General features: G+C 33.1%; 1 protein-coding gene and 1 pseudogene across 1 annotated transcript; one reads left to right on the forward strand and one right to left on the reverse strand.

Moving 5' to 3' along the window:
• Positions 1-30,003: 30,003 nt before the first annotated feature.
• On the reverse strand, positions 30,004-31,283 carry LOC112277586 (bryoporin pseudogene; annotated as a pseudogene).
• Positions 31,284-60,999: 29,716 nt separating this feature from the next.
• On the forward strand, positions 61,000-67,233 carry LOC112277251 (uncharacterized). Its single transcript, XM_090247640.1, has 16 exons — positions 61,000-61,948; positions 62,176-62,232; positions 62,412-62,492; positions 62,593-62,701; positions 62,852-62,993; positions 63,126-63,201; positions 63,410-63,492; positions 63,615-63,746; positions 64,011-64,215; positions 64,353-64,514; positions 64,607-64,777; positions 64,960-65,048; positions 65,295-65,393; positions 65,534-65,699; positions 65,947-66,554; positions 66,807-67,233. Exons 1-16 carry the CDS (start codon positions 61,940-61,942, stop codon positions 67,024-67,026), a joined length of 2,409 nt encoding a protein of 802 aa, XP_090103766.1. The 5' UTR covers positions 61,000-61,939; the 3' UTR covers positions 67,027-67,233.
• The last annotated feature ends 4,856 nt before the right edge of the window (positions 67,234-72,089 follow it).

Raw genomic sequence — 72,089 nt, forward strand, 5'->3', positions numbered from 1 at the left:
CTAAGCCTTTTTACTTGATAGACTACTTTGATGCAGATTGAAGTAGTGTCGCTCATTTACATTGATCTATAGATAGCTACACCTTCACATTATCTAAAACATTCATTACTTAGAATTCAAAATACCAACCATCAATAGCTACTAGCTCTATTAGAACCAAATATTATTGAAGAAATACTATAAGCATAACACAAGTAAGTAGAAATCAGCAAGGTTGCACATAAGAGAAGTGTGGAATGAGATGACGCTTACTTCCAACACCCGTTACTTATAATCAGAGTTCACATCCAATATGTATAGACTTCATCCACATTCATCTATAACTAGCCGCCACTCGAGACCCTAAACTTAACCGCCTCTTGAGACTCTAAAACTAGCCATCTGTCGAGACATTAAACCTAGCCGCGTGTCGAGACCCTAGCCGCCACTTAGTCCTTAGTTGCCTTTGACCATTAGCAACTTACCTAAGAAAATATTTTCTACAAGATAACTTATTCTACTTTTACTATTACCTATTTATCTCAACATCTTTATCTTTTACTTCAACACTCCCACTTTGCTAATTGTCAAAGCCCTTCAAACCTAATGCCTTTGTCAACATATGATGTCTATCTTTTATCAATGCCTTTGTTAACAAATCAGCAAGCATATCTTCTGTTGCACAATACTTCAAGTCAATCACTCCCATTTCAATCTTCTCTCTTATAAAGTGATGTTGAATGTCAATGTGCTTGGTTCTTGAATGATGCTTTGGATTCTTTGTAAAAACAAGGCATCCTTGATTGTCACAATTCAATAGAGTTGCTTCCAATTGCACAAGTCCAATGTCCTCCAAAACTTGCCTTAACCATGTTGCTTCCATTGCACCATGGCTTGCTGCCATGTACTCCGCCTCCATTGTGGACCTTGCAATTATGGGTTGCCTCTTGCAATTCTATGAAATTACTCCTACTCCAACAAAAAATACATAGCCCGTTGTTGACCGCCTCATGATCCTCTTGATGGTTGCCCAATGAAGTGGTCATGCTTTTGACATGTGTTGACTTACGACACTCACCGCATAAGCAAGATCCATCCTTGTGCCAACCATTGCATATATAAGTGACCCAACTGCTGCCTAGTATGGAACACCTTACATTTGGCTTTCAACTTGTGCAAACTCTTCATCCGTGAGCTTCATCAACTTCAAATTGGACTCCAAAGGTGTTCCAATAGGCTTGCAATCCTCCATGTTGAATCGTTTCAACACTCCTTCAATGTACTTCCTTTGGCTCATTGTGATGGTCTTGTTAGCATGATTTCTTGCAAATTCCACTCCTAAGCAATAGTGAAGCTCTTCCAAATCACTCATCTCATATTCCTTTTCTAACTTTGCCTTCAACCAATCCATCATCTTTAGAGTATTGGTTAAGATAATTAAATCATCTATATAAAGAATAACAATCATCAAAAACTCTTTTGATTGTATCACATACATAGAATGGTAAGCCTCACTTCTTTGGAATCCCTCATTAACAAAGAATGTGTCAATTCTTTGATACCATGCCCTTGGAGATTGCTTGAGTCCATACAAGGATTTCTTCAACTTACAAACAAGATGTTGCTTGCCTTCTTCTACAAATCCTTGAGGTTGATCCATATAGATGTCTTCTTTCAACTCTCCATTCAAGAAAGCCGTCTTCACATCCATTTGATGCATCTCCAAGTCCATTGCTGCCCCAATTGCCACAATGGTTCTAATGGTGGTGAACTTAGCCATGGGAGCAAATGTCTCATTGAAATCAATACCAGCAACTTGTGAGTATCCTTTGGCAACTAGCCTTACCTTATATCTCACAATATCACCCATTGCATCCCTCTTGGTTCTAAACACCCACTTACAACCAATTGAAGATCGATTTGGTAGAAATTGAGTCAATTCCCATGTTCTATTGCTCATGAGAGATTTGTACTCTTCTTCCATAGCCTCCTCCCACTTCAATGCATTCGTAGACTTCATAGCATCACATATATTCAATGGATCAGCAAGGAGTGCAACATTTGCATGTTCTTCACTTACTTGAGGAAAGATGTGGTCCTTCCACCATTCACCACGTTGTTTTCTTTCTCTTGTAGGATATCTTCTATCATTTGAAGAAGATTCACCTTGATGCTCTCCAACCTTCTTTTCTTTTGAACCTTGTCTTTTCTTACTCAAAGGTTGGTATTTCTCATGATCATCATCATCTTCAACTTCTTCATTGTTTGTCATACCAATTGTATACACTTTCTTCTTCTTCTTCTTCATCTTCTTTGGTTCTTCGTGTTGATTCAAATCTCCACTATCTTCATTGTCTTCATCTTCTTCTTCTTCTTTCGTTGCTGAAATTAGAGATGTGTCCACAAACAGACCATTACTCCCACTTAGACACATCTCCAAGTGCTCACAAGCACTTTTATGCTCCATAAATTCAACATCACGACTTTTGATAATCTTCTTGGTATCCAAACACATTAGCCTATATGCCTTAGTACTTCTATTGTCTGTACGCAACACCTTGATCTTGCACTCACATTGCTTCTCCACAAGAGCCTTAAATTCTTTAAACTTTGAAAAGCATTCACTCTTGGATTTAAGGATGAAAATCCACACCTTCCTTCAAAAGTCATCAATAAATGTAACAAAGTATCTTGATCCTGCCATTGATGGTGTCCTCATAGGTCCACAAACATCAGAATGCTCAATTTCCAACGATTTGGTTGCACGTGTTGCAACTCCACTTGGAAATGAGGCTCTTTGTTGTTTGCTTTGAATACAACCTTCACAAGTAAGATTTGTGCATGATTGACCAAGATCTAAGCCACTAACCATGGATTGGAGCTCCTTCATACTTTTGGCGTTCAAATGACTAAGGCGTCGATGCCAAATGCCAAACTTGTCTTGATCTTGTGGAAATTCAGCAAATGCCGCTACTTCAACTCCATTTACCTTCTTACAATTGATGAAGTAAAGATTGCCATCTCTAAAGCCTTTCAAAAGATTATCTCCATCCATTGTCTTCACATAGCATCCATTCATATCAAATTACACCTTACAACCATGAGAAACAAGTTTATTCACTGAAAGAAGGTTTTTCTTCATTTTTGGCACATGTAACACTTCCTTCAATCTGATCTTCTTCATTTGATTCTTCACAACAATCTCCACCACAATGGAGCCAATTCCAATGGCTTGCACCATGCCATTATCTCCTAACCATACTTTTGTTGTTGGAATAGTCTCATAAGTATCAAATGAACACTTGTATGGAGTCATATACTTGGTAGCACCCGAATCAATGATCCATTTGGACATGGTAGCTATAGACGTGCCTTCATTTGCCATGAATGCATAATCATCTCCACCAACTTCATCACATGCATTGTTAGTATTTTCTCTATTTTCTTTCTTAGCCGTGTAGCAATTTCTCGCAAAATGATCCAGTTTTCCATAAATGAAGCAAGTTCTTGCATTGCTTCTCACATTTTCAGGTTGGTTGGAATAGGTACCTTTGCCTTGTCTTGAGAAGAGAGCTGAATCTTCACTTTGATGCTCCTTCTCTTTCCTTTTAGTTACTTCATGTGCAAGTCTTGATGTCACATAGTCCATTGTAAGGTCTTTCAACCTCAAAGACTCCAATGCCACAATGAGGTAGTTGTAGGACTCGAAAAGACTCATGAGGAGAGTCATGACAATATCACCATCCTCTAAAGGCTTGTCAACAATTGTGAGTTGATTTGTAAGAGCCTTTATCTTATTAACATGTGCCATGAGGTCTTCACCTTCTTCCATCTTACAAGTGAAGAATTTCCTTCTTGTGAAGAGGATGTTGGACAAGTTCTTGCTCTCATATATGTTACAAAGTGTCTTCCATGCTTCCGCTAGTCCTTTGCAATGGATAATGTGAGAAAAGTTGGCTTCATCCAAATTAGTGGCAATCATGCCAAAAGCCTTCTTTTCACGTCTTTTAAAGTCTTTGTGGTCCTTAGGGCTTGCATCTATGCTTGGAGGGTCTTCACTCTCATCTACAATATCCCAAAGGTCCAAAGACGCCAACAAAAGCTCCATTTTGACCTTCCAATGGTAGAAATTGTTGCCTCTAAACTTCTCAATCACTCTCAAACCTTCACCCTCACTAGAAGCCATGTCTAAGGAGGAGTGTATCAAAAAATATTGAGAGAAGGAGTCTCTAAAAGCTTAAAGTCACCAAACAAAGTTTGCACTAGCAGAATCTCAGAATGCCCTGTTATAAACAAAAGAGTGGTATCTCACTGAAAACACTTTCAACTCAACTTGTGAAGCTTTCTACAAGTAATTGCACCTTCATGGAACTCACAATCACTCGTCTTAATCACTTTTTCATGAAAACACTCAAGGATAATGAAGAAACTTCACCAACTCAAAAGACACTATGAAGGTCTTTCTACAAAGTCTTAACCTCACAAAGCAAGGAGATAAGAACCCACAAAGCAATGTTAGAGATGTATAAGTTTAATACCAATAGCCTCCTTATACCAACAAACCTAACATCAACAAATACCATAAGATCTAATCCACACAAAAGCAACAAAGAAAAAATGACTTCAACTTACTTGAATAACACAACAGAGAGTGAATGGGCCCATAACCTATTGAAGAAATACTATAAGCATAACACAAGTAAGTAGAAATCAGCAAGGTTGCACATAAGAGAAGTGTGGAATGAGATGACTCTTACTTCCAACATCCGTTGTCGTATTACGTGCTTTCTTGCTCGAGAACGCGTCGGGCGTCTGGCTGTAGAAGGTAGTATGGAGATTTGCCGATAGTCAAGCAGTCTATCAGTTTTTACTGCTGGAATATAAACGACTGCAAGAATACATCGTAAATCTTTACTGATGCCCTTCGACTACTTGTCGAAGTCCTTTTTTTGCCCCAGTCGGTAGGTCTCTAGACATTACAGAGAACCCCGAACAACCCAAACTGTTAATCTTCAATACCCCTTTGTACTTACGATCTTGTATCCACTGACTGTCCTGTTAGATTAACCCAATAAATTTCATTCACTCCGCATACTCAATCCTATAGACACCCCTTAAATCTTTCAATCACAGACGTAACTCGATTTTACAAAAAAGTCAAGAGTATTCAAACCCACTTCATTTAAAAATCCCGATTCACCATTACAACACTGACTTCAGCAGCGATTGCCTCAGTCTTCCCAAAACTCTACGAAGAAGAAAAATCCAAATTCTATGTCTTTCCTTCCCCGACTCGAAGCATGAAGCTCTTCTCTCTAATTCCCTTGATCTTCAAAAAACCTCCCATGAAAAACCGAACTGGTAACCTTGCAAAAGCTTGAAAACTCGCTCCCCCCCCCGATTCCCCGAAAAAAAAAAAAAAAAAAAAAAACCTCCCCCCTCAAAACTATATCCCCCCTAACCTTATCCTCTGAATTTCTTCAATCTTCCGTCTTAGATCCGGAATTGACTCCCACCTCAAGCTTGGATCCGAAATTGGCTCTCGCCATCAAGCTTTCTCTTCCGTTTTTACCTTTAAGAAATCCATTTACCGAAAACAACGTTCCCTGAAACGGCACAGAGAACAGGACAGCCTGAAACAGAATCGAACCCCGTAAGCGGGACCACATTGAGTCGCCCGACCAATTCAGGTCCTATATTGGGAAAGATGCCCGTAGTAACCTGGATGTTCCCGTAATTGGGTCAAATTGGTCCTCGCGTCAGATTGGCTAAGACCCAGAGTAAGACGTGGATTTCCCGTAATTAGACTGCATTGGGTTGACCGGCCAATTCAGGTCTCATATTGGATAAGAGGACCCGGATTGGATTATCGAAATTGGATCCAATTGGCTCCTTGAACCCGTCGTGTGAATTGGTCCTTCTCATCCTGCTGACTCCCGTTATTGGAATCAAACGGAGTATTTCAGTATGCCCCAGCTGATTGTAACGGAGTGACTGAACCTGGCCACTCAGTATTTGCACTGGAGTTGGTCGTTGCTCCCAATATTCGAGGTAACTGAACATTAATAAAAGTCTCTTTTCTTTATATTTTCATAGTATACTCGTGTTACAACATGACATCTTCCCCCTCTGAACCTGTGCATCCTCCGGTATGCACCAATTTACCCAATTGCCGTTTGATATAGAATATATCATCTACGTCTTTGTCCTGTTCGTCTTCGTCACCTTCATTATCCAAATCACTTTCATCTTCTTGCTGCAGAATCTTTATACCTTCATTAAGGTCTTCCATATTCATCTTTGCATGTCTTCGTTTAAATATTTTTACTCGCTTCCCTGCAATTGGTATTTTCAATTTTGTACCATCTAACTCCCGTAATGAGTAAGTCGCATTATCATGAACAGTTGTTACAACATATGGTCCAAACCAACGTTTTGAAAATTTCCGCAAAGTACTATGTTGATTATCTAGACTATTGTCATAAACAAGTACCCAGTCACCTTCCTCGATTACTTTTGGTCTCAATCGATATTGCTTATCGAATCGCGCCTTGTTTTGTAACCTTGCTCTTTTTAACCTTTCCAATACTATCTGGACATCTTCCGTTCTTTGCTCCAATTGTCGAATCCTAATAGCCAGAAGTTCTTCTCTTATCAATCCATCTTCCCATGGTAGCATACTCCAAATAAGTACCTTTTCTTCAATCGGCATAATTGGTTTTCGACCTGTCATAAGTTCTACTGGCATATATCTTGTCACCGAACTATGTGTTGTTTGATCAGCCCATAATGCAAATGACAAAAGCCGTGGCCACTCTTTAACCTTCCCATTACAAGCTTTAACCAATGCTTTCACAATCGGCGGGTGACCACGTTCGCTTTTTGCATTCCCTTCCGGATTATAAGCAGTAGTCAGTGATAGTTTAACTCCACATTTTTCAAAGAACTTATGAGCTTCTTGTGCATTTAATTCTCCACGATCTGCAGTGATTTTTTCCACGCATCCGTAGCGGCAAATGACATCTTCAAGCAAAAACCTACAAATTTCCTCTGTAGATTTTGTCCTCAATGCTCTTCCTTCTACTTGATTTGATAAATCTTCATGAGCTAAAACCAAATATCTCATCTGCCATAACCCAACCGGCATAATAACCAAATCAACAATCTATTTAAAATGAATAGCCAGAGGATACGTAGGATGAAGACCATCTCGATGTCGGATATTAGAATACAATTGACAGATTTCACATGACTCTACAAATGAGAGCACATCTCGATACATATTTTTCCACCAATATCGTTCCTTGAGTTTAGCAAAAGTAGCCCAGATTCCTCTATGCCCTGCCCATAAACTATCATGAAACTCCTTTAATAATTTTAGTTTTTCTTCTCTTTTGCCTATCACTCGTTGTGGCATCTCAATTCCTTTCTTCGGTCTCTTCCATAAGAATCCATCTCGAAGTAAAAATCCATATGCTTTTTTTCTTATTTGTTTGAATTTTTCTGTAGACCAATTCCCCTGTTTAGACAAGGTATTCAAATAATGACCAATATCCAATAATTCTCCTTCATAAGATTCTTCAAGAAATAGCTTGTCTTCTCTGTTGAGATTTGATATTGAATAGAATTTCAATCCGACATCATCAATGTCTTCAACCATTTCGTCCTCCCTCTTGTATCTTACTCGAGATAGCATGTCTGCTACTAAATTGTCCTTTCCAGTGATATGCTTAAATTTTGGATTTAGTGACTTAATATAAGCAATCCATCTCAACATTGCAATATCTGGCGTTGAACAGTTAATAATCATTCCAAGCAATGGCAAGCAATCTGTTTCAATTACTACTACTGCCCCAATCAAATAGTCCTTTTCAGCTTTCATAGCCGAAACAACTCCCCAAAGTTCTCTTTTGACTTGCGAATATGCACGCTGACGAATACTTAAAACTTTAGTCCCAAATCGAACTGCAAATCTACTCCCATTCAAATCATCTTGATCCACCGCCCACCCAATGGCAATTGGACTAGCGTCTACAGTAAGAATCACTGGTCTATTGCACTTATAATCAACCTTCTTCAATATTGGAGGTGACATCAATAATTTCTTTAATCTTTGCATTGCCTGAATATGCCTTTCTTTCCATTCAAATCGGTAACCCTTGCGTAACAGTTCATATAATGGATCCGCTATATGAGCAAAATGAGGGATCCAGATTTGATAAAATACACATGCACCCAAAAACCTGCGAACCTCTGTTAAAGAACCACAATCTTCTTTCATCCTTCCAATTGCATCAACTTTAGTCAGATCTGGTTTTCTTCCGTTGTCGTGTTGTAACACGAGTATACAGTGAAAATAAAAAGAAAGGAGAATTTTATTAATATTCAGTTACCTCGAATATTGGGAGCATCGACCAACTCCAGTACAAATACTGAGTGGTCAGGTTCAGTCACTCCGTTACAGTCAGCCGGGGCATACTGAAATGCTCCATTCGATTCCAATAACGGGAGTCAGTAGGAAGAGAAGGACCAATTCACACGACGGGTTCGAGGAGCCAATTGGATCCAATTTCGATAATCCAATCCCGGTCCTCTTATCCAATATGAGACCTGAATTGGTCGGTCAACCCAATGCAGTCTAATTACGGGAAATCCAGGTCTTACTACGGGTCTCAGCCAATCTGACGCGAGGACCAATTTGACCCAATTACGGGAACATCCAGGTTACTACGGGCATCTTTCCCAATATAGGACTTGAATTGGTCGGGCGACTCAATGTGGTCCCGATTACGGGGTTCGATTCTGTTTCAGGCTGTTCTATTCTCTGTGTCGTTTCAGGGAACGTTGTTTTCGGTAAATGGATTTCTTAAAGGTAAAAATGGAGGAGAAAGCTTGACGGCGAGAGCCAATTTCGGATCCAAGCTTGAGGTGGGAGTCAATTCCGGATCTAAGACGGAAAATTGAAGAAATTCAGAGGATAAGGTTAGGGGGGATATAGTTTTGAGGTGGGAGGTTTTTTTCTTTTTTTTTCTTTTTTTTTTTCAGGGAATCGGGGGGGGAGCGAGTTTTCAAGCTTTTGTAAGGTTACCAGTTCGGTTTTTCATGGGAGGTTTTTTGAAGATCAAGGGAATTAGAGAGAGGAGCTTCATGCTTCGGGTCGGGGAAGGAAAGACATAGAATTTGGATTTTTCTTCTTCGTAGAGTTTTGAGAAGACTGAGGCAATCGCTGCTGAAGTCAGTGTTGTAATGGTGAATCGGGATTTTTAAATGAAGTGGGTTTGAATACTCTTGACTGTTTTGTAAAATCGAGTTACGTCTGTGATTGAAGGATTAAAGGGGTGTCTATAGGATTGAGTATGCGGAGTGAATGAAATTTATTGGGTTAATCTAACAGGACAGTCAGTGGATACAAGATCGTAAGTACAAAGGGGTATTGAAGATTAACAGTTTGGGTTGTTCGGGTTTCTCTGTAACGTCTAGAGACCTATGGGCTGGGACAAAAAAAAAGACTTTGACAAGCAGTCGAAGAGCATCCGTATAGATTTATGGAACATTGTTGCAGTCGTTTATATTCCAGCAGTCAAAAACTGATAGACTGCTTGACTATCGGCGAATCTCCATACTACCTTCTACAGCCAGACGCCCGACGCATTCTCGAGCAGGAAAGTACGTAATACAACACCGTAAGATCCGCATAAATGTCCAACAATTACAACCTCTCGCACTCCAAATACGGACTTCATACCCGATAATGTAAGATGAACTTCTCCAAGCCGAATTAAAATCTTTTCACAATCTTGTATATGATCAACAACATATCTGCGACACCCCCTCGTATCTAAAGTTTCATCTTTGTCTCCTTCTCTGCACCCTTTTATAGGAACATCATGCAGAAAAGGCATAGTCTTTTCCGGAATAAAATCTCTCAATACCTTATTCATCCCATTCATCATATGCGCAACTGAGTTGGTCGCGCTTTGAGGAAGAGTGCACATTCTAACCAATCCAAGCGGTGTCCTCATCGTTGTCATATCTCTACTTCCTTCGGCAAGTTGAAATTGATCATAACCTGAATACAAATCACCCATTGAATAGATCGCCCTTCCAGCAAACGCCTCAGCAAATTCATCCACAATAGGTCCAATTCCTGCATTCCTGACAGTTACGACATTCACCGGCTGCATATCTTGAATAAGCCATAGTGACCCATTCTTCTTAGGTACCGTAAACCATCGACTAGAATATGGCACAAATGAAGGTTCCAATATTTTTATCTTTATCTTTTCTTTTAAAAGTTCAACCAATTTAGGTAAATGTGCCCTCTGTACTGGAATCGGTCTTAGATTCTAAGGTACATGTGGTACAATGAAGATAACCATAGGTGTTACAATATTTGGATCCACACACCCAATTTCATGAGATATGAAAGCAAACGATCTACCTTGTTTAGCCAACATCTTTTTGAAGCAAGTAATTTCCTCCGGCAATAAAGAACTATTAGAACCAATCTTCAATTCTTCAAAAGTCTCTTTAGTAAACTGGTGTCCAATACTCATTGGATCTCTTAAACTTGCTTCTTTTAATGCTTCTCCCATTTGTTCTTTAGAGTCTTCTGGAAATGGTCCGACAACAGTCTTTACCTTCTTATTTGTCGTTATATATCTCGTCTCTACAGTGACTTCTGGTGCATGAAAAGATTCAAGTATGGTATAAACCTCTCTTGAATGAATCTCAACAATCTTATCATTATCCCCTAACCCAATAGATGTAATCAATTCCAATGAATCTTCCAGTCCATTTTCTTCATAAACACCCAAAATCCTCTCATCATCTTGCAATGTACCTATCTTGCGTAACTGTCCTTCAATATCATATAATCTTTTTTTTTCTTTTCTTTTAAAATCATCAACTTTCTTATACATAATATTTCCATTCTCCAATATATCAATAAAACTCGCATCAAAGGCACCTTCATCTTGCGAGAGTACTTCCTCTTTTGTACCTCCATAATCTCGCTTTACAGTGGTACCTCCCCAAAATCCTTAAATCCTTCAACAATCTTTGGCAATGGTTTCTCCCTCAATCTATCTCGATTCCGTTCATGGTTAGGAGGTACTGTTAGAAATTATACAGCTTTCCTCCCATCTTTGCTCCGTATCCTTGCATAAGCAGAACCATCGTCAAGTACCTTTGTTTCCATCCATGTTGCCATGATATAAAGTTGTCCTAAAATCAACGGATAAGACGTTGTATCTTGAACGAAGAAATGTTGCTCCGTCGCAACATCCCCAATCCGAATTTTGACATCTGAACAAGCTCCATATAATTCGCCCCTTGTGTTATTAGCTACTCGAATTGCCCATCCATGTTCCATATCAATTGGCCATTTTTGCTTCTTATAAAGATCTTTAGACATGAGATTTATTTCAGAACCATGGTCCACCAAGGCAACTATTGGTTCTTCTATATCTCCTACCTTCACCAATACCTCAGTAGTTGCCCTTGTCCAATGCTTTCGAGTATAATGGCTCAAAGTTTCTATTTCCTTGTCACTAGAATCTTCGAAACGTACTCGCTGATTATATCCATTCTTTTCATTTGTTGGTTGCTTGTAACCAATATCAACCTCTTCTTCATCTCTACATATTCTAGCATCAATAGCATGACTCATTCCAGTTTCGCTCATTAATTGCCTCTTTCGCTTAATGCTATCAATGATAACATCATGAAACTCCTTCTTTGCAATTTCCAAGACTTCTTTCAATGTGAATTCCACCTTAGCGTTTAATATACGTTCTTCCAACACCCCTTTCAAATTTGTTGCCACTTCAATGTCAGAAAGTAGCTTATAAGCAATTGATTTGCCCTTATCTTTTGTCTCCGTTGTTTTTTCTCCCAATGATGCTGAGGTATCCTTTATAGGCAATTCTTGTGAAGCTGCCTCCCGAGCCTTGTCTCCTCGAGTTTGCCTCTTAAAAGAATTTCCTTCTCTAGTATCATCAAAATTTCCTCGTCTTTTTTCTTCCATCAAAGCTTCATGTTGGCTCTTAGCAATATATGCATGAACTGAAAGAGACTCAACAGGATCCTCCCAACCTGTTCTTCCTTGTATTGTAGCTGCAGTTCTCAATAACGCTTCTCGAGGTAATTTCCCTTCTTGCATTGTAGAAACGGCAGAAGTCCAAAACTCACTAGTTTTCGTACTTCCTCCAATTTCATCATCTACTCTAGCACCATAACTTGCACTTTCTCGTACTACTGTTTCATGCTCTTTTAAGTAATCTTGAACGAATGCTCTCATTCCTCCCTTGCCAAAATTGGTTCGAAGAAGATCCTCCCTATCTTTCAATGCTATCTTCCCATCTTTCCAACAAATAATTCTCTGTCGTATCATATTATTAAATTCATTGCAATCTTTTCTAGTGTGTGAAGCATCATCACACCAAATGCATCTTTGTACATATCCTTGTTTTGAAACATTCTTCGAATTGTTTATAGAAGTATTCTCTTCAAGTCTTGCCCATTTGATTTGAAGATCTCGCATTCCTCATATAATTTCTTCCATACCCATATCTGCTTTCTTTGACAAGGATGTCGAAGGTTGAACTGTAGGCATTGTCGGCGGTATTGTACGTACTTGAGCTTTGGGTGCTTGTGCTGTTTTCGGAATATTGCTCCTATCCTTCCTCCTTTCTTTTTTTGTAAGCAACCCCACCGCATCTTCAACGTTCTTCCACTTCGTTGTCAATCCTTCATCTTCTTCTTTGTCTTCAAGAAAGGATTCTAATTTCTCTTGCAATTCTCCATCATCAGCTTGAAGAAATAGATCAACTTTGTTCGGCTCCAATGTCAATTTTTCTACCTTCGATAATTGAGAGTACTGCCTCTCAAATTCCCTTAATAGCTGTGTTGCTTGCAAATTCTTATTGGGCCGTTCAATCCATCCCAGGAACAGCTTCTTAGGAACGCGATCAACATCTTCCAAGAAATATTCGTCTTTCAATGCATGTGAAAAATCCCTCCATGAATTCCCACAACGATCCATAATCAATGTAATGTGGTCCCTTATCTCCGGTATCGTGGCAAGTCTAAATAGTGCAACCATTTTCTTCTCAGAAACCCGATTTAATTCCATTTCACGAACATAACATCTTAAATACCTTGAAATATTCCTCCCATCAAATTGATCAATTTTATTCACCACTGTTTGCAATGCTTTGGTTGCCAAAGCTTCCTTTCGATCATTGCTTTGCTGTTGCTGCATTGACAATGAGAAGGCTTGAAACAAACTAGCAATAGACGGATCCATGTGCATACCTTGTCCTTTAGAAGACTCCCCACCAGAAACTTCTCCCAAAAATCCTTCAAAGTTTTTATTTTCGTTTTCCATAAAAATAAAGATAAAATCAACCGAAATCTAATTCCTTCTACCTCAAGCTTTCACGTCAAGTTCACCACTTATGTCGTATTACGTGCTTTCCTGCTCGAGAACGCGTCGGGCGTCTGGCTGTAGAAGGTAGTATGGAGATCCGCCGATAGTCAAGCAGTCTATCAGTTTTTACTGCTGGAATATAAACGACTGCAAGAATACATCGTAAATCTTTACTGATGCCCTTCGACTACTTGTCGAAGTCCTTTTTTTGCCCCAGTCGGTAGGTCTCTAGACATTACAGAGAACCCCGAACAACCCAAACTGTTAATCTTCAATACCCCTTTGTACTTACGATCTTGTATCCACTGACTGTCCTGTTAGATTAACCCAATAAATTTCATTCACTCCGCATACTCAATCCTATAGACACCCCTTTAATCCTTCAATCACAGACGTAACTCGATTTTACAAAAAAGTCAAGAGTATTCAAACCCACTTCATTTAAAAATCCCGATTCACCATTACAACACTGACTTCAGCAGCGATTGCCTCAGTCTTCCCAAAACTCTACGAAGAAGAAAAATCCAAATTCTATGTCTTTCCTTCCCCGACCCGAAGCATGAAGCTCCTCTCTCTAATTCCCTTGATCTTCAAAAAACCTCCCATGAAAAACCGAACTGGTAACCTTGCAAAAGCTTGAAAACTCGCTCCCCCCCCGATTCCCCGAAAAAAAAAAAAAAAAAAAAAAAAACCTCCCCCCTCAAAAATATATCCCTCCTAACCTTATCCTCTGAATTTCTTCAATCTTCCATCTTAGATCCGGAATTGACTCCCACCTCAAGCTTGGATCCGAAATTGGCTCTCGTCGTCAAGCTTTCTCCTCCGTTTTTACCTTTAAGAAATCCATTTACCGAAAACAACGTTCCCTGAAACGGCACAGAGAACAGGACAGCCTGAAACAGAATCGAACCCCGTAATCGGGACCACATTGAGTCGCCCGACCAATTCAGGTCCTATATTGGGAAAGATGCCCGTAGTAACCTGGATGTTCCCGTAATTGGGTCAAATTGGTCCTCACGTCAGATTGGCTAAGACCCGTAGTAAGACCTGGATTTCCCGTAATTAGACCACATTGAGTCGCCCGACCAATTCAGGTCTCATATTGGATAAGAGGACCGGGATTGGATTATCAAAATTGGATCCAATTGGCTCCTCGAACCCGTCGTGTGAATTGGTCCTTCTCTTCCTGCTGACTCCCGTTATTGGAATCGAATGGAGCATTTCAGTATGCCCCGGCTGACTGTAATGGAGTGACTGAACCTGACCACTCAGTATTTGTACTGGATTTGGTCGATGCTCCCAATATTCGAGGTAACTGAATATTAATAAAATTCGCCTTTCTTTTTATTTTTACTATATACTCGTGTTACAACACGACACCGTTACTTATAATCAGAGTTCATATCCAATATGTATAGACTTCATCCACATTCATCTATAACTAGCCGCCACTCGAGACCCTAAACTTAACCGCCTCTCGAGACTCTAAACCTAGCCGTCTGTCGAGACATTAAACCTAACCGTGTGTCGAGACCCTAGCCACCACTTAGTCCTTAGTTGCCTTTGACCATTAGTAACTTACCTAAGAGAATATTCTCTACAAGATAACTTATTCTATTTTTACTATTACCTATTTATCTCAACATCTTTATCTTTTACCTCAACAAATATTATACTTTTTTAGAATACATGAAAGAAGCCATATGACTTTACTTACTTGTTGAGATTGACATCTTTTTGACTACCTAGTCTAAATCTATGTTGACAACCAAAGCAATGTCAAACTACTTAAGAACTTAATATTTTTTAATTGTACCATATATTTTGAGGTTTAATACTTATCACAGACATATGTATTTATTCTAATATTTACTTATATAATTAAATAGAAAGAGGTGAAAGTAGATTTATTTTATAATATTTTTTAGATATTACTTTAACTTTATATGTATTTGTAGTTGATTGGTAAGTTAGAAACTTGGTCAATAAGTTAACGACATGTTGGTAGCTTGGAAAACAAACAAAATATATAAACGCTCATATAAAAAACTTGCCTTGCAAGTTAAGATACGTATCTAGCAAAGTTAACATGTTTTGGAGATCTTGTAGGATATTGCCATGTAGCTCTTTATTAAGAATATATATAGAAGCAAGAACAAAGCATTTTTTATTCTTGTCAATACCTTTTTAGTCTTTAGTATTATTCTAAGACTTTCTAGTCTTCTTGTCTTTAGCAATAGCCATTCCAATTTAATACTACATTATCTTTGAATGATTTTTTAATCTTTTTGAGTAAAAGAAGAATATATTGATACTTTAGTTCTTTGAAGTTCATATCTTTGATAATTTGACAAGAATCCTAATTCATTTTTCTTTTCTTTTAGAAGTGAATGAATTATTATACTTCTATTATTTTATTTTAAAGATTACAAGTTATCCATCTTTAATCAAACTATTTAGTTTCCTAATAATAATTTTTTTCTTAAAAAAAAAAATTATTTCTTTTTGTAGAAATTTTCATTTGACATTAGAAGTTGTGGATTATCTTCTTTTAATTTGTTTTATAGATTTATTAAGTTATTTGAAATAGAAGAAAAAATTATAGATGCTACACTTGACAGAAGTAAGAATAGATTTATAAATATTACAAATTTTTATAAATTTGTCAATACTTTTAAGATAGAAATTACAGACATCACTAGCGTTATTCAAAGAAACACTAATCCTATGCCTAAAGAAGAAGTTCAAAGTTTGTATCAAGAAATTGTGCAGATGAAGGAAGTAAGTAGATTAACCTCACAACCAAATCCAAAAAGTGCTCTACTATTTAGAAGTGCTCTATCTTGATTTACATCTTTGATAAAAAAGAATTTATATTTCTTTTATGATTTGAATTCATTTGTAGAAGTATTTACAACTATATTTAAAGAAAATAATTAAAAAATAGTAGCATGGATTAAGCTTTTATCTTTATAATAAAGATCATAATTAGCCACCATATATATTGGAGAATTCCAAAACCTTACTTGTAATATAGATTGAAATGATAAAGCCCTTATTAAATAATTTTAATATGGATTGAAGGATAATATTAAAGTTTTATTATTGACAATGTCAAAAGTAAAATTTTTAGAATAATTTATTACTTAAACCATTATATATAATATTCAATTATTTAAAAGGTATCAAAAACAAAGATTTGGCTGAAGAAGAATAAGTTAAGTAATGATGGCAACTCCAAAGTTTTCAAAAACTTATTTATCAAGGATAAGATCAATACAAATTGATATGGTATGTTTCAAATCTCTTATTGAGCAAAAAAAGACTTTCTGTTGTCAAAAAGATTTATACTCATATTATAGAGAATTCAAACATATGATTCAACATTGTTTAAAAAAATAATATAATTACAAAATAAGAAGCATGGTTGCCAAAGATGACAATATGTCAAAAAATAAGTTCTCCAACTTTAATAGAGACCATGCGACTAAAATCTTGCATAATTCTTACTTAAGGTCTTATTTTCTCCTCAAATCCTTCACCTTGTTTTATAATAGAAGTTTGTTTAGGATCAAAAAATCACAAAATATTGGGCTTATTAGATTTAGGAGTATCAACCTATTTTACAGATGAAGATTTTATCAAAAAATAAGATATATCTTTAGTTAAAAAAATCAAATTTGTGCATATAGAGGTAATAGATGGTTGTTTATTATCTTTTAGAAATATTATATGTGAAACTATTTCTTTAGAAGTAGTAATTAGTGGTTATAATAGGTTATTAATATTTAATATATTTAAATCTCTTTCTAATCCAATTATTTTAGAATTATTGTGATTAGAAAGATATAATCCTCGGATTGACAAGATCTCTTGTAACCTTGATTTTTTTTATAGTTTAGCCTAAGATTGTGCTAGGTAAGTAAAAATACATAAAATTGATATATCCAAATTATTTTTGGTAGGTGCAAAAACTTTCAAACATGCTACAAAAGATGGATCAATTTTTTTTATATATACCATATCTATTGTTGGTAGAAAAAAAGATTTTAAATGGCATTCTAAACTAGTACCAAGATTATTAAGTCATTTTTTTTAAAAAAAAATATAGATATTCTTCAAAAGTATTATATTTATGATTATTCTATTGATCTTCAAGAAGAAGCTCAACCACTATTTGGACCAATCTATAGCCTATTACAAAATAAGTTGGGTGCACTCAAAAAATAAATTGATTAGAATTTGACTAAGAACTTCATACACCATTTTAAATCTCCAACCGAAGCTCTTATCTTATTTATGATGAAAAAAGATGGATCTTTGCACATACATGTGGACTATTAAGGACTCAACAAGATCACTGTTAAGAATAGATACCCTCTATCTTTTATTTTAGAACTTTTTAATCAACCAAATTAAGTAAAAATATATAAAAAATAGATCTATAAAGAGCATACAATTTGGTATGTATTAAAGAAGAAAAAAAATAGAAAACTATATTTTGAATGAAGTATGGATATTTCAAATATAATGTCATGCCTTTTTGTAGTGGAATATAGATAAGATATTTGTATTGTGAACACATAGAAATAGATAGTTGGAGCCATGTTTGAGAAGTTTATAGAAGTTTCTAGAATTGGAACTAAGTTAATGGACTATGTAGGATCCACCATAGAACATTCTAAAAAGAGCTTAGAGTAATTTTCTAAGTAGAGCTTATTATAGAATATTCTAAAAAGAGCTTAGAGCAGTTATCTAGGTAAGATCCACTATTAAGAATATTTTAGAAAGTTCTAAGATAGTTGAACAAAGCATAAATAAGACTGCCAAGAGCTATTTGGGCATCTGATTAGATATGGCTTTAGATCCTTTTCTTAATAAAGTTTGATTTTGTATCTTTTTGTTAAATTTTGTTCTTTTTTTTTGTTGTAGTTTGCTTTGTCATATGTCATGATAGAATTTATATTCCTATAGATTAGAAGGGTCTTAGATTTTTGAGATAGTACGATTCTATTTCACTTTTAGACTCATGAATGTGCCAATTACTTTTCAACATTTAATAAATGATGTCTTTTGCAAGTTTCTTGATATTTTTTTTATTTATTGTTTAGATGATATTTTGATCTATTCTAAGAAAACAAAAGAATATATAGTTTATATTTGTCATTTATTACAAAAACTAAGAGATACAAGATTATATGTCAAGATAAAATAATATATATTTCATACTATTTGAGTTGACTTCTTAAGATACATCATTTCAAATGAGAGTCTTATGATGGATTCTAAGAAGATCCAAACAATCATAGATTAGAAAATTTCAAAAATAATTAAAGATATGTAATTTGGTAATTATTATTGAATCTTTATCAGCTTTTTTTCAAATTATGGCTCTTCTTATATGTATGACATGTAAAGATATTTTTGAGTGTATGAAAGAAACTCAAATATCTTTTGAAGCCTTCAAGACATTATTTATTTTCGAAACAATATTATATTGCATCAATTTTTTGAAGATCTTTTTCATGGAAATAGATGCATCAAACTTTGTTACGGATGTTATTTTGTGACAAATGAGAGCAGATGACAAACTCTACTTGGTAGCTTTTTATTCCAAAAAATATTCAATAATCAAGATTAACTATAAGATCCATGATAAAGGGCTTCTTGTAATTGTAGATTTATTTCAAAAATAGTATTGTTATTTAAAAGGCACTTTTAATCTAGTCACTATTTATACAAATCATAAGAAACTTAAGTATTTTATATCAGTATGTGTTTTGAATCATCGCTAAGCATGTTGGAGCATGTCTTTATTCAGATTTGATTTTAAGATTACTTATCAATTCAAAAAAAAAAATGTTTATTAGACACTATTTTTAAATAATATTATCTTGTACTAAAAGAAGGAGATATAATTTTTGATCAAAAAAGAATAATTTTCTTGAAGCCAAAGCATTTTCATCTTCAAGAAATAAAATCAACATTGATTATTGATTCAACTTTTATGAAGAAAATTCAACCAAATATGTCATTTGATTCTCTTTTTCATGATATTAAGAATAATTCTTCTAAGTTTGATTTCAAAAATAATTTATTTTATTTCAAAGAGTAATTATATATTTTAAAAAGCAAAGTATAATTACATATTTTTTAAGCTTGTCATGACTTTCCAATAGTTAAATATTTTAGATACAATAAGACTTTGAAGCTAATATCAAGAGATTTTTAGTGGCCTCAAGTGTAAAAAAATATTAAAGACTTTGTACAACCATGTAATAATAATTCAAGTTCAAAAACTTCTTATCATTAATCTTATATACTTTTCCATCCATTATTTATTCCAAAACAACCATGGTCTTTTATTTCTATGGATTTTATCACAAATCTTCTAATGTCAAGTATATATGATTTTATATTTGTGATAATAGATTATTTAATCAAGATGGTATATTTTGTATTATGTATAAAATTTATCACAAATAAAAAAATAGTTGAGTTTTTTCTTAAAAATATCTATTGCTATCATTGATTGCTCAAAGATATTATATCAAATAGAAAGACTCAATTTATATTAAGATTTTAAAGATAGATATAAAGCTTTCTTGAGCTTTACATTTTTAAATTGATGGGCAAAAAAAATAGATGAATCAAATTTTGAAGCAGTATTTGAAGTGTATTATCAACTATCATTAAGATGATTGGATAATTTTTTTTATCATTAATAGAATTTATATATAATAATTTGGTACATTCTTCAATAAATACTTTTTTTTGTCAATTTTGATTATCATCGACAACTTGATATTTTTGATTTTTTAAAACTTGATAATTTTACAATAGAAGATTTAGCAAATTATTTATTAGAGCTATATATAACAATAAAGGCATAATTAAAAAAAAAACTCAAGAACAAAAAAAGATCAATGAAGATGTCTATTGCAAAGAACAACTAGAATTCACCATAGGTGACAAGGTATAGATATTTTGTCATAATATCAAGAATACTCATCTTTGTGACAAGTTAGATTTTTATAGGTTTGAACTCTTTTTTTATTTTTAAATAAGTCAATCCTATTGCTTATTAATTATAACTATCAAAGTCTATGAAGATCCATCATATATTCCACTTGTCTTTTCTTAAGCTATATAAGATAATAAATATCTCAAAAAAAAGACAAAGCCACTTTCTCATATAAAAGTGGATAATAATTAAAAACTTGATGTAGAAGAAGTTTTTGATTTAAGGTGGTGTTAAAATAGATTAAAATATCTTGTTTATTAGCATGAATATGATATTATTGAATGTACATGGGAGCCAACAAAGAATCTTGTAAATACAACAAAAAATGTTGAAGCTTTTTATTAACAATATCAATCAAAATCAAGATGAAAAATAACAAATCTTTGCTATAAAAGAAATAAGATTTACAAAAGATAGCATTCTATCTTCTACTCTTGTTTGTAAATTTTGTGTATTTCTGACACTAAAAAGATGGAAAATCAATAACCAACAGATTTAACTCAAAAACTATTACTTGTTGACTTATCAAATGAGATATTATAATTATCACAACCTTTAAGATAATACAATCAAAATGAAGATCTTCAAGAATGACATGTCTTTCCTCAAATAGATGGCAAAATATAATATGTTTGGTATCACAACCTTGGAGGAGAATCCAATATTTGGTGATTTTATTATAAGTAAAAACAACTCTTGATGGTCTTCCAAATATTTTATTTGAAGAGAGTTACAAAGACTTTGATAATGATCAAATAACAAGGTGGTATTTTTGCCTTGATATGAGATAATATTGATGGCTAAGAAGACCTATCAACCATCTTTGAAGAAAATAAAGATTAGAATATGTAAAAAACATAATTTGGCATATTTTAGATTTTCTCAATATATGATGACCACTCCTCATGGACCTCATCCTTATAAAGATAGATATTGTCATGGACATACATATTTATTCTAATATTTACCTATGTGATTAAAAAGAAGTAAGTAAAGATACATTTATTTCAAAATATTTTTCAAAAAAGCTTCTTAGAAGCTTAAATGATGCTACTTTGACTTAATATATGTTTGTAGTTGATTAATATGTTAAAAAATTGGTCAACAAATTAACCTTATATTAATAGCTTATATAACAAACTAATTTTGTAGAAGTCATATATAAAACTTATTTTGTAAAGTAAGATATATTATCATGATGTAACATGGCTAATGAAGGAAAAAAAGAAAAAAATATATATTATAAAATATCTCATTTTAAAATATTATAACAAATTATCTTAAAAATATAAATAATAGTCAAAAAGATAATAAAATTAAAAAGTGTTAATACTGCCTTTTTATAAAATAGGCTTCAATTTACTTTGTAGCACCATAAATGATAAAATAAAAAGTATATTAGAAAATTAAATAATATAGGCATATATTAGAAAAAATTGAGAGTAAAATTTAGCAAGATTTATCTCAAAAAGCTAAGAATTAATATTTGGAGAAGATTGATTGTTAACCTAGATCAAAATCAGATCCTAAGGCACAAAACCATGCACCTATGATGATTTTAAGGTTTTTTGGAAGATTAAAGAGTGGGATTTTAGAGCAAACTTAAGAAAAAAATTTTAATCATTAGTTTTATGTCAATTGAGTTAATATTGAGTTTTAGAAGGATTTTCAAAATTAGAGATATTTTTGGATGGTTTAGATTTTAAAAAATAAAAATATTTTTACAAATTTGAAGGTTTCTTAAGTTCTATGGTATGTGTATAGGTGAATTTTGGATAGTATGTTGATGTGTTAGTTGTAAATTTTTTGAGATCAATTCAATAGTTAGATCAAAGTTTATAAAGATTTTTGTGGGTTGAGGTCTCAAAAATTGGAGTTTGAATGTTAGTTAATATTTCTATGATCTTCAACAATCTATCAATTGGATTGAAATAATTTTTTTTGTATAGATACTAGATTCAATTTTCAACATTTTAGGTGAAATTTGAGAGAAATTCAACATTTTAAGAAGGAGATATTAGCATTGGAAGTTTTGCATTCATATTGGAATAAGAGGCTGCCTAACATGTAATTGAATTATCTTGTATTTCTCTCAATTAGTGAGTGCGATTGATTTCATCTTTTTTGTACTTGTTCTTAATTAAGACATTAAAAAGTTTACAAATTTTGAGTTGATATCAAGGGTTTGATTATTAATTGTTGAGGTTCCATTTGCTATAGGATTGTTAAGAGTTTATTTAAGATGTAGGATTTGATTAGGATTTGGTTTTGAATTTGGTCTAGGATTTTCTTAAGATTTGGTTTAGAACTTGTATAGGATTTTTTTAGGATTTTATTAGGATTTCATTAGAATTTGACTTAGGATTTGATCAAGATTTAATTAAAATTTTAATTAAGATTTGACTTAGAATTTGACCTAGGATTTGATTAAGATTCAATTAGAATTACATTAAGGTTTTTATTTTTGATATTTCTTTAAAATTCTTTGTGTTTTTTTTTATAATTTTATAATTTTTTTTTTAGATTGATCAATTTTAATCACGATTATTAAAGTCTACTTAAGATTATTTAAGATTTTATTAGAGTTGGTAGGATTGTTCTTGCATTTCTACTTACCTTCTATAGTTAGGCGCTTGGTGTATTTTCAAGCAAGAACACATATATTACAATAACATATCTTACAAAGTCAACATGTTTTAAAATTCATATAAGACATTACCATGGAGCTCCTAGATAAAATTTTATATAGAGGCAAGAGTGAAGCCTTCTTCACTCTTGTCAATGCCTTTTAAGTCCTTACTCTTATTCCAAGACTTTCAAGTCTTCTTATCTTTGATAATAGCTATTTTAATTTAATACTATATCATCTTTAGGTGATTTTTTAGTATTTTCAAGTGACACAAGAGTGTATTGAAATTTTAGTTCTTTGAGGTTTATGTCCTTGATAATACCATTTTTTACAAGAAAAATGAAAAAAATGGCCAAATTATTGTATATCACATCTTTTTTCCAAAAATATTTTCCTATGTCTTGCAAGTTAGATATATATTTTCTAGATTGGATATTTATTGAAGGTCTTATAAAACATTGTCATATAGCTTTTAGTTAGATAGTATATATAGAAGTAAGAGTGAAGCCTTCTTCACTCTTTTCAATAGCTTTTTAGTCTTTAAGCTTGTTTCAAGAGTCTTAAGTCTTCTTGTCTTTGACAATAGCCATTCTAATTTTAATATTATATGAATTTGAGTAAATATCTATTCTTTTCTAATGACATAAGAATATATTGCGGTTTTATTTTTTTGTGATTCATGCCCTTGATACATTTACAAGTTCATACACTTAATGAACTTTAAATTACAATACAAAATGTAACTATAAATTGAATGAATGCTTGAATACATAAATTGTTTTATAAATAAAATATCTTTAAAACATAGCAAGATCATGAGTTGATTTTTACACAAATAATATTATACTTATTTAACAACAAAATAATTACTATAATATTTTTTTAATAACTTATATATTGGATACTAGTTCTTACTTACATTTGTATGTAGAAAGTTAAATAAATATATTAATCTAACATTCTTACTTATTCATTCAACTTTCTAATATGACTCATATAATAGAATGTAATAATTCTTCTTCCACTCAATCAATATTGAAATAGTGATTCTAACTAAAGAATGCAAATGAATAAATAAATCATGTAGAATTAACTTTATGAAGATATCAGTAATTTATTGGCATATTGAAATATGATAGAAATCAATTTTATATTTCTCTCACAACTTACCAATAAAAAAAAAAAAAATTAATATTGATATTTTTTATGGATTTATAGAAAAATGGATTCTTGAGAAGTATAATGCTTCATTAATTGTTGCATGAGATAATAATTGATGATTTTTGTAGGATTTAAATAAATACAAGAAATAACAATAAGAAAAAGAAGATTGAGTTATTTCAAAAACATAATTTTTTTTTCTTATTCCATTGCCTCATACATTGTCATGTTGTAACACGACCATATGGTGAAAGATAATAATATGGAACTTATTATAGAAGAGCCAAGTTAAAAGAAAAAGTAGAAAAATATGGATAAAAGATAGGAAGATAATAAAACTTTTAATAGTAATGCTGCCCTTTTAGAAAAAATAGCTTCTACTTACTTTGTAGGACCAAAAATAAGGCAAAATAAGGTAGATTGGAAAAATAAATGATATAGAAATCTTTAGGAGGAAGTTAAGAGTAAATTCTAGTAAAAATTACCTAGAAAAACTAGATATTGATACCCGAGGAGGGCTGGTTATTAATTTGGGTCGAAATTAGATTCTAAGGAACAAAACCGAGTACCTACTACAACTCGACGACTCTTTTGTAGATCAAAGAGTGGGGTTAGAGAAAAAAAATTAATAGGATTTCAATCAGCATTAGTTTTAGGTGATTTGGATTTGTATTGACTTTGTAAGAGCTTTGCAAAGTCAAGGTTTGTTTTGGATGACTTGGATTTTGTGAAATAAAATAGGGTTTATATTTTGGATGATTTAAAGAGTTTTGTAATAGATCTATGGGTGAAATTTTGTGGATTAATGGTTATAGTTGTGTTCAATATGTATTGTAAATTTGAGCTTGATCTAACGGTTGAATTAAGGATTATTGAGGTTTAAAAGAGTTAAGGTCTTAGAAAGTAGAATTTCAGGTCTAATGAGGGTTTTTAAGATTTCTTACAATCTTCTTGTTGTACTAGAGTGAAATTTGTGTGAGAAGATATTAGACTTATTTTTCTATATGTATGAGAATTTTGAGATCAATTGAATAGTAAAAAGCAGAGATATTGGCTCTGGGAGATTGGCATCAAGGTTGGAGAAGGAGGCCAACCAATACCCAAACTTGTTTTTGAGGTTATCATCTATGTGGTAATTCCGATCCTTTTCAAAAAAAATTTGCTTATTTTCAACTTAGTTTTTAAGAAGTATGCAAAATTTGAGTTAAGATCAATGGTTCATTCATTAGTTATTGAGGTTTAATTTTGCTATAGAAATTATTAGGATTTGGTTCGGATTTGATTTAGGGTTAGGATTTGGTTAGGGTTTGATTTAGGGTTAGGATTTGGTTAGGATTTGATTTAGAATTAGGATTTGATTTAGGATTTATAATTTAGGATTTGGTTAGGATTTGATTTAAGATTTAGGATTTGGTTTAGGATTTAAGATTTGATTAGGATTTGATCAAGATTTGATTTAGGATTTAGGGTTTTATTTGAGTTTATTTAGGATTTAAGATTTAGTTAGTTTTTTGCCTAAAGTTTGAATGAAGTCCAATAAGATTTCAACTAGGATTAAATTAAGATTGAATTGAGATGTATTTAAGATATGTTTGTAATCATTCTAATATTTCTGTAAGATTTCTTATTGTTTCTTTGGAATTCTTTTGAGGTTTTTCTGAATTTGATTAAAGCTTGTTTAGCATTGTTAGTGTTCTATTAGAATTAAGATTTTGTTGTTGCAATTTCCATTCTACCTTCCATAGCCAAGTACTCGAAGCATTCTCAAGGAAGATTTCATATATTATGACAACGTTCTTTTATATTATATGTATTTTTACAAAGACAATAATATAGTGGTGTTGGAAAAGACTATCAAAAATCCTAAAGTTGATGCATATAGATTACTTTGTATAAGTCATTATTTAAGAAAGCAATATCAATGTTAAAATATTAAAGTTTTATATCTTGGGTACTGAAAATGATAAATAAAATGTAAATAATATGATTTTTTATAATTACAAAAATCATTTCAGTGTAATCAATACCAAGTTTTTGCATAAAATCTTTAGCCATAAATTAGGCTCTATATTTTTGAAGTTTGTTCTTAGAATAATATTTAATTTTATAAAACCATTTCTAATAAATATTCTTTTGACTAAATAGAAGCGGTTTTAAATTCTATATTTAATATATTTATAAAAATATATACTTAGCTTACATAGTTGTTATCCATAAAGCAACTTCAAAGAAGGCAACAGCTTTGGTATAAGTTTGTAGTTTAAAAAATGATTCTCCAATGGTTGTTAGATATGCAATAGAATTTAGATAGAAATAAATAAAAAAATTTGTCAAGAATGTCTCTCATTGATTTAATAAAATTTAAAATCATATTTTCTTTAGAAGATTCAAATAGAATAATAATTGATATATCTTTGAAAAGAAGATTGGATACTAAATCAAAAGATTATTCATATAAAGCCATTGAAGAATGTAGTGGATTGAATAGAAGAAAAATATTGGAATTAAACCAAAATGAAGTTAAATCAAAAATTGAATTGAACTTGCAATGTCTTTATTTATAATTGGATTCTAAAATTAATAAATTTTATTTGATGAAAAATAGCTAATAAAAATTATAAGAGAGCTCTTAGCTCCAAGCCCTACATACTTTTTTTTATTAATTTGTATATATCCAAGTGATTCAAAAAGCTTCTAATAAAAAATAGAAAATTTAGAACTCAACTATAACTTCAAAAGAATTCAATATCCAAATTTTGGAGTTAATTAATTGGTTTAATATATAAACCATAGTGTTTATGGCTTTGGCTTAGAGATGAAGTGATAAAATTTTTTAATATAACTTAGATCGAGAGGCTTCAAATATTGTGTAATTATCTTTTTAATAAATTTATACTTTTATAGAGTGTAAACAATGCTAAGTTTATAATATATCTTAGCTTTGTTAAGAATATTATTAAAAAGAAAAATTATAATATTTGATTCTATGATCAATTCAAAATTATATTAAGAAATTAGATAAATCTTATTTAATAATATTTAAAGTATGTTAAGTATTTAAATACTTTCAATTTAATTTTTGTAAAGTATAAAAAATAAAAAGAAATTATATTTTCCTTCAAAAGCATGAAATGTAGAGAGTCCTTAATAGATTAAATATTTAATTTATCAAAAATATCATTGTATAAAATTTTATCTAAAATAAATATGTGAATTTTCTTATTATAATATTAGTATGTAGATTTTTTTTATCATTACCAAATATACAACCATAACAAAGTAAATGGTTTGTAATTAATTTGCTAAAGTTGAAATCAAAAAGAGATTAATGAATATATATTTCTTTTATAGTCACAATTATAACATGAGCCATGTATTTGAATTAAAAATCAATATATTGAACTTGGATTTGAACCAAAGTAATAGTAGTATTAATAATAGGTATCTTGAAGAAATTAACAATTGATTTTGTAAAATTATGATAGAGTTTAGATGAAATTATAATAGGTATTCTTAATACTAAGGTGATCAAAAGGTGATAAAGACAATTCATTTGTTTTACTTCTAAAATATTTTCTTTTAGTTTGGAAAAAAATTTACAAGTATTTAAGATGAAAATTAAAGAAGTGCCGACTTTGAAGATAATACCGACAAAAAAAAGTTTCAAATAATAGAAAAAATAAGATGGGCGCTAGTAAGAATTTTTGATAAAAAAACACCACAAATTTGGTGCTTTAAACAGATATTCTCACTATTGTTGATTCAAAGTACTCAATCATTAGTAATTATAACAAGCTAGTATCTTTCTAAAATTGAAATAAACATATTGAATAAATCTTCATGGTTTATTATGTATTTTGTAGCAGTAGAGTTTATCTAATAGAAATTAATATGTTAGCTAATAGAATAGATATGAAATGAAGAAGAAGATATTATAAATATAAAATTGATATTATTTAAATTAGAAACAATTTTTTGTTTATCATGTGAAGCTTCTTTGCTATTATCAAAACTACAATAGTATTAGAAAATTTTGGATATATTTGCTTTAGTTATAATGGTTGGTGATGAAAAAAATTGCTTGTTCTTTTTCTTTGGTTTTAAACAATGAGTAGAGAAGTGGTTTTTTTTTATCACAATTAAAATATCAAGTATGGCTTTTTAAATCAAAAATGTATTAAATATTTTTTTTATATTGCTCACATCAAAAAAATCAAATAGTTTTCAAATTATGTTGATAAGTAAAAAATGCAAGGCCGTTGAGGTCTTACCATATACCTTGTATTTGGAGCAAGTTTTGTGCCAAAGAAGTCTATCTTAAAGAATACTTAAAATTTATTGTTCTTTTGGGATGTTAACTTAAATAGTAATTATATTATTATAACTAAAAGAAAAATTTACATGATCTTTGAAATGAGCTTATTCATTAGAATGTCATATTATATGTCTATTGAAGACAAAAATTTCAAAGAACTAATAGATCAAGATATTCTTGTATTACTTTAAAAAAATAGATAATTACTTAAAGATGGTATAATATTAAACTAAAATAGTTATTGCTAAAGATAAGAAAACTAAAGTCTCTTGAAATAAGACTAAAAACAAGAAAGACATTGACAAGAATAAAAAAGGCTTCATTCTTGCTTCCATATATATTATCTAACTAGGAGCTACATAGTGATGTTGTCAAGAAGATTGTTGTTGGTTTGAAAAAGCACAAATTTTTTTGATGCAGAGATTTTTATTCTTTATACTTTTTTTAGTTAGCTTCTATCCTTCCCTTTGTACTTATTTCTACTAAGTTATCAACCAAATCTTTACTTGCATTTGATTTCATATACCTTATCTTCAACTTGTATATCTTTATGTAAAGTCAATGGAATGGTTCAAAATTTTTTGCAATAGATTTCATATTTCATTTTCTTTTCAAATTTTAATTTAAAAAAATTTATGAATTAAATTATCTATAACAAGAAAATTTCTTAAGCTAATTTTTTAATCACTATTTTTTCTTCACAATCCTATATGTGATTACTCTTTTGTATTTATTTCTTAAAAATAATATTATAATACTTTAAAACTTAGCAATTAAGATTTGACTTGAAAAAATAATTATGTTAGAAGTTTCATAATTATAGCTCATAAAATTATCAAGTTATGTACCACTAACAACAATGTATATTTTCTTGGCTTGTAAAAAAATCTTTAAATAAAATTTTTAGACATAAAATTGATCACCATTAAGTACCTTGATTTTAAATTTTTCTTATTTTTCTATAAGTTTAAAATTGAGTTAGAATTAGAAGTTTAAAAAAAAATTAAATATAAAAAATTATTAAAAAAAATGAAGTTAAGACAAAAAAATAGTTAAAAAAAATATAAAATAAATAAGAAGAAATTAACTAATTTACAAAGATTTAGTTCTAAAATCTATAAGAAAAATAGAATGAATTAAGATGTAGGAATTTAAGTCCATATTTTAAATAACATAATTGAAGCAAAGTACAACTTGTCAACATAATAAGGGCCCACAATGTTTATAAGTTCATACACTCAATATAAGGATTATCACTATAAGGATTATTAAGATATTTTTGAAAAGAAGAATGCAAATATTCTTCTAAAGCATTGAACTTATAATTGCTTAAATGATCTTCAAAAAAGAATTTAACCACCATTTGAATCAATTTATAACTTATTACACAAGTGTATTGATATAGTGATCAAATTTTAACTTGCACTTAGTCTTTGGGAATGACAATATTCAAAACAACCATGTAGGAAGTCTAGGAAGATCCATGGGGAATTCATGAGATCCTCCGCATTTACAAATATTCACTATACATAGTACATGTTTTGTGACAGTAACTACGAGGAAGTTGTCCAAGCATCTCAGACCCTTTTTTTCAAAGTCTCTTGAATACGGGACAACTTGCCTGGGGCTTGTGGCACTTTAGTAACTCAGTTCTAGGCAAGATGAGGTGGGTATGTAATTTGTCGCAACAAGTTTCATGTAGAGAGTGGCTTGTCCATCGTTGGACATATACCCAAGCACCCAGAAGCTGTTCGATTCGTTAGAGATAGACTTATCAGGTTTGTTGGGGTACGGCATCCGGCGAGATCCATTGTACAGGTTCTCATGGACATTCGAGTCCGGTGATTGACATCCATCAACCACAGCTACGTTCCACCAATTCGAGTACAAGTTGTAGTCGAAGGGGACGGACCACATCACATGGACGGTCTTGTCCTCATTTTGCCATGCAGTAATAGGATGCAAACCAGCGTAAGGTTTCCAATGAAATTTTGATAACATTATCTGGACATCTGGACATCCGGACAGGTTAGTATGGATTTGTCGGTTCTTGACACGAATGCGGAGTTATTGAATTTGATTAAATCAACTGCATTCATCCGCCCAGGTTAAAGCTGCAAATTAGCTCGACCGCCTTTAGCATTGCATTCTGCAAGAGCAAGAGCATGCACACCTGACGAGCTTGGAGGTAAACATGCAGATTAGTAAATTAGAAAAGTTGCATGCATTTGCACACTGACCGGTATATAGTAGGAGAATGTGCCAACTGTACCGCGAGCAGTATGATCCAACTTATGCGCAGAGAACAGAACAGCGTCTTTGCTGTTAATCTTTTAGGCGATGCTTTGATCGCTCGATCCACTTTCGAAGTATACCCCCAAGTTATCGAGGGTATGCTGAAAAGAGCCAAATCGTTAGCTTCCTTGTGTCTTGAGGGGTGTCAAAGAACAAAATGTCTGTAGCTCTCATCAGTTCCATGAATTTGTGAAACAGCCTAGTATGAAACCCAGCTATGTATTGGTGCAAAGCAACGATCATGATTCATACAATCCGAAATTGCTTTTCAATTTGCTTTTCAAGTTCCAGTTCCGAGTAAGCCATGCCTACTGTCGGGCGTGGTAGCTACTTACGTCCGTGAGGTTCGTAAACGCGATTGCGATCTTTCGATCAACTCCGATTATCCCCTCCACAATTATCTGGAGCGTCTTTATTGAGACATCAGCACCTGGAATAATTGCTGCGGCCATCCTTGCGGTTTTCTGCCAAAAAGGCACTGTTAGTGTAATGATCACCATGATAGTTTCGCTAAATTGCAGACCCATCGCAACCAGGTGGACTGCTATTGCAGCTTCTATTCGAATTCATCAAGTATGAGAATCTTAATGCTTACGGCTCTGCATTACATGCTGCCGCTGACCGACAGATTACTGTCTGGCTAGCAGATTCGATGTATGAGCTGCCGTTGGATGATGAAAGCACGAGTATGGAACTGGAACTGCAATAAACCGATTCATGTCGCAGTAACAAGGCAGCCTACTGTCTTTTTGAGGCATGTCAAGAACCGAGCTTGTACCTTTTGAGGTTGCAGGAACAATGCTGGAGGGATGATCGACCGATAGCTCAGTAGTGCGGAAGAGACTCACTGGTTGCTCAGTACGTAGTGCGACAAGGCGGAAAGTGGTTGCTGCAGTGAGATGATGGTGACTGAAGCCGCTAAGTCGTTATATTCCAGGTTACTGACTGAAACAAGCATGTTATCTTCTAAGTGAGTCTAAAACGTGCCTGCACTTGTCCGCTCCCGAGAGGGTGCTCCAAGCGCAAGGGCTTGCCATGCTTTGACATGCGAGTGCATGAGGAGCTTGCTTTGTAGTGACGTGGGAGTGAACGACGAGCTTGGAGTGTACGAGGACCTTGCTCTGTAGTGACGTGGGGTTGCCCAGGAACTTGGTCTCTCGTGGCATGGGACTTGCATGTCAGCTCTATTGGAACCAAGTGAGCACACTCTTGGTTAAACACTTGCACAAAGAATGTGGACAAAGTACCTTTGGTTTACTAAGCAAAACGATCATACTGACCAATACAACTGTTCTTAGGCAAGGACAATGATTAACAAACAGTTAAAACAAAAGTAAATGACTCATATTGTGAAAACACAATTTAATGGTTAGGGAGTAACAGAATCAAAATTAGGAGAGTAGTTGAGTAAAAGGAAGTAAATGTAGGTAGAGATAGAAAAGTTGGGCACATAGTTGAATTAACTAATTAAGGAGAGCTGAAACTCATTAAAATGAATAAGTCTTGCAAGTTGTTGGAACAGGAACTCAGTCTAATTTAAGAGTCTTTTGAGTTCTTCACAGTATTGGATTGGACTATTGAATTAGGGCTACAATGCTTTAAAATATAAAGATTGACTTGTAACATGGAAGTAAAACCATTTGGTCACTTCTTGGTGACAGCTATTAAGGCAAGATGGGCAATCTACTCAAAGATAGAAGTAAGTGTAGTCTTAGGATAAGAGAATTTCTAAGAATTTAAAATATTAAAAAATGAGTCTTCTAATAGAAGAAAATGATCCAAGTACCACATATCTTTTTTAAAAATATGTTACATAAATTAGTATCAAAATTAAACTAAAAATTTGATATAGTATTATAATAGAGCTTTTAGGTAAAAAGAGAAATATGGATTATATTACAAAATAACATAATTAAAGAATGTATTAGAAAATTATTTTTAAAAAAAATAGGTAAAAGATAGGAAGATAATAAAAATATTTAATATCATTATTACTTTTTGTAAAAATAAACTTTTTTTTACTTTACAAGACCATAAACAAGCTTGTCTTTATTCTTAGTGTAGAAATCTCAAGTGTAATTAATGTCAATCATACATAAACTATCTCTACATCTATGAAAGAAATTAATAATAAAATTCAAAATCTATGCTAAAAATTTTTATAATTGAAAGAAACAAGTAGATCAATTTTATAATTAAATTTAAGAAGCATTATTACTACAAATATGATGGAAGCAAAGATAAGTATGCTCAAGAAGTATGATGGAACAAGATCAATCTTTTGAAAATTTCTACAAATAAGGATCTATTTAAGATTGCATCCTTTTCAATATTCTAATAGATTTATTGAAATTGAATATATAGATGTACATCTATTTAGAAGTGCTCTCTTGGTTTATATCTATAATAAAAAAATATTCATAACTCCTTCATGATGTAAATTTATTTTTAAATATCATGATAATAACTTTTAAGTTTTTAGAAACTTATTTATTAAAATTGGAGCCTATAAAAATTAAGATAATATATTTTAAACCTCTCATTTTCATGGATATACATACATATTCTAATAAATATCTATTTGATTAGGTAGAAGTAGATAAAAATAGATAAAAATAGATTAATTTTATAATACCTTATAGATTAATTTTCTAAAAGCTTTATAGACATTTCTTTGACTTAATATGTGTTTGTAGTTGATTGATAGGCTAGAAACTTAGTCAATAAGTGAATCATGTGTTGGTAGCTTACAAAACAAGCTAACTATTTGGTGCATATATAAAAAACTTGTCTTGGAAGTTAAGATAGATGTCTTGAAAAATTAACTTGTTTTAAAGATCCTACAAGACATTGCCATGTAGCTCTTAGTTAAGAGTATATATGGATGCAAGAGTGAAGCCTTCTTTACTTTTATGAATACTTTTTTAGTCCTTAGTCTTATTTCTAGACTTTCTAGTCTTATTGTTTTTGATAATAGTTATTCTAGTTTAATAATATATCATCTTTGAGTTCTTTTCTATATCACAAAAGTGTACTGGGAATTTCTTTTTTTGAGATTCATGTCCTTGATAGTTTAATAAGAGTGCTAAATTAATATTTTTATCTTATTTTAGAAGTGAATAAATTACCTCACTTTTATTATTGTATTTTGAAAGTTGCAGACTATCCATCTTTAAATAAATAATCTTATTTTTTAATACTAATCTTTTTTTTAAAGAGAGTAGATTATCCCTCTTTGTGGAAATTTTCATTTGATATTAGAGGTTGTGAATTATTCTCCTCTAATTTAACTTTTCGAACTTATTTGAATTATCTATAAAAAAAACAGATTAAGGATGCTACTCTCAGCAGAAGTGAAAATAGATTTACAACTATTGTAAATCTTCATGAGCTTGTAAATAGTCTAAGATTAAAAATTTCATGTATTTCCAATATGGAACATGGAGGTACTATTCCTACATCTATGGAAGAAATTTAAAGTCTATGACAAGAAGTTGTGTAGTTGAAAGAAGCAAGTAGATCAATTTTATAATCAAATCCAGGAAGTTTTACTTCTACAAGTATAATGGAGACAAGGATTAGTTTGCCTAAGAAGTTTGATGGAAGAAGATCAAAATTTCAAGGATTTTTTCAACAAGTCAAGCTCTATCTAAGGTTGCATTCCTTTCAATATTCTAATAGATTTACTCAAGTTACATTCATAGGTACACTTCTATCAAGAAGTGCTTTCTCTTGATTTGTACCTTTGATAAAAAAAAAATTATAACTCTTTTATGATTTGAATCTATTCCTAAAAGTATTTATGGCCACATTTGGAGAAAGTGATTAAAAAAGAGTAGTAGAAATCAAGCTCTTATCTTTGTGGCAAGGATCATGATCAGCCATTATATATACTACTGAATTATAAAACCTAACTTACAAGATGAACTATAATGATAAAGCTCTTATTAATCAATTTTGATATGGATTAAAGGATAATATCAAAGATTTATTATTAACAATATCAAAGGTAAAATCTTTAGAATAATTTATTGCTCAAGCCATTGAATATGATAATCTATTATTTGAAAGAAATCAAGAACAAAGACTTGGCTACAAAAGAACAAATCAAATAATGACAGTAACTTCTAAGTTTTCAAAAACACATTCATCAAGGCCAAAATCAATGCAAATTGATATGATATGTTTTAAATCTCTCTCAGAGTAGAAAAAGACTTGATGACATTAAGAGAGTTTATGCTTATATTATAGAAAAGCTAAAAAAAATGCTCAATATTGTCTAAAGAAACAATGCAACCACAAAATTAAAAGCATGGTTGCCAAAGAAGACAATGTATTGAAAAACAAGTTTTTTCAGCTATAATAGGAACCATGTGGTTAAAATCTTATATAATTCCTAGTAAAGGTCTTGTTTTTTCTTCAAATCTCTTATCTTGTTTTATAATAAAAGTTTATTTAGTATCCAAAAATTATATAATCTTAGCTTTATTAGATTCAAAAGCCTTAACATGTTTTTATAAACAAAGATTTTATCAAAAAATAAGAGATATTGTTATTTAAATAAACTAAACTTATACATGTAGAAGTCATAGATGGTTATTTGTTATCTTTTGGAAATTTTATACATGAGATTTTTCTTTTAGATATAACAATTAAAGATTATAATAGTATAATAATATTTAATATAATAAGATCTTTGTTGAATATATTTATTTTAGAATTATCTTGATTAAAAACATATAATCCTTAGATAGATTGGATTTTTTATAACCTAAATTTTTTTGATAGTTTAATTTAAAATCCTATTATTGAAGTAGAAATACATAAGTTTAGTACATCCAAATATTTACTCATAAATGCAAGAGCTTTTATGCATGCCACAAAAAAAGGATTATCTTTTGTTTTATATGCCATATCCATTTTTGATGGTAAAAAGATGTCAAGTGGTATTCCTAGGAAGTATCAAGATTTCAAAGATATTTTTGAAAAGAAGAATGCAAATATTCTTCCAAAACATTGTCTTTATGATTTTTCTATCAATCTTTATGAAAGAATTCAATTACCATTTGGACCAATTTATAGTCTATCACAAAATAAGTTGGCTGTACTCAAGGAATACATTGATAAAAATTTGGCTAAGAATTTCATACATCATTCTAAATCTCTAGCCAGGGCTCCTATCTTATTTGTGAAGATAAATCTCTATTGATAGAAGTGGACTATTGAAAATTTAACAAGATCACCATAAAAAATAGGTATCTTCTACCTTTGATTTTAAAACTTCTTGATCAATTAAATCAAGCAAAGATCTATACAAAAATAGATCTATAATGAGGATATAGTTTGGTACTTATTAAAAAAAGAGATAAATAAAAAATTATATTTCATATCACAGATATAAGATAATATGTCAAGTTAGAAAAGTGTGTATTCTATACTATTCAAGTTGACTTCTTAGGATATATTATTATTAATGAAAGATTAATAATACATCTGAAGAAGATCTAAACTATCATAAATTGAAAGATTTTAAGAATAATAAGAGGCATGCAATGCTTTTTGGGCTTTGCTAATTATTATTGGATCTTCATTAAGAATTTTTTTCAAATTGTAACTCCACTTATATGTTTGACTTGTAAAGACAAATTTGAATAGAATAAAAAAATCAAAGCATCATTTAATGCTTTAAATTAAGAATTTTATTTTTGTACTAATATTATATTATATTTACTTTTTCAAGGAATTTTTTATAAAAAAAGATGCATCAAACTTTGCCTTGGATGCAATATTATCACAAATTGAAGCAGATGACAAACTCCATCCAATAGCTTTTCATTCCAATTTTTTTTCAGCAATCAAGATTAAATATGAGATCTATGACAAAGAACTCTTTGCAATCATGAATTCATTTTAAGAATAACGCCATTATTTAGAAGGCACCTCCAATCTAGTGACCATATATATAGATCATAAGAACCTTGAGTATTTCATATTAGCATGTATTTTGAATCATTGCCAAGCTTATTGCAGCATGTTCTTATCAAAATTTGATTTCAAGATTACTTATTGACTCCAAAAATAATAAGATTTATTAAACATCCTTTTTAGACATTCTTATCTAATACCAAAAGAAGTAGATGCATCTTTTGATTAATAAAGAATGATTCTTTTGAGCCAAAATATTTTCACCTTTGAGCAATAAAATCAACATTGATTGTTGATTCAATGTTTATCAAGAAAATTCAATCAAATATGTTCTATGATCATCTTGTCCATGATATCAAAAATAATTCTTTTAAGTCTTATGATATTTTCAAGTTATCACAGGTGAAGAAACAACTAAGTTTTTTTTTTTAATTAACATCTATTGCTATCACGAATTGCCTAAAGATATTATATCAATTAGAAAGATTTAATTTATATTAAGATTTTGGAGAATCCTTTTCAATATTTTAAAAATAGATATAAAACTTTCTATAGCTTTTCGTCCATAAATTGATGGATAAAAAAAATAGGTAAATCAAGTTTTAGAGCAATATTTGAAGTATACCATCAACTATTGTCAAGTTGATTGGATAACTCTTTTACCATTAATAGAGTTTATGTACAATAATTTAGTATATTTATCTACTCAATAAATATCTTTATTTATCAATTATAATTATCATCCATGACTTGATACTTTTATCTTTTCAAAAGTTGATAATCTTGCAATAAAAGATTTGGCAAATCATTTGTTAGAGCTACATGCAACAATGAAGGTGTAATTAAAGGCAACTTAAGAATGACAAAAGATTAATACATATACCTAATACAAAGAATAACTACAATTCAACATAGGTGACAAAGTATGGTTATTTTGATTTAATATCAAAACTACTTATCTTTGTAACAAGTTGTACTATTATAAATTTTTCTTATTTGTGAACAAATCAATCCTATTGCTTATCAATTATATCTACCAAAGTCCATGAAGATCTATCTCTTATTTTACATTATCGTACTGTAATTACTTATAATATGTAAAAATTAATTACGACATTTAATATGTTCATAAGTCTTGGTGTATGTTAGAATAGTTAATAGATTAATTTAAAGAGAGTGGATATAAAAAACTTTATTTTGAGTTTTATCTATTTTGATTATAGTATTTAAAAAAAATATATGACCTAAATGTTTAATATGAAGCCTTGAGAGGAGATTAGAGCCTAAAGAAGAAAATCTTAACTAGTAGGAGGCTTATTGGGAGGAATGAAAGCAAGGCATGGTTAGATGAAGGCAAGGAATGATTTGGAGTTTTAATGAAGGAGTTATTAGCGTTCAAAGTTAAGGTGTCAATTTCATACCTACTGTCATTCTTTGGGGCATAACATAGGTTTATGGAGAGCAACAAAGGATTACCAACTATGGTTAAAGAGAGCACTTTTTTAGCTACATCTTTCATATACTATTTGATAAATTTAGAGTTCAAATGAAGAAGTTATAGAGTGTTAAAGTCAGCACATCTAAATATTAGGATTTTGGTGATATCTTAAGATTTGTGACAAATTTATGGTTGAAATTTGTTGTGATAGTTGTTAGAAGTACATCAATACTTCATATAAAAATTAAATTTTTTTGAATAGTCCAATTAGAAGATATGAATTTTTGAAGTTTAGGAATAATATCCCATGAAGATATTTAAGGATTTAGAGTTTGTATCATATTTTGGATATTTTTAGAAATTTAAGACATATATTTGATATAATAGCACCTAAAAGTGTTCTTCTTTGTAGTTTTTTTATATTTGTTATGCTAAGGACATAGAAAACCAACAACCAATAGATTCAATTCAAGAACTTTCAATTGCTGACTTACAAGATGGAACATTACAATTGTCATAACCTTCAAGTCAATGAAACCAATTTGAAGATCCTCAAGAATAACATGTCATTCTTAGAATAGATGGCAAGATACAACATGTTTGATATGACGACTTTGGAAAAGATTTCTAATGTTTGGTGATTTTATTAGAAGTAAAAACAACTCTTGATGGTATTCTAAATATTTATTTGAAAAAATTTATGAAGGCCTTAACAACAATCAAATAATACAATGAACTTCTTGCCCTAGTATGAGACACTATCGATGGCTGAGATGACATATCAACCATCTTCAAAGAGAACAAAGATCAGAGTATGTAACAAATATAATTTTCTACATTTTGGATTTTTTCAACATATGAAGAACACTCTTTATAGAACTTATTTCTAAAAAAGAAGATAATGTCACAGATATACATATGTATTCTAGTAAATACCTATGTGATTAGATAGAAGTAGATAAAAATAATTAAAAATAGATTTATTTTATAATATCTTATAAAAAAAGCTTCATAGATGCTGCTTTGACTTAACATGTATTTATAATTGAATGATAAGCTAGAAACTTGGTCAATAAGTTAATTATGACTTGATTGCTTACAGAACAAACTAACTATGTGGCACACATATAAAAAACTTGCTTTGTAAGTTAAGATATGTAACTTACAAAGTCAACATATTTTGGAGGTTCTATAGGACATCACTATATAGCTCCTAATTAAAAGTATATATAGAGGTAAGAATGAAACCTTCTTCACTCTTGTCAATACTTTTTTAGTCCTTAGTCTTGTTTTTAGTCTTTCGAGTCTTTTTATTTTTGATAATAGCTATTCTAGTTCAATAGTATATCATCTTTGAATGACTTTTTAATTTTTTTCCATATCACAAGAATATAGTTAGGATTTCTTCTTTTAAGATTCATATCCTTTACACTCATTGTGTTATAATTATAAATCTTAAAGAACTAAAAATTTAATTTACTCTTTTATAATTCAAAAAGAATAGATATTGACTCAAAACTAATATAGTATTGAAATTAGATTGGCTATTGCTTAAGACAAAAAGACTAGAAAGTCTTAAAACAAAACTAAAGATTAAAAAGACATTGATAAGAGTGAAGAAGGCTTCACTTTTTTTTCTATATATACTATCTAATTGAAAGATATATAGTGATATTTTATAAAACCTCTAACATATCTCTAACTTGTAAGATACATGACTAACTTATAAGATAATTTTCTTATATGTGTGCTATATAGCTAGCTTATTCTATAAGTTATTAATATGTACAACACATGGCTAATTTGTTGGCAAAGTTTCTAACCTATTGTGATTGCTCGTTTTACTTATTTTGGAAGAAACCTCCAAGATTAAACCCGTATAGGAGGATTCGAACACGGGGAATGACCCTAATGTGAACAGTTGGTGGTAATATGCTTGCCCCCGCAAATGGTACATTGTACAGTCATTTGGGGAGGTGAAGGATATTCTGTTACTTAATGACCTTGTCCCTTACAATTGTTGCATCAGACATTGGGACGCATATTGGTTGGTTTATGTCTTTTAACTTTATCCTTGATCAGATTCACAACCAATTCATCCATTTTTTTCATCAATGTTAATAGCAATGATTCATTGGGATCCCTTGATACCAATGCATTTGGCAATTCTTTCATAGCTATTGGTTTTTGATATGTGAAATAAGGCGCATACGGGTGTAATGATGATGGTGGTACAGCTTGCAATGGAACGACATCCACTATTCCTTGTGGAATTGTACCATAATCATTCCTTCTCAGATAACTTTCCGATGCGTCATTCCAATTTGACATTTGATAACCTCTTTGAGATGGAATCATCATGACTCCAACTATTAAGTTCTGGTCATAATGACATTCCTCCCATACTTTTGCTCGCTCAAGAGATGATGCAATGGTGGCTGATTGGGCCTCCTTTACAAACATCTTTAATTTTGGTGGGTGTAGTCCATTAACCAATATGGACAACACAAACGATTCTGACATTTGGTTATTTGGCCATTTTCGAAGTATATCTGCTACACAACCATAATATGACTGTACTGCTTTCCCTGGTACCATTCTGTTGGTCATTAATTTTTCTCTAAGATGTTCTTCAAAACCAATTGGTCAAAAATGGGCTAAAAATGTATTTTTCAATGCCTCCCAATTGATAAATTGTCCCACAGGTTGGCAGTTATACCAATCAAACGCTGTATCTTTCAATGTCGTTGACAGCCATCGCAACCAAATATCTTCAGTTCTTCCATTATTGGCTACACATGTCATCAAGAATTGAGACAAATGTTGATCTGGATTCGCACCTGGCAAATCCCGAAAAGTAGGTAATGGCGCGACATTAGTCGTTCGATCGCCCATTACACCCATTTGTATTGCAATCGAAATGGCTGTTCCTCTTGACATCATTAAAGATGCCGACGTTCCGCTCAATTCCTTATTAAAATAAAAACTGGCTCTCGCACAAGTCTTTTTCGGACTTCCAGACCTTCCCGATTGACTATTATTATTCCCAAATAATTTTATTGGTTGAATATGAGGTGAAAATAACATATTTTGATATACTCTGAATTGGTCTTTATTGGCAAGTGATTTATGCCGATCTTCAGAACCAGTCTTGTTACGATTGGACGTATTTCTAATTGAGGAAATACCCAGTGGGGTATCTAATTCCTCTGTGCCTTCCTTGTTTTCCATTAATGGCTTCGAGAGGTATGCTGGACTATTAGCAGTGCTCTCGGCAAGTGCTCTTGGTAATTTCTTTAACGATATGTACTTTTGAAATATTAGAGGTCGATCATCTTCTGGGTACAATCAAATATGTCGACAAGCATGCAACCACGGCTTAATCCAACTTTGTCGATGCTTCTTTTTCAATTTGTGATCTCGCTCATTATGCAACAAATTTCTTGCTTACGATCACTCTGTTCTTTCCTTTGATTGCTTTATTCTCTTTGCTATTAAATTCTCATTCTTAATAACCATACTCTTTCATTATTTCTACTGAGTTTGCTTCTTAATCTTCTTTACTGCTTCGACAATTAATTCCTAACACTCAAAGCTATTACCACTCCATGGCAGTGACGCCAAAATGTGATTTCTCGTTTTACTTATTTTGGAAGAAATCTCCCAGAATAAACCTCTATAGGAGGATTCGAACACGAAGAATGACTAGTTGCTTAAGCGTTCACGTTAGGGTCACACAATCAATTACCTCCTGAATGTATCGTCTCTATTTCCAATATCTGAATACACAAGGAAACTATAATCTCCTCCTTCACCTTATCGGTCTCTTCCTTACTGCAATTCAGTCATATCAATAACTGCTATTTCGACTAATATATTCACCTTCATAATCTCCAACTGTAATACTACACCCTCATAGCTTTCAGCACACAATTATCCTCATTTCAATCACTGGAATTCTTCACACAGAATTGCCATTCACATTATGGTGTTTCACACAAACACAGACTCATTCTCTCTACTGAACTACAATCAGATTTCAACATTCAATCTTTCTTCTTCTCAAATAATACCAATCACATTTCCATTCCATAATTCACTTCACAATATTCAGAAACTCTCAATCTTCTTATTCAAAGAAAATAACAAACAAAAAAAAAGAGGTAGCACCAAGCTTACCCCGGCTCACAACTATCATAGCAATGGCCCTCGGCTCATGACTATCACAGTCTGGCACCTTAATTAACTTCTACAACTCTTATATATTTTTCCTTGATTCTCCAGATTCTAACCGTAATTCTATAATTAACCACTTTTAAGAACTAAATCACTCATCCATCCTCCTGAATTTCCTATTATATGGACTATTAATATATTTTACCAATATCGTTCAAAAATGAATTAATATCTATTCTATATAGCCCCACTCCTATCTGTGCAACATCCTGACAAACACTCAATTGATACCTTTCTAAAAATTATCTAACAAATCTCCACAAAAATTGCGATCCCTCTAGCCTATCTAATTAATCAATTGCCGTAATATCTGTTATTGGTTCCACCGATTCCAATTCCAACTACAAATCTTCTTCTTCTTCTTCCTCCAATCCTTCTATCGGCTCCTGCCTCAACTAAGCCGAAAGGTCTTCATTGTATTCATCCAGTACACGGACTTGAGCCTCCAGTTTCAAGATCTGGACTTCCTGAAGTTCCAATTGTTGTTGTTGACTCATCCATTCTAGAATATCTTCATTCGACACTTGTGACCGACTCCTCACTATTAACTCTTATTTGGAACTACTACTCTTGAAAACACAAGAAATACAAGAAAATGGTACTCCAGCCAATCCAAAACAATACCACAGAATGACTTTAACTGGTGCCCCTCCTATTCTTTTACTACTTGGTGATAATGACAACATGTTATCCATACTGTCCGTGAAAGGTAATGAAAAGTAATCTTTTTTGGTGGCCATATTAAGTTTTCGGAAATCCTGACAAATTCGGATTTTTTCATTTTTCTTCAGTACCATCACAATTGGTAACACCCATGCACTATGCAAAACAGGATAAATAAAATCCACGTCGAGAAGTTTATCCAATTCCTCTTTCACTAAAAGGAAATATTTTGGATTAAGCCGATGTTGTCTTTAATGAACTGGCGTAATATCTTCCTCCAAAATAATCTGGTGCTCACACACGTTGGCTAGAATCCCTTTCAAATCCACATACGACCACACAAAGGTAGATTTGTGATGGACGAAAAATTGTTTCCAAGCATCTAATTTTGTACCGATAATACCGGCATATATTTTAATTAGCTGTGGCATTTTGTTGGGGCTACATTAATAGATTGACATACAAAGTCTTCAACAACCTCTAATTTAATTATCTTCTCATGATCTGAATATTTTGTATTATTCGACAAATGGGAACCACCCAAATCTAGTTCCAATGTGTTGACTCTATTAACTACGGAATTGTTCATCTATTCGGTAATAGCATGACCTGAGTTAGTCGCATCCTCTTAATGTAGTAAATATTTGCCAGGACCTCCACATTGGTGTTGAAGTGTTTTATCCTACCCCAAATTACGGTGAACCTATAACATCATCATGTGCCTCAATCGATTGACTCTCGTTGTTTGATGTAAATTTTGATTTTGGAAATTGAAATTCTCCATGATATTGTACTGGGTACATCTATAAAATAATCTGGTCACGGCCTTTTCCAATTGTCAATGTGCCTTGGCCCCAATCGTTCTTAGCTTTGGTTTGATAAAGCCAAGGTCTGCCCAATAAAATGGAATACGATAACATAGAACTCTGTAATCGAAATACAATATAATCGATTTTGTATGTCAATCCCACGATTACAGTGGCAATATTGTGTAAGATTCCCATTGGCTTTATCCGACTATAATCTACTATTTGCAAGACCAATGTTGTAGGTAGCAATTGCTTTAGATCCAAGTCCTCCATTGTATCCGTTGTCGTAATGTGTGAAGTCTTGCTTGAGAATGCTCCAGGCACCTAGCTGTAGAAGGAAGAATAGAAATTGCGATAACAAAATCCTAAATAGAATACTAACAATGCTCTAATTAGACTATGATAATGGTAAACAAACGTAATCAAATTTAAAACAATTCAAAGAAATTTCAAACAAACAATAAAATTCTTAAAGAAATATTAGAACGATCACAAATTTTACTCAAATATATGTCAATTCAACCTTAATTTAATTCTAGTTAAAACCCTATTGAATTTCACTCAACTTTAGACCAAACTTAATTAAATCTTAAACCCTAATAATTCCTAAATCCTAAGTCAAATCCTAAATAAAACTTAAATTAAACCCTATTCCAAATCCTAAACCCTAAACCAAACCCTAAATCAAACCTTAAATCAAACCCTAATCCAACCCTAAATCCTAAACCAAATTTTAAATCAAATCCTAACCAAACCCTAATCCAACCCTAAATCCTAAACCAAATCCTAAACCCTAATCCAAACTCTAATCCAAACCCTAATCCAATCCTAAACTCTAATCCAAATCCTAAATCCTGATCCAAACATTAAATCAAACCCTAACCAAATTCTAATCCAAAACCTAAATCAAATCGTAACCAAACCTTAAACCCTAATCCAAATCCTAATCCAAACCCTAATCCAACCCTAAACTCTAATCTAAATCCTAAACCCTAAGCCAAACCTTAAATCAAATCCTAAGCAAACCCTAATACAAATCCTAAATCAAATCCTAACCAAACCCTAAACCCTAATCCAAACCCTAGCCAAATCCTAATCCAAACCCTAATCCAAACCCTAATCCAAACCTTAACCCAAATCCTAACCAAACCCTAATCCAAATCCTAAATCAAATCCTAACCAAATCCTAAACCCTAATCCAAATCCTAATCCAAATCCTAATCTACCTCTAAACTCTAATCCAAACCCTAATCCAAACCCTAATCCAAACCCTAAACCAAACCCTAGCCAAACTCTAATCCAAATCTTAGTAATTCCTATGACAGATTTAAACCTCAATATCTAATGAATAAACTGTCGATCTCAATTCAAAATTTTCACACTTCTTAAAAATCAAGTTTAAAATAAGAAATTTTTTTTTGAAAAGGATCGGAATTACCAAATTGACGAAAACCTCAAAAATGTGTTCGGGTGTTAGCCGGCCTCCTTCTCCAATCTTGTTGCCAACCTTCTAGAGCCAATTTCTCTTCTTTGCGCCGTTCGATTGGTTTCAAATTTCTCATGGACATAGGAAAACAATTCTAATATCCTCTCACACAAGTTTTACTCCAATCCAACCATTAGATTGCATAAAATCTTTAAAACCCTCACTAGACCTAAAATTCTACTTTCTGAGACCTTAACTCACTTAAACCTCAATATCTCTCAATTCAACCGTTAGATCAAGTTCAAATTTACAACATGTATTCAGCACAACTATAACCATGAACCCAAAAAAATTCACCCATAGATCTGCAACAAAACTCTCGAAATCACTCAAAACATTGACCCTATTTTATTTCATAAAACCCAAGTCATCCGAAAAAAAACTCAACTTTGCAAAGCTCTTACAAATTCATATCAACTCCAAATCACCCAAAATCAATGCCCATAGAAACCCTATCCAACCTTCTCTCCAACCCCACTTTTTGATCCGCCTAAGAGTTCCGGAGTCGTCGTCGAGACTCAGTTTTGTGCCTCAGGGTCTGATTTCGACCCTGGTTCATAACCGGCCCTCTCCGGGTATCAATATCTAGTTTTTCTAAGTAATTTTTTTTCTAGAATTTACTCTAAAATTTCTTCTAAAGATTCCTATATCATTTATTTTTCCAATCTACTTTGATTTGCCTTACTTATGGTACTACAAAGTAAGTAGAAGTCACCTTTCTAATAGGCAGCATTGATACCTTTTAATTTTTCTATTCTTTTGGCTATTAACTATATTTCTAAGATAATTTGTTTTAATACTTTGAACTAAGATCTCTTAAATTATAATAATGTCTACACTCTTTCACCTATTAATCGTGTTACATCACGACATCCACCCCTCCTAAATCTATGCATCCTCTAGCATGCACCAACAATTCTTCAATATGTTAATGTAGAATGTTCTTCATCTTGGTACAATTCTTGATCTTCAATATGCTCTTCTATTCCAATCTCAATATCTTATATTTGAGTTTGTTCTTCATCAAAACAAATGCCTTCATCTCTTTGTTTAAATAATTTGATTCCTTTGCCTGCTATGGGTACCTTCAATTTTGTACCATCAAGTTCTTGTAATGAATATGTTCCATTGTTGTGTGCCCTTTTGACAATATAAGGTCCAAACCATCTCTTTGCAAACTTCTTCATAGTGCTATGTTGATTGTCTAAGCTACTATCATAAACTAATACCCAATCACCATCTTCAATAGCCTTAGGTTGTAATCGATGTTTTTTTATCAAATCTTTCTTTATTCTTTTCTCTTGCTTCTTTCAATTTTTTTATTGCTATTTCAATATCGTTGGATCTTCTTTCTAATTCCTGAATCTGTAATGCTAAAAGTTCTTCTCTTTTGAGATCATTCTTCCAAGGCAATAAACCCCATGTAGGTACTACATCTTCTATTGGCATTACTAGTTTTCAACCATATACTAATTCAGAAGGCATATAACCTGTTACCGAACTATGAGTTATATGATCTGCCCATAGTGCAAATGGTAGTAGTCTAGGCCATTCATGTGCTTTTCTATTGCATGCCTTTACTAATGCCTTAACAATAAGTGAATGCCCATGCTCACTTTTACCATTACCTTCTGGATTATATGCAGTTGTTAAAGAAAGCTTAATTCCTATCTTATTAAAGAATTCTCGTGCTTCCTTTGCATCCAATTCACCTCTATCTGCCGTAATTTTTCCAATACAACCATAGCGACAAATAACTTCTTCTAATAGAAATCGACATACACCTTTAGTATCCTTTGTTTTTAATACTCGTCCTTCAACCATATTTGATAAATCTTCTCGTGCAAGTACCAAATACTTCATTTGTCTAAGTCTCATAGGCATTGCCACTAAATCCACCACCCATTTGTAATGTAAAGCCAAAGGGTATGTTGGATGTAACCCATCTCGATGTCGAATATTTGAATATACTTGTCAAGTCTCACAAGATTCTACAAATTTTGCTATGTCTTTGTACATTCCCTTCCACTAATATTTTTCCTTTAACGTAGTGAATGTTGCCCAAATACCTCGATGCCCTATCCATAAATTTTCATGAAATTCTTTAATAATCTTTTATTGAACTTCTAAACCATATATTATCCTTTGTGGTACTTCTCCTCTCTTTTTTGGATGCTTCCATAAATATCCATCATGTAAAAAATATCCATAGGCTTTTTTATGAATTTTCTTAAATTCTTGATCTGTCTAATCTTTTTGTCGTTTTAATGTGCTCAAATACTCTCCAACATCTTTCCATTCATTTTCATATAAATCTCTTAAAAATGCTTCTAATGGTATATTAAAATATACACCTTTTTCCTTTGATAATGCATTGGTATAAAATTTTGTACCCATATCATCTTCTAAATCAATCAACTTTTCTTCATCATTATACCTTGTTCTCGATAACATATCTGCAACTGAATTTTCTTTCCTTGCAATATGTTTAAATTCAGGATTCATAGATTTGATATATGCTATCTACCTCAACATAGCAATATCAGGAGTTAAACAACTTGTAATCATGCCTAACAAAGGTAGACAATCTGTTTCTATACCTACTGATGCTCCAATCAAGTACTCTTTTTTATTTTTTATAGCTATTATTATATTCCATAATTCTCTTTTGATTTGTGCATATGCCCTTTGCCTAGAATTCAATACCTTTGCTCCAAATCTTACTACATATCTATTTCCTTATTCATCATCTTGCCCAACTGCCCAACCTATTCCAATTGGACTTGCATCAACTATTAATACCACTGGCCTTCCACCTTCATAATTTACTTTCTTCAAAGTTGGAGATGAAGAAAGAAGTTCTTTCAATTTTTCCATAGCTTTCCGTTGTTCTTCTTTCCATTGAAATTTTTGATTCTTTCTTAACAACTTATATAATGGATCTGTTATATGTGCAAAGTGAGGTATCCATATATGATAGAAAATACATGCTCCTAAAAATCTTCTCACTTCCGTTGTATTTGTACATTCTTTCATCTTTTTAATAATATCAAACTTTTCTATACTTGGCTTACGTCCATATGAACCACATATGTGTCCTACCACCAAAATTTCTTTTACTCCAAACATTGATTTTGTCACGGATAAGGTTAAATGAACTTCTTCCAATCTTTTCAAAATCTTCTCACAATCTTCAATATGATCTGCGACAAACTATCTACATCCCTTTGAATCTAAAGTTTCATCCTTTCTTTCTTCTTCACATCCCTTAATAGGTACATCATCTAAGAAAGGCATTGTTATTCTTGGAATAAAATCTCTTAATACCTTATGCATTCCATTCATCATATGTGCTACAGAATTTGTAGCCCCTTGTGGTAATGTGCACATTCTAACCAATCCTAACGGTGTCTTCATAGTTGTCAAATCCCTACTTTGTATTGCCAATTGGAATTGATCATAACCTAAATAAAGATCATCCATTGAGTAGATAGCTCTTCCAGCAAATGCTTCTGCAAATTCATCCACAATTGGACTTGAATCCATATTTCTAATAGTCACTTTATTTACGGGTTGCATATCTTGTATAAATCTCATTATTCCATTTTTCTTTGGCACTGTAAACCATCGATTAGAATAAGGTGCTATAGATGGTTCCAAAATTTCTATTTTAATCTTTTCATTGAGTAAATCTACTAACTTAGATAAATGTGCTCTTGGTACTAGAATTGGTCGCAAATTCCATGGTTCATAAGGAGTAGTAAAAATAACCATGGGTGCTACAATATTTGGATCAACACACCCAATTTCATGTACTTTAAATGTAAAAGCTTTTCCATGACGTGAAAGCATATCCCTAAAATATTTTTCTTCACATTTTGTCAAAAATCCATCACCTCCAACATTTAACCCATCTAATGTAACATCCGTAAATTTATGCCCTATCTTCCTTGAATCTCTTAGATTTGGTTGTGTCGATGCTCCACTTATCATTTCTTCACAATCAGATGGTAGAGGCAAAGCCACTCGTTTGACCTTCTTTGCTATTGATTTATACTTAGTTTCAACATATACCTCTTGGCGACTTAAATTTTCTTTAAATCTTTGAATTTTATCATAAAATTCTTTAGAACACACATTAATAACTCTATTCTCTACTTGTAACCCACATTGTAATAGGTAATTTAATTCTCCCATAGTATCTGCAAAACCTACTTCTTCATATGTTCCTGAAATAAATTCATTTTCAACCAATTTTCCATTTTCTTTCAAATTTTTCTCTATATTTTTAATATAACATCTGTCCCTCTTTTTCATTTTGTCAATAGTCTTAAAAGTCAATACACAGTCTTGTGTCATCCCAATAAGTCCGATAGATAACAATTCTTTTTTTAAATTAAGCGGGAGCATTTCTTTCTCTAATCCATTGCAACCCCGCTTTACAATGGTGTGTGGTAAAAATCCTCAAGGTCTTCAAATTTCTCATTTGATATTGATTTCTCTCTCAACTTATCATGATTTCTCTCATGATTAGCACAAACAGTTAAAAATTGAACTGCTTTCATTCCATCTTGGTTTCTTATTCTTGCATAAGATGAACCATCATCCATTACTTTTGTTTCCATTCATGTGGAAATAATATATGGTTGTCCCAATATAATAGGGTATGTAGACATGTCTTGCACAAAGAAATTTTGTTCATGAATAACATCTCCAATTGTCACTTTGATATTTGGACATGCTCCATACAAATCTCCCTTTGAATTATTCGCAGTTCTTATCATCTACCCATGTTTAGTATCAATAGGCCATTTTTCCTTGTTATATAATTCCTTTGACATCAAATTGATTTCAGAACCATGATCAATTAATGCTACAACTGGTTCTTCTAAATTTTCCAATTTTATTAAAGTCTTCATTGTAGTCCTTGTCCAATGACTTCTAGAATAATGGCTAGAAGCTTGAATGACATCTTCTTTTTCTGCAAACCTTACTCGCAAGACATCTCCAAAATTTTGTATTTCATCTTCTTCATCTTCATTTCTTTCCATTGCTCTTGTTCCTTGTGCATTTGATGTCATAGAGTCTCCTATAGATTGTTGTTCTTTCTTTATTATATCAATAATAACTTCATGAAACTCATGCTTTGCAATTCCTAGAATTTCACCAATTGTGAATTCAACCTTTCCACTTAAAATCCGCTCCTCCAATACCTTCTTCAAATCTGTAGCTGCTTCAATATCTGATTGAAATTTATAAGCAGGAGCCTTTGCTTTTTCTTTTCTAATTTCCCTCTCTTTTGTAGAAATGCTCTCCATTGTCTCTTCATGTATAGAATTCTTTTGTTGTCATGTTTTTTCTCCCCTTCTAATTCTTTTTGAGGGCCCTTCATTATTTTCATCTCTCCTTCGTTTTTCTTCTATTAATGCTTCATGTTGATTCCTTGCAATATGAACATGTACAGATAGTCTATCTACTGGATCATCCCACCCAGTAATTTGTCGAATGTTATTATCAATACGTTTCAAATCATCTCTAGTAAAATTTCTTCTTTCAGCATACCTCATTGCACTTGTCCACAAAGAGCTAGATTCTACTGAAAACTCAAGGTTTATACTTAAACATCTACTAGGATCTGCTTCCACCCAATATGTTGATGCTTCATTGCTTGAGATTATCTGCACTTTAAAAGTATCTCCAATAAATAACTTCATTCTTCCTTTACCAAAATTTGTTTCTAATTTTTCTCCATTTTCTTTTGAGTGTATCATACCATCTTTAAAAAAAATAACTCTTTTACGTAATGCCTCTGTAAATTCTTCACATTCCTTCCTCGAGTGATCTATGCTGTCACACCATATGCATCTATGTACTACACCCTCCATTGGCCTTGGTCTTTGTTTTATTGATATTCTTGATGATTGACCTTTCTCTTCAAGTTTTGCAAATTTTATTTGCAAATCTCTCATCTCACGTATGATTTCATCAATTCGTGATTCTTCTTTCTTTGATGTAGCCATTGAAGGTTGAATTAAAGATGTCGGATGGATACTAGACACCTTTATCTTAGATGGTTGTAATGGTCTTTGATCACCTCTCATATCTTTTCTCTTTTCTCTTTTCTCTTTTTGTCATCATCTTTACAGCATCCTCTACCCTTTCCCAATTTGTTGTCAATTCTTCATCTTCTTCTTTATCTTCAAGCATGAATTCCAACTTCTCTTGCAACTTTCCATCACCTGCTTGAAGAAAGAGCTCCACTTTACTTGGATCTAATAATTATCTTTCTTTCTTTGATAAAGAAAAATATTACTTTTCAAACTCCCTTAATAATTCTATTACTAGAAGATCCTTCTCTGGCTTTTCAATCCATTCAAAAAAAGATCTTTTTGTAATCCTATCACTATCTTCTAAGAAAAACTCATCCTTCGAAGCTTGAGAAAATTTCTCCCATGAATCTCCAAAGTGTTGAATAAGAAACTTAACTTGATTTCTTATCTCTCGTACAGAGGCTAATTCAAATAATTGAACCATCTCACTTTCTGAAATACGCTTCAATTCCATTTCCTTTACATAACATCTTAAATATTTTGTAATATCCTTTCTTTCAAATTGATCGATCTTGTCCATGACCGCTTGTAATGTTTTGTTAGTCATACTCTCTTTGCGATCTTTAACCTGTTGCTCTTATTATTGCATGAATAAGGTCAAAGCTTCAAACATGCTTGTGGAGTTAGGATCAAAATGCATACCTTGTCCTCCAAATAAAGCTCTTCTTCCAACTCCACTTGAAGCACTATCCAAATTGCCTCTTTCCATTCTCCTTTAATTCCTTCTCCAAAATTCAAATAAAAATAATAATAATAAATTCCTTCTACTTGAAGCGTTTCACGTCGGGTTCACCAAATATGTCGTAATGTGTGAAGTCTTGCTTGAGAATGCTCCAGGCACTTGGTTGTAGAAGGAAGAATAGAAATTGCAATAACAAAATCCTAAATAGAATACTAACAATGCTCTAATTAGACTATAATAATAGTAAACAAACGTAATCAAATTCAAAACAACTCAAAGAAATTTCAAACAAACAATAAAATTCTTAAAGAAATATTAGAATGATCACAAATTTTACTCAAATATATGTCAATTCAATCTTAATTTAATTCTAGTTAAAACCCTATTGAATTTCACTCAACTTTAGACCAAACTTAATTAAATCTTAAACCCTAATAATTCCTAAACCCTAAGTCAAATCCTAAACAAATCTTAAATTAAACCCTAATCCAACCCTAAATCCTAAACCAAACCTTAAATCAAATCCTAACCAAACCCTAATCCAAACCCTAAATCAAACCCTAAATCCTAATCCAAATCCTAATCCAAACCCTAATCCAATCCTAAACTTTAATCCAAATCCTAAACCCTAAATCAAACCTTAAATCAAACCCTAACCAAACTCTAATCCAAATTCTAAATCAAACCCTAACCAAACCCTAAAACCTAATTCAAATCCTAATCCAAACCCTAATCCAATCCTAAACTCTAATCTAAATCCTAAACCCTAAACCAAACCTTAAATCAAACCCTAACCAAAGCCTAATCCAAATCCTAAATCAAACCCTAACCAAATCCTAAATCAAACCCTAACCAAATCCTAAATCCTAATCCAAACCCTAATCCAAAGCCTAATCCAAACCCTAAACCAAATCCTAATCAAACCCTAATCCAAACCCTAAATCAAATCCTAACCAAACTCTAAACCCTAATCCAAATCCTAATCCAAATCCTAAACCAAACCCTAGCCAAACTCTAATCCAAATCTTAGTAATTCCTATGACAGATTTAAACCTCAATATCTAATGAATAAACTGTCGATCTCAATTCAAAATTTTCACACTTCTTAAAAATCAAGTTTAAAACAAGAAATTTTTTTTTGAAAAGGATCGGAGTTACCAAATTGACGAAAACCTCAAAAATGTGTTCGGGTGTTAGCCGGCCTCCTTCTCCAATCTTGTTGCCAACCTTCTAGAGCCAATTTCTCTTCTTTGCGCCGTTCGATTGGTTTCAAATTTCTCATGGACATAGGAAAACAATTCTAATATCCTCTCACATAAGTTTTACTCCAATCCAACCATTAGATTGCATAAAATCTTTAAAACCCTCACTAGACCTAAAATTCTACTTTCTGAGACCTTAACTCACTTAAACCTCAATATCTCTCAATTCAACCGTTAGATCAAGTTCAAATTTACAACATGTATTCAGCACAACTATAACCATGAACCCAAAAAAATTCACCCATAGATCTGCAACAAAACTCTCGAAATCACTCAAAACATTGACCCTATTTTATTTCATAAAACCCAAGTCATCCGAAAAAAAACTCAACTTTGCAAAGCTCTTACAAATTCATATCAACTCCAAATCACCCAAAATCAATGCCCATAGAAACCCTATCCAACCTTCTCTCCAACCCCACTTTTTGATCCGCCTAAGAGTTCCGGAGTCGTCGTCGAGACTCGGTTTTGTGCCTCAGGGTCTGATTTCGACCCTGGTTCATAACCGGCCCTCTCCGGGTATCAATATCTAGTTTTTCTAAGTAATTTTTTTTCTAGAATTTACTCTAAAATTTCTTCTAAAGATTCCTATATCATTTATTTTTCCAATCTACTTTGATTTGCCTTACTTATGGTACTACAAAGTAAGTAGAAGTCACCTTTCTAAAAGGCAGCATTGATACCTTTTAATTTTTCTACCCTTTTGGCTATTAACTATATTTCTAAGATAATTTGTTCTAATACTTTGAACTAAGATCTCTTAAATTATAATAATCTCTACACTCTTTCACCTATTAATCGTGTTACATCATGACACCGTGTTCATTAAATTTACACTGGAGCCACCATCGACCTGAACCCCTAGAATTAAAACGCCATCGATTGATACATCGATTGTTGGTGCACCCGGATCTGGGTTTAAGCTAACTTTATAAATTTTTTTAGTATGGGATCTATGTCGTATTAGCGCTGAATTCAATGTACATCGACATTCTGGTGCTACAGCCAAAAGTTGCTTCATTGTAATTGAAGGCTGAATAACATCCAAATCCTTCAAAATGTCGTAGGGTTCCATATTGAGAGTAATTCCCAATACTCTTTTGCATTTCATTGGTTTCAATTTTACTTCGTGAGGTAAAATAGTCTTTCGCCTTGGACTTAGAATTGGAATAGTAGCTGCGACTTCCTTAGAATTCTCGCCCCCTAGAGGATCTTTCAATAGATAGGACGTTTCTCAAAACTGCATAGAGATCGAAACTGCTTAGAATGGAACCGAAGCCTCCGTAATTAGGACCTCATTGGATTCTGCCACCAAGTCAGGTGTCATACTGGATACAAAGTCCATAACAAGACCTGGATTAGATGGTCCCGACAAATTGGCATGTAGAATCAAATTAGGTTCTTCAGTCTGTTGAAGTCTCAATATTGGGATACGTTCCAATATTGATATTGGTTCATTTAGCCCCATTGATGGTGCTACTTACTCTCCTGCGATTGGTTCATCCATGTCTTGAATTAGATTCTTATCTTTTTGTTGGCCTCTGGTAAGCATTGCGTTCACCACCTCGACACGATGTACTGGTGAGTCTCGTTGAACAAGGCCTTTGTCCTCTGCCGATTCGCTTGTTTGCATTTGCTGATCTTAGTTATTATAATTAAAGGGCACATTGCACTGCTGATAAGTGTGACCAGACTGCTTACAATTTCTACATATTGGAGTATAGTCATCACTAGCCTTTAGATTAGGACATTCATTGACATAATGACCAATTTGTCTGCAATGATAGCAACGAAGTGGTCTCTTGCGAGCTCCTTCAAGGATATTGGGTGTCTCTATTGGTATATAACGGTTAGGTCTGTTCCATGTCAGATGAGTAAAGGATCCTGGTTGATCCATTGTTACTGTAGACTCTGGCATTGGCTTCATCATGGGTAGATATTGATGGTATCCTAGTTGGTTCATCGCCAATCCATGAGTATTCGATACACCTTCTTGGTGAAATTCAGAGTTTAGGAAATTAGAATAATTCTTGTTTTGTTTATTCCCTCGATTTCTATTCTAGCCAAATCTATTATTCGTCTGTATTTAATTGACATCCCACGAAGTAAGTTGAGTCATTATATGATTATTGAGTTGTTGTTGCTTCCATAAATTCCAACAGTTGGTCGTAATATGCTTGCCCCCGCAAATGGTACATTGTACAGGCATTTGGGGAGGTGAAGGATATTCTGTTACTAAATGATCTTGCCCCTTACAATTGCTACATCAGACATTGGGACGCATATTGGTTGGTTTATGCCTTTTAACTTTATCCTTGATCAGATTCACAACCAATTCATCCATTTTTTTCATCAATGTTAATAGCAATGATTCATTGGGATCCCTTGATACCAATGCATTTGGCAATTCTTTCATAGCTATTGGTTTTTGATATGCAAAATAAGGTGCATACGGGTGTAATAATGATGGTGGTACAGCTTGCAATGGAACGACATCCACTATTCCTTGTGGAATTGTACCATAATCATTCCTTCTCAGATAACTTTCCGATGCGTCATTCCAATTTGACATTTGATAACCTCTTTGAGATGGAATCATCATGACTCCAACTATTAAGTTCTGGTCATAATGACATTCCTCCCATACTTTTGCTCGCTCAAGAGATGATGCAATGGTGGCTGATTGGGCCTCCTTTACAAACATCTTTAATTTTGGTGGGTGTAGTCCATTAACCAATATGGACAACACAAACGATTCTGACATTTGGTTATTTGGCCATTTTCGAAGTATATCTGCTACACAACCATAATATGACTGTACTGCTTTCCCTGGTACCATTCTGTTGGTCATTAATTTTTCTCTAAGATGTTCTTCAAAACCAATTGGTCAAAAATGGGCTAAAAATGTATTTTTCAATGCCTCCCAATTGATAAATTGTCCCACAGGTTGGCAGTTATACCAATCAAACGCTGTATCTTTCAATGTCGTTGACAGCCATCGCAACCAAATATCTTCAGTTCTTCCATTATTGGCTACACATGTCATCAAGAATTGAGACAAATGTTGATCTGGATTCGCACCTGGCAAATCCCGAAAAGTAGGTAATGGCGCGACATTAGTCGTTCGATCGCCCATTACACCCATTTGTATTGCAATCGAAATGGCTGTTCCTCTTGACATCATTAAAGATGCCGACGTTCCGCTCAATTCCTTATTAAAATAAAAACTGGCTCCCGCACAAGTCTTTTTCGGACTTCCAGGCCTTCCCGATTGACTATTATTATTCCCAAATAATTTTATTGGTTGAATATGAGGTGAAAATAACATATTTTGATATACTCTGAATTGGTCTTTATTGGCAAGTGATTTATGCCGATCTTCAGAACCAGTCTTGTTACGATTGGACGTATTTCTAATTGAGGAAATACCCAGTGGGGTATCTAATTCCTCTGTGCCTTCCTTGTTTTCCATTAATGGCTTCGAGAGGTATGCTGGACTATTAGCAGTGCTCTCGGCAAGTGCTCTTGGTAATTTCTTTAACGATATGTACTTTTGAAATATTAGAGGTCAATCATCTTCTGGGTACGATCAAATATGTCGACAAGCATGCAACCACGGCTTAATCCAACTTTGTCGATGCTTCTTTTTCAATTTGTGATCTCGCTCATTATGCAACAAATTTCTTGCTTACGATCACTCTGTTCTTTCCTTTGATTGCTTTATTCTCTTTGCTATTAAATTCTCATTCTTAATAACCATACTCTTTCATTATTTCTACTGAGTTTGCTTCTTAATCTCCTTTACTGCTTCGACAATTAATTCTTAACACTCAAAGCTATTACCAGTCCATGGCAGTGACGCCAAAATGTGATTGCTCGTTTTACTTATTTTGAAAGAAATCTCCCAGAATAAACCCCTATAGGAGGATTCGAACACGAGGAATGACTAGTTGCTTAAGCGTTCATGTTAGGGTCACACAATCAATTACCTCCTGAATGTATCGTCTCTATTTCCAATATCTGAACACACAAGGAAACTATAATCTCCTCCTTCACCTTATTAGTCTCTTCCTTACTGCAATTCAGTCATATCAATAACTGCTATTTCTACCAATATATTCACCCTCATAATCTCCAACTGTAATACTACACCCTCATGGCTTTCAGCACACAATTATCCTCATTTCAATCACTGGAATTCTTCACACAGAACTGCCATTCACATTATGGTGTTTCACACAAATACAGACTCATTCTCTCTGTTGAACTACAATCAGATTTCAACATTCAATCTTTCTTCTTCTCAAATAATACCAATCACATTTCCATTCCATAATTCACTTCACAATATTCAGAAACTCTCAATCTTCTTATTCAAAGAAAATAACAAACAAAAAAAAAGAGGTAGCACCAAGCTTACCCCGGCTCACAACTATCATAGCAATGGCCCTCGGCTCATGACTATCACAGTCTGGCACCTTAATTAACTTCTACAATTCCTATATATTTTCCCCTGATTCTCTAGATTCTAACCGTAATTCTATAATTAACCGCTTTTAAGAACTAAATCACTCATTCATCCTCCTGAATTTCCTATTATATGGATTATTTATATATTTTACCAATATCTTTCAAAAATGAATTAATATCTATTCTACACCTATCAATTTACTACAAACATATCTAAAGTCAAATATGCATCTATGAAGCTTCTAAAAGGCTTTGCTACAAGCTAATATTAAATATATTTATATTTATATTCTATTTAATACTTCTTATCCGGATAAATATGTATGTCCAAGACACATTGAATAAGAAAAGACATAATGTTATTTAGAAATATTGTGCTTATATTATAAAGAATCTAGGTGCATTATCAAATATTTTCTAAAAAAATAATGCAATCAAAAATTGTAGAGTATAATTGTTAAAGAGGACAATGTATTAAAAAATAAGTTTTTTCTAGTATAATAAAAATCATGTAGTTAAAATTTTATACAACATCTAGTAAAGTTTATATTATTTCTTTAGATTTTCTACCTTATTTTATAATAGATGTTTATTTAGAACCAAAATATTACAAACCTCTTACTTTGTTAGATTTATAAGCTTTAGACTATTTTATAGACAAAGACTTCATTAAAAAGTAAAAAATAACCTTTTTTAAGAAAACTAAGCCTATACATATAAAAATTATAGATGGTCATTTTTTATCTTTTAGAGATATTATTTATAAAAAAAAAAAAATTAGATGTAATAACTAATAGTTATAATATCTTAGTAATATTTAATATTATTAGATTTATTTCTAATCTAGTCATTTTAGATTTATTATAGCTACAAAAGAATAATCTTTAAATAAACAAGATTTTTTATAATAGCTATTTTTATATCATAATCTATTTTTTTTTATTTAAGAAAAAAATTATAATTATAATATATCTAATTTATAATATCACATCAATTTGTAATAGTAAAAAGACTTTAAGAGGCATTTGAAGTTAGTATAAGAATTATTAAAATATTTTTTAGAAAAAAATTATAAATTTTCTTTTAAAACATTATGCTTATGATTGCTCAAATAATCTTCAAGAAGAAATTTAACTACTACTTAGACAAATTTATAGCTTATTACAAAAGAAATTAGATTCACTCAAAGTGTATATTGAAAAGAACTTGGCTAAGAATTACATATGCCATTCAAATTTTCCAACAAGAGCTTTTATTCTTTTTGTGAAGAAAAAATATAGATCACTATAGATGTATGTAGATTATTAAAGATTTAATAAGATCGCCATTAAAAATAAGTATCTTCTATCTTTGATATCTTGACTTTTTGATTAATTGATTCAAGTATAGATCTACAATCTAATACATATCAAATGAGGAGATAAATGGAAGATTTCATTTTAAATTAAGTATGGAGCTTTTGAATATAATATCATGTCTTTTAAACTTATAAATACACTAATTTCTTTCCAGCATCTTATGAATGATTTTTTTATTTGTTATTTATGTATCTTAATTTATTCAAAGAATGCAAAAGTGTATAAACTTCATATTTATTGTGTATTATAAAAAATCAGAAATACATAAGTATATACCAAGACAAAGAAGTATATATTTTACATACTTAAGTTAACATCTTAGAATACATCATTTTAAATTGATAATATTTCTTTTATTAGTTCAAATATAAAATATTATATTGTCTTATTTAGCTAAAACTTTGAAAAAGGTGACAAACAAACTTGCCATGATCAATTACAAGATCAATTATAAGATCTACAACAAAAAACCTCTTGCAATTCTGCATTCATTTCAAGAATATTGCTTTTATCTAAAAGACACTTATAGCCAAGTGGTTGTTTATATAGATCAGAAGAACCTCACATATTTTATACCTACCTTTAAGCTACTTATATTCAAAAAATTCTATTATCAAATAATCACTAAGTACTAAAAAATATCTTTTTAAAAATAGGATATACAAAAATATTGAGGCACTAAATCTTCAATGATAAAGAATAACTTGCAATTCTCACTCAACAAGACCAAGGAAAAGATCAATCATAACATAATAACTTCATATTCATATATACTATTAGAAGCACCACCTCTCGCTAAAAGCACCATTTATATAAAGATAAAATTTACACTTCAATCTACATTAGAAGATTGTCTCAATTAGATTTTCTTGTAAGTGGTGGTTTTGTTCTTTCTTAAAGTTTAAGATTAGTATTAGTTTTTTGATAATATAAAAATATTCAAGTTTTTAAAGTTTTTATAATTTTTTTTATACTACTCTAAAATTCTATTGAAACCTCTATTTATATAAAGTATTTATGTTTCATGTAAAAAATACAAATCTTTTTTAATAATTTTCATAAATGAATCAAGATTCATTGCTAGTTTTTTAAATTAAGTCATGAATTAATCTTTCCTAATTTCTACTTAATTTTAAGATTTTATAATTCAAACTAAAAAAAAATATATTATTAGGTTTAATAAATGTTTAATGATCTTAAAAATAAAGATGGATATTCCATCACATATCACCATTTTTAATGATTTAATCTCTTTTAAAATATTTTTAAATGTGAATAGTTGTTTGTCAATGAATTCCATTGGAATTGGTCAAATCTTCTTTGATGGTATTTATTTTTATTATATAACAAAGTCTTTATCCAAATATTAATATTAATTAGGATTTAAAAGGTTTTATAAGTTATAAGAGTCTTATAAAATAAAATATTTTCAAAATAGAATATTAGTAAGTCTTAGAGATAATTATTACAATCAATTTAATATTTTTATCTTTTTTTTAATAAATTTTATTAAATTCTTACGACCAGGTTTTAAAATAATCTTTTATTTATTTTTATTCTTTATTATAAATTTAGAAATAATAGTTATTACTTAGAAGAAGCATGAAAAAAATTATAATTTTTTGGAAATTATTTTTTTAAATAATAATAATAATAATTTTTTTTTTTGCCACAAAAAATCACCAAGGTATGAAAAAAAAATTTAATTTCATTTTAGCTTCTTAGAAATATTAAAAAATAATTATAGAATTTACTGAAAATTGTAGTAGCTTTTGAATAAATTTTACAGATTTTTATCAAAAGATATAAATTTATAATAAATTAATCACTTCTTTATATGAATTATTTTAGCATTAACAATGATATTCAAAACAAAAAGCTCAAAATAAAACCCTAACCATTAGATTGGTATGTTAGGAAGAACATGAAAGCGTTGAATTTACTTTTATGATTTGAATTGTTAAAAAATATAATTTCAAGTATAATCTATTATTAAGAATAAGTAAAATAATTAAATCATATTTTTATGAAATAATAATATTTTATCAATTAATTATGTTATTTTCACCTGTAAGAAATGTCAACAACTTGACAATTAAAATATTCAATAAATAATAATTAATTTCTAAAACAATATTTTTTCTTAGGTTATGGAAACCATATGATCCACATCATGATAAATGAAATGCATTATACAGATTTCAAACTCCTCAAAAATTATTTCCTGTACATATTTATTAGTAACAATCAACACATCCTCTTGCTAAACCTTAATACAAAAAGCATTTTCACCACCACATACAATGCTTTAGAAATGTCAGCATTGGTCCATAAATCACAACAAAATAAATCAAACATAACATGAAAGAATTCTTTCATCTTCTCTCGAAAATCCATGTCAAAAGATATTTCATTTGTGCAACACGGAAGCATGGCCTCGGAAATCTTGCCAGCTCTAAAGGCACGGTCGTAGGTACTCGAGTCCAGAACGTATGACCGCGAACACATGCAGAATGTCCACCGTCCACAAACACGCCTCGAAATCGTCGCCGTCCGTTACCTTCAATAGTCGTCTCGGGATCAGCACTGGGGTGAGCAACAGAACACAATCGATGAGACTGATTATTTTTATTGGCGGTGAAGGAATCACACTTTTTTTCACCTAATGTACAAAGTGAGCACCCATTTTCTGTTTCTCTGCCTTCTTTTCTGTTGAGTTTTTCGCCATTTTGTGATACTGGACCCATGGTCTTGAGCTTTAGCATCGACTCCTGCACGGCGTGCTTGTTCTGTTTTCTGCGTGAGATACATGAAGCTGCAAATTACTTGTTGCAACTATGATCTGGGATGTTGTAAGAACACTTCGAGACTCTTGTGAACCAAATTTGATCGGCATCGTAGGAACCAGCGATGGCACGCGCAACTCGTCACCTGGAGAAGCTGCTCAGAGCGCTTCAGGTACGCATTCAAAGGCCCATTACCACACATATGCCTACTCCAAGCCATCGTCTCTCCCGTTCCTACGAATGGGTGCAGGTTACTGTGCATGACTGGTGAGACAAATCTGGTTATTGCTTTTTAAAAAATATTAGGGTAGTTGGGAGTTTAAGGGATTGGACTTGAATTCGATTGTGCAGACTGACTCGACGCAAGGAGTCTGCCAGGCGCCTTCGAATGACCTTGTTGATCCACCCACATCCGATCAATCACGAGATTGTGTACGTCGTCATTCTCCCTGTCGTGATCTGAGTTCCGTAAGCCAGAAGTACTTTGATCAGTTCGTCCTACGAGTAAGACCATTTCTGTTCATCGTTACAGGGATCGACAGGCGTCCCTGAGAACGAGACTTTGCGACGGTCGCAGGCATCCTTGTTCTCAAGTTCCGAATCTGAGGATGTTTCCACTTCATCTGGTGGCGATGGGACAAGTAAAATTGATTATTTCCCTCCGTCGTTTACGAGAAAAAGTTCTTTGGGTTGGGCATGTTGTTTATTTTGAGAAAACGAGCAATCATGTAAACAATGCTGGCGTCGTTGCGAGAGATTTGGTTTATGGTCTATAGAGGTCATTCTCGCAGGGTATTATCGTGAGGAAACTGCAAGGTTGGTGCAGCAGCTGGGGGACAGCCGCGTCCAAGTGGCAACTCTGGAAGCCCAAATCGTGTTTCTTACGAATAAATTGGAAGAACAGGAGACTCTGGACTCTTGTTACATTCGCAGGTAAGATATCGAGATCGCCATTTGTTAGGGTTCGTAGAACACTACACCATGGGAAGCCTTTGTGATCAATGTTCGTCATCCGAAGAGTCAAGATTATTATTCTTAATTGAATTTCTGATTGTTGAGTTTCAGATTGGAAGACGAGGTGGTTCGATTGGAAGAGACGGTTAAGATTGATATGTACAATTTAGAACGACGTCAAAGTCAGGTATGAAATAAGCAGTAGAACAGTGCTTATAAACCACTTCTCGACATCACCTCCCCATGTTCTCATTCTTACAGTTGAAATCACCGAAAACAGTTCTTAATAATGAGGTTTAGCAATTGATTCATCGCTGTTGAAATTAGTTCAAGTATTCGAGGACGTGATTACTTTCATTCTTACATGTAAAAGTATCCACGTGAGACTGGTGCAGATTGAGAAAGGAATGCCTTCGTTGGAGGAGCAATTAAAAACAATCAAGGACTCTCTTCATGACTTTAACGTCTCTGAGCCGTTGTATGAGCTAAATTGAATCTTTGGCCTCTGATTTTTATGTAATTTTTGTAAATATTTAGGACCTACAGAAAACTTTTCCAGTGTAGAGGAAAATGTTTCTAATAGACTATCATTCGAAGCAGGTACATGGAGCTTAAGGCCATTCCAGAGCACCGAAAGAATTCGAGAGAGCATATTCTGATCATGGCATATGAGAAGTGTCTACGTGACCGGGAAGAAATAGAGGAGCTCCGGAAGACGCGAGACACTTCCAGGTATGTCCTGCGTAATTAATCTCATTCGGTGTGTGCGGTGCTTTGACTGTAGAGCCTTCAGGTTTGAAAAATTTAGAAAGAAATCCAACACTATTTTTTTATTGCAAGTCTTTCCCTTTCTGCTGGGGTGGTCTCGAAAAAATGAGAATGAATTATGCAACGCAGGAACTTACGGGCATGGGTACTTAAAATAACTTCAGACGGGGGCATACACCGAGTGTGTTGATTATTAGGACGACGCACAGCTGAACCAACACAATGCAGGGAGGCTTTGACACGAGCAAATGATGAAGTGCAGAGGCTAACGCGTGAGTTGCAAAGAGATGCTGCAAATCATGCCACTGAACGCCGTGATTATGAGCTAGATTTGTGTGCCAATGCTGCACGATTGGAGCGTCTGGAAGCCGAGCATCGCGACTCTCTTGTGCAGATTGAGGTTTTGAATGCTAAAGGTGCTTTGTTTGATGAGGTATAGATTGCTTAAAAATATTACCAACCTTTCATTGTGGTGTTGATATCCGGTAGCGGCTCAGGTGTTGTGGAACCAATTTTTTTTTTTAAATCAATCAATCAATCTGGAGGCTCAAGTGAGGGGGTTTGTGGCAGGTGCAAGCCAAATTGGAGAATCTGGAACGAAGTAACCTTGGTGAAGAGAACCAGAGGGAAGTAATGACAGCAGCTCTGCAAGTAGCCATTCAAGAGAAGGAAAGAATACTTGATTCCATGAAGGAGAAAGAGCACACCTTGGATCTACTGAGCATGGATAAAGTCAGTTCCTACCCAGTCTCTTGAAAACATTGTCATGTGTCCCAAGAGAAAAGGTGGTTCTAGTACTGATGTTATTTCCTTTCTTCTAACAGATATATTTGAGTAAAGAGATCCAGCGCCAGGCAGAGCAAATTAAAAAATCAGAGACTGAACTGGAGAGGCAGCAAGAGAAATTGCGAGAAGTCAAGCGCTCCCGCTCAGAGCTATACAACAAGTTTCTCGTGGAAAAGGACTCTCAACTTGCTATTAAACAGCGTCTTCAGGTCATCTTCAGGTTCATAAGGAGATTGGTTGACATGGCAGAGTAGGACATAATCATGTCCTATTTATTACTAAACTTGTTAACAAAATTGAATCCTATAAAGGCGTGGACTGGTGTGTGTACTGGTATACTTTGGGGAGTCTTTTCATTAAAAAACTCATGACCTGCATATGCTATTTTCAGGCTGAGATTGCGCGAATAGAAGAGGGGAAGAATCAAGAAGTTGAACAAATCCGCAAGGAGGCCAAGGCGACTGCTGATGAAAAAGTTCGGTGTGTAGCATTGTCTCATTTTTGGATTGATTGGAGTGATTCTGCAGGTGTTATCTTCAGAAGATGAATTTTATAAGAATTTTTGTGAAATTCACCGATTTGATGCCCAACATAAATGAATGGAAGTGACACTGCCTATGTAGTTAAAATGATAATTTGTGCCTGAGGAAGTGAGGTTTTCGAATGTTTCTATCTTGTGCAACCAGTGTTTACTTGACTATTGATCCACTTGGATGACATTCACAGGACATTTCGAGAAATGAGAGATGAAGCAATGACGGCCACTGAGATGTGCCGTTCTGAATTGCGAGATAGTAAAGCAGCTTATGATGAGCTTCTTTTGAAGTAAGTTTCTGCATATCCTTCTACAGGATGATAAACTCTCTTTCATTTTCTTCATACGCGATTTAACATATTACTCATCATTTCCCCCCAAAGTCTTCAGCCATGCTTCATTTGAAATGGTCGAAATTCCCTTTTTGCAGGTTTCGAGAGCTTCACAGAGTATCAGAGTTAAAGGAGACGGAAAGTCGTGGCAATTTGAAAGTGGCAAATTTTGAGCTGGACCGTCTGAAAGTTCTTCTTGAAGAGACGAAGGATGCCCTTGTTCAGATAAAACTCGAGAACGAGACCTGGGCAGCTAAAATTCAGGTTTCCCAATCTTGACACCACCACTTCTAGTCGACGCGAATTATGCACAGATCATGCAATACTTGTACAGTTCAACACTCCATATTGAACCGCCGACCAACAAAAAAAAAATCCTGAAACGGCTCTCTGACCATAGACATGCGGCATTTTGCAATTTTTTTCTTGGCAGATCATCAAGCAAGTTTTTTGAAATCACCCTTTTATTGCAAACTTGTGGTTCACAAACTGTTATCATCATGTCTCTTAGATTCTCAAAGAGAAGGTTAAAGAAGAAAAGAACGGACCTCTGGAGGAACTCAAGTATGAGCTTGAGAAGCAAGTTTCTGAGCTAAAGGAGGAGTTGCGGTGTACTCGAGCCCAACTTGTGGTTTATCAGGAGGAGAAGAATGACCAAGTAGAGGCTTATAAGAAGGAGAAGGACGCTAAATGTGAGGCCTGTCAGAGTAGGAAAGATGCTCAACTTGATATTAATCAGATCGGGAGAATTTCTCAACCCCACGTCCCTGACAAAGAGGAGGAGGCTATGTCTTCATCTCCAAGGTATCAATGTCTTGAAGGTAAGTCCAGCATGAAGTGTTCATCGGTCTCAAGGAAACAGATCAATGAAGAAGACCTGCCCGAGTCTTTGTGGATCCCAATCCAAGAGGAGAAGAAAGCTAAGCACTCATCGGCATCGAGGTACGAGGATTGTAAAGAGAGCGAGAAGCCCATGTCCGTCTCGATCTCACTGCTCAAGAGTTGTGAGGCCGCGAAGGAAAAGCTCTTCTCAGCCTCGAAAATCAAAGCTACTGAAAGTCATGAGGCCAAGTCACGAGGACTCTTCCAACAAAATCAGCAATTAGAAGAACAACTCAGGTAATTAGCTAGCCAACAGTACAAACTTTGAAGTGCACTGCCTCGTATGGCAGTTTATGACTTTAGCATGCACAATCATCAAGGCTGTACTTACGATGGTATTACACATGATGTCTCGCACCACTAGACAATGACACTGAAGCTTACATAACGAGATCGAATCTGTCCATCCTTTTTGTACTATGACTTGTATGGATAGTATTTTCATTTTCACGGATGAGATTTTAATTTTTGTTTTGAAACAAAAACCAGGGCTGTCACTGAGGAGAAAAATAGGGTTACGAACCGTTTGCAATCAGTACAAGACGACATCAGGAAACTGCTGCGCGCACGGGGTTCTGTGGAGCAGCTTCAAAGCATGCTGAAAGAGAAGGGAGTGTTTACAGGTGCTGGGTATCAGTGGAAAACTATCACCTCTTCAGAAAGTAGTCTAAAAGCTGTCAAGAAGGCATCACCCAAGATATCACCCTAGATCTGTTATTTGGATCGTAGTGCAACTCCCATCTAGGAGAATACCCAGGTCCAATCCATGGCGTTGCATGCTCGTCTTCTGAGGCCAGATTGAACACGTCGGATTGGCTCGTCACACTGTCAATCTGAAATCGTCCATTCACTGGACATATCAATCAGTCAAGGCAGAATGCAAATCTGAACATCATTGATGGTTCTCTTTATGAAAGTGTCATTCTGACGAGAGGTTTTCATTACTGAAAAAGTGGAAGAGATGGCATGACATGTTGAAATGCGTCATTCCGAGTTTGGGGTTCAGGGTTTACAATGTGCAACTTCATGATCGTAACCAATTCAATCCTTCATGACCAGATTTAAGAAGACAAACTCAATCTTTCAGCTGCATTAAATCGCTTTTTTTGATCTTACTTACTAATTAAACTACTTGAAAAAAATGTAAAACAGCCGACAGTTTTTGTGTCAACGAAATCATTCCAATTTTTGTTGACAAATAGCAGGCTCAGTTAGACTTCCTGATCTTTCCTTAGAAAGAGACTCTTATTTTGCGATAGTAGATGGATCTATGAAGCCAAACTGTTCCGGAATTTTTGCATTGAGCTACACGATACTTGCATGCTTTTCATCGAAAATCAGTCCCCATGAATGAAGAAGATACGCAATACCTGCTTGGTTCCGACCACAGAATTAGGCCCCTCTGGAAGGATGTGTTTTTTTCCGAGCGAAGGCTTCTGTTAGGCTCAAAAGACAGACAAACGACAGACGGTGTCGTGTGCCCATGGTCACCAAGTGATGTTTCTCTCTCTCTCTCTCTCTCGCTCGACTCTGGAGTTCCTGGTCGCCTTGCGTTGTTGCACTAGGCCTCCACCAACTGACTCGGCCACTCATTGCTTGTCACCGGAACTTCAAACAGTTCCGTGCTCGCATGCAGCAGGTTGTGACAAAGTCATTGTGGCCCCTGTCGCCACGCCATATCATATGCGCAACAACTCCAGCTTGGAAGACAAAGTGGGCACAGCAGGTATGATGGATGAGTTGGTCTGGACAGACTGCCATTTGCAGCATGTCGCGTCTTCGACTGCGTCACAATCTGAGCATGAGACTGGATCAGGCAGAGTCCACAGACTCACTGCATCAGAGACACCAAATAAGAGAAGAGTGCAGCAGCTGCTCCTATATTTGATTCTCCCACACACCCCCCATTCTCCTTTCTACTTTTCAGAAACTGGATGTTGAACAAATATTCGTCATCACAGCTCTTATCAAACAAGTTTGCTGATCTGGGTTGCTGGAATGAGGAGGGAAAGAGAAACTAGAATTATTGAGATGATGAATGAGTGAAGTGAGCTTTTGACTTCTTCAACTATCCTCTGCTTGGCATGATTGAACACCAATTTTTTTGTGGGATGGCGTTTGTGATGGTAAATCTCATTAAAATGTCTTGAGATTGTTAAGAAGGAATGTAGGCAGCCGAAGAATCTATGGCATTAGAAAAAGTAATGTTGTCTTTTCTACTGTGGAAGTTGGGTTTTCTTCTCGTTCGTTTATCCTTACAAAGTGTGTACAGGAATCAACGTCAGGATAGGCATGAAATTGTTTCACAATATTCTTTTAGAATATGATTTTTTTGATTAAATAGTAATTATATTTTTAAAAATTAAGGGCCGTCTTTGCGTGAAGGAGAGAAGGTTAGAGGTATAATATTTAAATCCTTTGATTGGGTCAAATTGAGAAGTCTTGCTTATTTGGTTTTATGCTTAGAAAAATTAGTCTAAAGTTCCTTGAAATGAAGAGGTAGAGTGTATTTTTTTTTTCATAGCATGAATAGTATTGTCCATGGGGATATATTCATCTCTAGAAGTGATTTTCACAAAAAGTTAAAAATATATGTCAAAAATTGCATTAATTTACACATGTTGAAAGAAAGAACTCTTTAAGTAGTTGCTAATGGTCAATAGAGTACAAGTGTTGTTAGGGATATCCCATAAGGTTAGGTGCTGGTCTATAGTGCATTAGAGTACAAGGAGAGGGCTGGTCCTAGGAGATATCCCATATGGGTTGTAGTACTTGGTACCTTGGTACTAGTATATAAGGAAAGGGTTGGCATAGGAAGAATTATCTCATACCACATTCTATTTGTTAAAGTGCAACCTTGTTGGTCCTAACTTACTTCTGTGGAGTATGCTTTCTATGTTTCAATAGATTATGGGCCCACATCCTCTTACCAAGTAAATTGTTCTTGCATTATTTCTTTGTTGCTTGTTTTGGTGGTTGAGATCTTATGGTAGAGTGTTGCTAGTGAATTGTTGAAGTCATTGCTCCTGGATTTGTGAGTGTATGAGCTTAGTGCAAGACCTTGATAGTGTCTTTGCTGAAAGAGCACTAGTATTTGAGAGTTTTATGAGAAAGTGAGTCATTTTGAGTGAAGTGACGTGAGAGAGACGTTTGTAAGTCATAAAATCACATTAAAAACCATTCCCCACCATTTAGACGTAATTTGGACTCAAGATATGCAAAAAGTTACAAAACAGCGAATTTTGGGTTTGTAGTTCAGCAATCTTTAAATAGTCATATCTTTTGCATTACAACTCCAAATCAAGATTTTTTTAGACCTACTTGTATCTTGAGATGGCATCTTTTGAGGGTGATAGCTTAAGAGTTGTTGAAAAATTTAGAGGTGACAATTTTCACCACTGGAAGGCCAAAATGGAGCTACTTTTGGTGTCATTGGATCTTTCGGAGATAGTAGATGAGGAGGAACTTGCACCTGGGGTAGAGACAAGCATCAAGGAGCAAAAGGACTTCAAAAGATGAGAGAAGAAGGCTTTTGGCATAATTGCCACCAATTTAGATGAAAGCAACTTTGTTCATGTCATTTCTTGTAAAGGGGCAGCAGATGCATGGAAGACTCTTTACAATGTCTATGAAAGTAGGAATCTCTCCAATGTGCTATGGTCAAGGCAAAAATTCTTCACCGTGAAGATGGAAGAAGGTGAAGATCTCATAGCTCATGTGAATAAGGTAAAAGTACTTGCAAACTAACTTGCTCTTGTTGACAAGCCTTTACTTGAAGAAGATGTTGTGATGACATTGCTCTCAAGCCTTCCAAACTCCTATTCCTCCTTCATTGTAGCATTGGAGTTCATTTCAAAGAAAGACCTCACTTTGAACTATGTCACGACAAGACTAGCCCAGGAAGTGACCAAAAGAAAGCAAAAGGAGTCTATTGGGGAGCAATCAGTACTATTTACAAGACCAAGTAAGGCAAGTGTCCCTTTTCAACGTTATCCTCCTAAAACTTGTTACATTTGTGGAAAACCAGGTCATTTTGCAAGAAATTGTTTCAAGGCAAAGAGAAGAGAAAGAGAGAATGCCAACAATGCTTTTCATGACCATGGAGGTGAAGACTTTGCATTCATGGCAAAACAAACTCCTTCCATGCTTGATATGAGCAAATGGATTGTGAATTCCGGATATACCAAACACATGACTCCATACAAGTATTCATTTAACACTTATCAACCAATTTCAGCAACCAAGGTTTGGTTAGGTGATAATGGTATGGTATAAGCCATTGGAATGGGCACCATTGTAGTGGAGGTAGTGGTGAAGGGCATAAGCAAGAGAATCACTTTCGAGGATGTGTTGCATGTCCCAAAGATGAAGAAGAACCTCCTTTCGGTGAGTAAACTTGTAACTCATGGATGCAAAGTACAATTTAACATGAATGGATGTTTTGTGAGAACCATTGAAGGCAAAGAAGTAGCAAAAAGGACTAGGGATGGCAATTTCTATATTATCAATTGCAAGAGGATCAATGGAGTAGAGGTTGCTACCTTTGCTGAATTTCCATCAAATGAAGACAAGGTGGGCATTTGGCATCAAAGACTTAGGCATTTGAATGCCAAAAGCATGAAGGAGCTTCAATCCATGGTAAGTGGCTTAGACCTTGGCCATTCTACTATGAATCTTCCTTGTGAGGGATGCATTCAAGGCAAACAACATAAGACACCATTTCCTAGTGGAGTTGCAACAAGAGCAAACCAATTGCTGGAGCTTGTGCATTCGGATGTTTGTAGAGCCATGAGGACACCATCTATGAGTGGAGTAAGGTACTTTGTCACATTTATTGATGACTTCTCAAGGAAGGTATGGATTTACATCATCAAGGCCAAGAGTGAGTGTTTTGCCAAGTTTAAGGAATGGAAAGTACTTGTGGAGAAGCAATGTGAGCATAAGATTAAGGTGCTGCGATCAGACAATGGAGGTGAGTATTTGTCCAAAAACTTTGATGAGTTATTGAAGCATGAAGGCATTGCAAAACAAACCTCCACTCCCTACACTCCATAACAAAATGGAGTTGCTAAAAGAGCAAATCGTACCATTGTGGAGATGGCAAGGAGTATGATTCATGCTCAAAAACCTGGGTATGAGTATTGGGCGGAAGCTGTGGTAAATGCCGTGTATATAAGAAATACGTGTCTCACAAGTGCACTTGAAGGAATGACTCCCCAAGAAGCTTGGACTGGTAACAAACCTTGCATATCCCACATGAGGATTTTTGGGTGCATTACATATGTCAAGGTTCCAGATAGTATGAGAGGCAAACTTGATGCAAAGGGCACAAGATGTGTATTCCTTGGTTATTGTGAAGGTACCAAGGCATATAGGCTCATGTGTTTAGATATCAAAAAGATCATCAAAAGTCGTGATGTAGAGTTCTTGGAGCATAAAAGTGGTAGTGAAAAGTGGGAGATGTGTCCAAGTGGGAGTAGTGGTGTGTTTGTGGACACATCTTCAATTCCAGCAAATAAACAAGAAGATGAAGAAGAGCATTCTCAAAGTGAAGAAGGAGAAGAAGATGCCATGATAGAAAAGCCCAATACTATGAAGACTTCAATTCCAACAAGATACAACAAGGACAATGAAGAGAATGAAGTTTAAGAATACCAACCAATGAGTAAGAGAAAGAACTCCATGAGCCATACAAGGCAGCAAGAGGTACATGAAGGCTCATCCTCTTTGCATGAAAGAAGATATCCAATACGTGAGAGAAGACCACAAGGT

The sequence above is a fragment of the Physcomitrium patens genome, chromosome 25, assembly GCF_059467195.1.
Source record: "Physcomitrium patens ecotype Gransden chromosome 25, ASM5946719v1, whole genome shotgun sequence".
Lineage (NCBI taxonomy): Eukaryota > Viridiplantae > Streptophyta > Bryopsida > Funariales > Funariaceae > Physcomitrium > Physcomitrium patens.

Coding starts and splice junctions, on each gene's coding strand:
- LOC112277251 (XM_090247640.1), top strand. Junction 62,233..62,411: donor AGCTGCTCAGAGCGCTTCAG/GTACGCATTCAA, acceptor TCGATTGTGCAG/ACTGACTCGACGCAAGGAGT. Junction 62,994..63,125: donor GACTCTTGTTACATTCGCAG/GTAAGATATCGA, acceptor GTTGAGTTTCAG/ATTGGAAGACGAGGTGGTTC.